Here is a 70085-nt window from a genome sequence, read left to right as displayed (position 1 = left end):
GGGTGCCAGTTTTTCCAGTGATTTTTTGGTGACACCCGGGTATATCCGCGGGTACCCGCCGTGCAACCCCCCGCCCCGGTGTATTACATATCCTCCAGCCAAGTCCAAGACCTGGATATCCAGATTCACCAAAATCCAACCCAGCTCTTGCCCTCGATGCGTTGCCGTCCGCTCAAGAAGGTCCGAACAGCCTCCCCTCTCCCCAGTTCTGCCCCTTCAGCCACTCAAGATGATCAACAACAAAATGAAGAAAGTGGAAGCCAGGTCACAAGGCTGACCGATCAGGAAGAACTAAGTAAGCCCTCCTCCCAATTTTTTAGCTGTCCTATTCCACCCTGCTGACATTCCAAACATCACAGTGCAAGCCCAAAGGATTGCCAAGACAGCTGTGAGTTCTAGTTACACATCTTACAACACACCTGAGCTATCACTACAGCTTGATAAGAATGGTTGCCAAATGATTGCATATCCGTGTAAGACGTGAGTTTTAGTTTATTATGACAGCTTCAATGTGCCTGAATCCTGATTAGCTAACATTTGTTTGGTTGGATATAACAGCTGTGGAACAAAAATCAATTGGCCAACAACCGACTCGTTGTGCAGCAACCTCCTCAAACATGCAGCCTCTTGCATCAAGCGCCAGAGCCAGGGTGATGGCAGTCACAGTCTTGCATCCCTTGACATCACAGGAACTGGCAAGATTTACTCGCGTGAGGTAAGATTTTATCCAATATGTTCCCCAACCACCAGAGATGATAACGTCCCACCCCTCAATAGGTCACACAAATGTGTGCGATTTGGTGTGCCGATTCAGCACATCCATTTTCTGTATTTGAAGATCCAAGCTTGAAGAGCCTCTTACACCCAACAGTCCTCAAGAACCTACCTAACCGGCAATTGGTATCCAAGTCAATAAATCAACTATACACCGCTGTGGTGCTCCATTCCAAACCATAAGTAGTATTTTATTGCTTTTCTTTACATACATTCATCATTACATTTCCCATTTCCCCCATAACCCTTCACAAATACTTCATTATTATTGCATATTCAGATTCTACGCCAAATTTCACCTATAGTCACTCATACATAGTACCCCCTTACCTTCAATGGTTCAGTAGTTATATAAGGATATAAGACTTACAGACAACCTACATTCTTCATTAGTTACAATACTCATTTCATTAGTAACCTACTTGAATCATTACAGTAAATTCCTTTTACATATTTATTCTCACATACTAAACCCTTTACATACATTTCTCATTATGTACTATGCCTATTGTACACATTACATCATTGGATCTGTGCTTACCTCTTTCAGTAGTGCTCATCATTACAAGTAGTTACTATGTTCTCATCACTCTTCCCCATTAGTACATTCTTTTATTCCCATAACCAGCATTCCCCTTTCAGCATTGCTCATCATTACATACTGTTACTATGTTCACATCACTCTTCCTCATTTGTACAACCTTCATTCTCATAGCCAGAACTCCTTATTGTCTGTGCTCATCCTTCCTTCATATAAGAACTGTCTTTCCCCCCTCACTTGTACCTTATGCAGAATTTATAGATAATTTTAGATACAGAAATTATAAGTGCCCATTCTCATCAACCCCTTGCCATTAAACCTTGCCATTGCATTCCCCACTCTCATCACTCCTCCAACTCTCTTACCCTCAGTAGTCAGTAGTTAAAGCTCATAGTACTAGCTCCTAAGATCAAGCAGAAATCAGCCACACCTTTTTCTTCTTTTTCTTAGTGTTACTCTCATCCCCTCAGCATTAGTCAGGAAGGCAGCCTCATCAGCACCCTTGCATAGCTTACATTAGTACTAGTGTTGCTATCCATTTCCCTTCCAAGCTCTATTCTCCCCCTTGAGTAGTTCCACACCGCCATTCAGGAAAGCTTGAGATCAGATCTGATGGTTAATCATCCCTGATCTCTCTTATTAATTCATTCTTTGTTGCTAAGCTTACTTTTAATTTTTGCGCTCTCTTTGTACTCTTCAGAGTCATACTGGAGCGCTTTATCTTGGTGTGGACACTTGGCAATCTCCAAACGGCTACGATATTCTAGGAGTAGTTGTATACCGACTTCGCATTGGGGGTGCTGGGGATCATAAGTTTGAAGCTCTGCCCCTTGACTTTGTCAATTTATCTCAGAGCCACACCAGGGAGTACTTGGCCGAAACACTCCAATTAATAGTTGAAAAGTTTGACATTCAAAACAAGGTATGTTATTTCCATTGGTGCTACTTTACATTGATCAAAACTGACAGATTTATGATCCAGATATATGGTATAGTTTCTGATAACGCTTCTAACAACATGGTAATGATCAAAGAATTAAAAAAACTCAAGTGGCCAAACTTCAAGGGGGAGGCCCATTGGATCCGCTGTTTTGCACACGTACTGAACCTAATAGTCAAAGCACTTCTACGACAATTTGGACCCAAGAAGCAGAGTAGCCATGGGAAAGGAGCGCTGGATGATTGATGCAAAGATGTGTCTGATATCTCCAACAATGACTTGGATGAAGCGGAAGAAGATGCTGACAAGCAGATTCAGCTGTAAGTGATTTTTCTCTCTTTCAATTTGCATCATTCGGCTAACGTTTTTGCTCTCTCCCTCAGTTACAGCAGAGGCCAAGAGCTATCTAACTCAGGAGGCAAAGAAGGAAGCTTAGAAGATGGTCATGGGTTTGTGGAAAAAGCTGCGGACAAGGATGATTTGGACTTTAATGACATTGATGATCTAAGTGAGGAGGACAAGGATGATCAATACACCTCAAAGATCTGTCAGCAAATGCTTTCAAAGGTCAGTTCTGTGTGATTGCGCTTCTTGTTGTGGACTGCTGTTTGACACTAATTTAAGTGTATATTTCAGTTCCGATTGATCGCACAAAAACTTAACCAATCCCCCAACTCAAAAGGACTATTTGTTGAATTATGTGAGAAGAATTTGTGCGGAAAACCTCACAATATCAAACGGGATGTCAGTACAAGATAGAATTCAACCCTATTGCAGCTCAATGGGATTGTTAGGTGTTACTCTGCAATGTATGGCAAGTAGTTTATATACATCAGCAAGTGCCTTTTCTGACCTATCTCTTCAGTTTGGAATGGCAGCAAGATAAAAAGTACGGTATTCCTAGAGTGTCCCAAATCAACAACACCAACATCAAGTTGGCTAAAGACCTGTCAGCTTTCCTACAGCTCTTTCTTAAGATAACACTTCAAGTATCAACCGGCGGTTTGGCTTGATTATAGCATGTGGTAGTGTTTATCAATCAGATTGCCAAGCATCTGTTGACCATCATATCTGAGAAGGTGTTCCCCCCCGCTTTGAGGAATGCTTTCCGTGCTGGTCTAAAGCTTACAAATAAGTACTACACCCTAACTGACTGCTCCCCTCTGTACCAAATAGCCATGAGTAAGTTACTTTGAAATCTTTGCATTCTATTCGGATTGATTCTCAAACTGATGCTATTTCCCTCAGTCCTACATCCCTTGTTTAAAGATCAGTATTTTAAAGTTGCAGGATGGAGCCAAGAATGGATCAACAAGGCAATCAGGCTTACTTGAGAGATGTGGGTTAGCAAGTATAAACCGGAAGAAGATACATCCTCAAGACCAGAGGTTTCTAAAGCTAAAGTAAGCCAATTTCTTTGCTTGTGGGCTAGATGGGGCTGACTCCCTTTTCAGCCTCAGATGGGTTTCATCTCTCAACTTGGTGCAGCATTGGCCGCGCGTGTGGTTAATTCACCATTGGACCCAATAGATGTTTGGCTCTCAGGGGACATCATCTTGGATGAAACCAATCCAGTCAACGCCGTGGAGTGGTGGCTAAAGCAGAAGGTGAGAGGAAACAAATATGGAGGACTTTTGAATATGGCTCTGGATATATTGAGCTGTCCAGGTTGGTCTTTTTTTTCTTTCTAAATTCCCTTTTTTTTTTTTTGCTCACTCACTCCAACCGTCTGTTTCATTTAGCTACATCAGTTGACTTTGAGCGAGCGTTTAGTTTTGGTCAAAGCTATGTCACGGTAAAGCAGCATTGGCTTAGTGGGGTATCGGTGAGCAGAGGAATGACAGTAGCGTTTTATTCTAAGAATGGTAAAATACCATTGGGTGTCCTGAATCGGTGGAATGAAGGGGTCAGGGATGCTAGAATGTTAAAGAAGAAGAGGAAGGTGAAGGAAGTAGTGGTAGTAGAAGAATAGCTTGAACATAGTGCACATGAAATGAACGGCCATTAGTCTATTAGTCTCCTTTTAATGGGAGGTACCCGCGGGTACCTCCCACAAGTACCTGGGTACCCGCTCCTGGCCGCCCAGGTGTGTCCAGGTCCAGGTCCGGGTGTCCGTTTTGGGGGGAAAAAACAGGCGGTACCTGGACATGCCGCGGGTACCCGGGTCTACTCGTTGCATCTCTAATTTACACCCAGATTTATGTCTAGTTATTGAGATGAATACAGTCAAAAAATGTCAAATGAGGCTCTTTACTATATCAGCCCATTGGTAAAAGTTCCTTTACTATAAACAGTAAATGAAAGCATGGCATCAAAACAACTTTACTTTACAGGAAGCGCCCAGTTATCATAAAGTAAAGTCAAGACCCCTTGTTGGCTCAGGCATCATGTTTGGCTAGGAATGTTGGCTCAGAGCCACAGTGGCTGTTTTTTTGGGCCAGAGGAACCATCAGAGCAACACCAAAATAGTGAGATTGTTGCTCTGAAAGCATAACAATGGCAACTTTGTCAGTTCATTTGTCTATTTTTGTTGTGGATTCACCAGCTTTTCACAAAAAAAGGCTAGTCTGGCCATTTTGTTGGTCCAGCGCCTCCATAGGATACCCCATTCAACCAAAAAATCACTGAAAAAGCTTTTTTTTTCAATTTTTATCATTCCTGTCACATGCCTGTAAGAGTTTCACTCAGGTTTCAAACTTACTCAAACTGAACTCATTAGACACATATGTACTTATGCTTATACATGATATTGTTGCCCGATATATCTTGTACTCCCGTTTGAAGGACTCCTCTCTCCTTTTTCCTCAAGCTGGTCTTCACCTAGGTTTCCCTTTCTTCTTCATTCCTTTGAAATCCACACTCTTTTCATAGAACTCCAGGCCTTTGGCCCTCCGCCCCACTGATCACTCAGTGAAGGACTTCCAGTCCTTACACTTTTTTTTTCTATGCTAAGAGCTTTTTTCACTTCATCAACTTGGCTCACTGGCTTCGGACTTGACTCTCATGCGCTGATACTCCCCGATTTGTCTCAACTTGGCCCCTGGTTCCTGTCTTGCTTGGCTCCCTCGGAACGCGGTCTTAAACTCCCTGGTCTTCTCTCGACTTCACTCTCTTAGACACCGTCAAGCGGACTACTCGATCTTGCCAGATTGGATATTCAGTCACCTCAATCCACCCAGTGGACGCTGCTGTACTCAACAGCGTAATCACCTCGCTCAAACTTGTTGTCGCGCAGCCTCAATTTTTCTCCAATCCACCTCGTCAACATCTCAATTTCTTCCCCGGCCGCTTGCTAGTTTTTGCTTGTCGCTGGCCCCTCCATTCCTGAGACTGTGCTCTGACCAACAACTTTCAGGCCCGACGATGCCATGGACCTCTCGGGCGACTTGCTAGCCCCAAAGACTTCCTACCCTCTAGTCGACGACCCTCTCGCCTCCTGTAAGAGGTGTGCACTCCTGGATGACTCTCACGACTCGCGACGATCTCCTTCCCTCCACCAAAAGGCCCTGACCTTCCCCACAACTTCAACGCCTCCCGGCGAATTTCCTGAAAAGCCTACGACTCCCCTAGCCTCACGGACGGCTCTCCAACCTGACTACTGTCCGACCGATCTCGAAGCACCTGACCTATTTAGCTCCCTGGCCCCCAGGCGGATGGCGACGACTCCTGACAACTTGCTAGCCTCCTGACGACCCCTCCGAGCTGCCAACAATGCCTGGCCCCTTCTGGTCAACTTGCTTTGTCAACCCAACTCCTACACCCATCCTTTGCCAAACTTCACTAAGACTGCCCTATAACCTCCCAGCCTAAGGCATACCCCAACCTGCCCTTGACGCCATCGCCTCCCTGACGGCACCAGTCCTTTGTTGACGACTTCCTTAGCCCTGGGACGACTTCCCTGACCCGCCAACGACTCCTCTCCTCTGGAAGACTCCCCAAGCTTCCCAATGATTACCTTGCCTTCCCGAGGACCTCCAGGCCTCTCCGGCGACCTTGGTGCCTCTCCGACGACTTCCTAGACACGCCAAAGACCTCCCGGGCGTCCCTGAAGACTCATCTGGCGTTCTCAAATACTGACTATCCTTGCCTCTCGACGAACTCCCTACGCTGCCGACGAGCTCTCTACTCAGCTGACAAGTTCCTTTCCCGCCGATGACTCTCCTTCCCCGCCGATGACTCTCCTTCCCCGCCGATGACTCTCCTTCCCCGCCGATGACTCTCCTTCCCCGCCGATGACTCTCCTTCCCCGCCGATGACTCTCCTTCCCCGCCGATGACTCTCCTTCCCCGCTGATGACTCTCCTGCCCGCCAACCTCTCTACTGCCCCTCCGACCTCTCTGCTGCTCCTCCGACCTCTCTACTGCCCCTCTGACCCCCGAAGACTTCCCCAGTCTCCTGAAGACTTCCCCAGTCTCCCGAAGACTTCCCCAGCCTCCCGAAGACTCCTCCAGTCTCCCGAAGACTCCCCCAGCCTCCCGACGATTTCCTACCCATTCTGACAATTCCCTAGACCCCCCAAAGACTCCCTCAACTCCCCGACGACTCCCTTGACTCCTCAATGACTCTCCCAACTCGCCAACAACTTCCCTGACTCCCTTCCTCCCCACACACCATCTTTCCTGCGCCAACCTCCATCAGCTTAACCGTACTCCCGCCTCAACTTAACTTGACTACTCTTGAACGTGGCGGATCGGCATGACTGACTGCCGGACTTGACTACATCCAAAGCGTGACGGACCGGCGTGACTGACCGCCGGAATTGACTAATCTGTCAATTCGACTGACTTAAGACTGGTTCATTACTCAACTAAGCAACTCATCTCAACTTTTCCTCTTGGATCTTCCGACTGACTTGGCCACCGTTGCCATTACAAACTGACTTTTCCGCTTGGACCCCTTCTGACTGACTTGGCCACCGTTGCCATTATGAACGCTTCCGCTTGGAATTTTCCGACTGACTTGGCCACCGTTGCCATTACAAACTAACTTTTCCACTTCAAACTTTTCAAACTGACTGCCTTATTGGCAATTATCCGAACTCATCTCCTAGTCCCAACCAACATCAACTTCCCAGATTCCAAACTCCCAATCAACACTGTCATCCTCAACTCTCACCCCCAGTCAAACTTCTTCCCATTCCTCCTCTCCATGTCTCAACAAAAATCTCAAACCTTCCCTCTTCCTCACTTGAATCTCACCCATATCAGCCTCAATCCTTCCTCCCCCTCCTTTCCTCCTCTCTTACCTCCTGAAATCTACTCAATTCTCTATCTCATTGAACTTGTTTTTTATTATTATTTCTTTTCCTTTTTTTATAGGAGGGGAGACTGTAAGAGTTTCACTCAGGTTTCACACTTACTCAAACTGAACTCATTAGACACATATGTACTTATGCTTATACATGATATTGTTGCCCGATATATCTTGTACTCCTGTTTGAAGGACTCCTCTCCTTTTTCCTCAAGCTGGTCTTCACCTAGGTTTCCCTTTCTTCTTCATTCCTTTGAAATCCACACTCTTTTCATAGAACTCCAGGCCTTTAGCCCTCTGCCCCACTGATCACTCAGTGAAGGACTTCCAGTCCTTACAATGCCATACGTCTGGAGGACTTCCCGTTGACTTGGAATAAATCTGGAATTCCAGATTTCGCAGGGGAATCTGGAATCTGGAACTCTGGATCCCTTTGGGGAGCTTCGGGGACCGAGATCTCCCTGCAAAATCTGAAATCTGTTGACTCAGATCTGGATTTCCAGATCAACGGGAAGTCCTCCACTTTTGAGCAGATCTGGAATTTCAGATTCTGCAGGGAAATCTGAAATCTGGAACTCTGGATCACTTCAGGGATCTTTGGAGACCTAGACTTCCCTGCAAAATCTGATATCTGGCGGCTCAGATCTGACTTTCCAGATTGATGGGAAGTCCTCCAGTGGAGGACTTCCCTTCGAGTCTGGGAGCCTCCCAGATCTCAATTTACACACCCAAATTCTTAATTTTTGACAAAAAGGGAAATGTTTTCCTGGCCCTACAGTTCATTACTCTCATGTGCACTGGTTGAGTTTTTGATAGGTGTCTTAATTTAAGATTTAGAGAGGCATCTAGAGCTCTCTAAATGATGACGGGAAGTCATCCAGTCCTCCACTTGTTTTCTCCAATTTTCTCTCTTTGGTTTGAACAATAATCAAGATTTTGAGCAATTTGCATTAACTTGAATAATTTTCACGCTTTTCTTTTTTTTTTTCTTATAAATTAGTGTGGTGACTTGCTGTTGTTGCTCACGGCCAGCACCTGTCCGGCAACTCATCAGGCCCGTCGAGAACGGCTTCTGCAGACTTCTAATCATGAGTGTGCGAGCGGTGGCCATGTTGTGCCGCGACGATGATTGGGCTCTCAGTCGGTCGTCCGATGGCGCCACGGATGCCTCGCGCGGCCCCGTGATGAGACGGTCTCCCGACACGGCTATCTGCATTTCACATTTCTGGGAGCGGCCTTCTTCAGCCTTGGAGAGCCGCCTGGCCTTGAATATTGCCCTCCGACGGTTGGACGCACATGCCCGCGCAGCCATCGGCTGATCGTTCTGCTCCCCAAGCTGGTGCTGCTCGGCGCGGTCGGGGCCGGGCACCCGGGCGGCTGCTGGTCGCCGAGCCTTCCGTGCCGCCCCCGGTCCGGCGACGCCAGCCTCGCCCGCACAGGATCCCTCGTTGTCAGAGCTGGGCTGTTCTGTACAGGATCTGCGGAGACTCGTCGGCGAGGACGGCGTGGCTCAGGAAGTACAGGCGATTGGACATGGGCTGGTCCAGGTTGCCTGGCTCCTCAGCCTGTTTCACTCCAGGGGCGGTTTCAGTCATCCCGTCGCCGTTTCATCCACGCCCTGCAAAACCATGGCTCTTGCAGGGCCCACTGCTGCTGCTCCAGCAACCTCACACTTTCCTCCCACTCCCTCTGCTCCATAATCAGCCAGGCCAGCCATCTCGCCCGTCAACTTGCACGGCACTTAATCCGGCCCCTCGACGCTCCCTTACCAACCCAGCCTTCTTCGCGGGGGACTTGCTCCGGCAGACAGGACCGCTGCGCCACTCCGAACCACAGAACAAACACCGTTCCGAAGCGAGCAGATTCGACTGCCGCACCCGCATCCCCGCAATGCATCGCGACCAGGGGAGAAATACCTATGTGTCGATCGAATCCCAGTCGGAAGACTACGAGCCTCGCCCGGCCGAGCTGGAGACTCAGACCCCGCAGACCTGCTCGAGCAGGATGACCCACTTCTTCCAAGCTGCCCTGTGGTGCTTGGCAGGAGGCACTCTGGTCGGCTTTGCGGTATCTGTCTTGTGGTGGGAGCCCGTCTGCCAGCCTCCGCCCGCAAAGAGCTCGACGGTCGCCCCTCCGCAACAACACTCCCTCCCTATGCACAACTACACCCGCTCGAGAGTCTACTCTTCCACACGACCCCTCCGCCAACCCCAGGAGGAATGCAACCCGTTCCTCGAGAAAGGCTTCCTCCACTACAACCCCGCCGACCCCGGCGATAACACCTGGAGACCTTACTCCCCCGATTGCAAGCCTTCCAACCTGTTCGAGAGGCTGAAACTCGACCTCCATTCCAAGCAGGAGAGTTTTGGCGAGAGTGCCCAAGACGAGTTCGCATGGCTGAGGAACAGGACGGTGGTCCTGATTGGCGACTCGATCGACAGGTAAGCTCCGATCCCATGCTGCGATTACCAGAGGATTCACAACGTCCTCTCGCTCCCTGCACCAGATGGCACAACGTCGATTTCTGCAACGTGTTATCATGGGAGCCGGGATCGACGGAGAAGGAGCCGCTGATCTCGGCCAACCGGCCAACACGGACCTACTACGTCGGGGCCGACTCGCCCCTGTCTCCCCCGCCTTGGCACTTCCATCCCGAGGACCCGCTCAAGCCTCCAGAGGACTGGCCCACCCACGAGCACGAGCTCTTCGCTTTCCAGACGCCTATCTGGGACGCCGGCAAAATTAACGCTAATACCACAAGACCCCGCGTCTGCGAAATCCCCAAGTACGGCTTCAAGCTCGTCAGTCTCTTCAACTGGGGCTTGGACCCCAAGGAGGGCGGACGACTATACGCTAACATCTCAGGCTGTAGGCTGGTTTCATCGCTTTGCCGTTCGACACCCAGTAAGAACTGACTGGTTTCACGGCGGGTTTTCCATAGACTTTCCGCCTGCCGAATATACCAGCCGAATCGAGCACATTTTGAAGCCGATCCTGGGGAGCCTAGCGGCCGAGTCGAACAACACGCTAGTCACGAAGCCGGACCTAATCGAGATGTCATCGGGCTTCTGGGACCTTCGCCAGTGGGCAGAGGAGGACCAGAAGATAGCGGAGGCGCGAGTGGGGAGGAAGATCGAGTATCCGAGCGAGTATGGGATCGGCTTCAGCGACCTGGACCAGGAGCGGCTGGCGTGGTGGACGGAGCGGCAGAAGAGGGCCATCCGCTTCGTCTCCGCCGCCTTTCCCCAGCCCCAGACGCCCATCCTCTGGCGCAGCTTGCACCACACCCAGCCCCATCATTGGGTCGGCTTCGATCGCGTCAACCAGATCGATCAGCTGGCCAGGTATAACATCGAGAGACTCAAGCGCGAAGACTCCTCCCTCGAGCCCCGGCTGCGCATCGACGAATGGGGTCAGTCTCTCTTCTTGAAAAATAGCATCCCAAGAAATACAAAAACCCCTGACTTCCTTGGTTCTGTATCAGGCGCCCTCATGCTTGGCCAAGAACACCATTTCCGCGATGTGATGCACGTGCGCGAGCTGCCGGGCGGAGTCTTATGGGGAGACGTGATGCTTTGGGAGTCAGTATCTGCTCGTGCTTCTCGCCGCGACTCGCTAGAATGCGCCCGTCTGACCTGCTCTCTCTTTTGTGTCGTTCATTAGACTGCGGAGGGCTGTCAAGAAGCGCGGGTTCACGTACTACGACTCCGCTTGACCTGCGCCATTGTCGCTCCCTCCACCTTGTGCCCTTCCATAACTGCATACCAAATAAAAAGCGCATAAACACACACACATGTGCATCTAGATAGAGTTTCTTTTCAGTTCAGGCGTGCGATCATAGTCAATATTCCCCTAAATCTGTGTTCTTCATCGTGTATCTCGCACTTCCGATGCCATTCTCTCCACCGCAACCACCGCGCTCCCGCTCGTCGCATCCCTCCGCGGCCGTTTTCCTTCCTTCGTTTCCGGGTTTTTCGAGGCTCTCTCTTTGTTTTCCGTGCATGTGCTGCTGTTTTCTCTGTTTCTAGTCCGGCAAGCTTCTCTGTCTGAAAAAGAAAAAAACCTGTGGTCCCGGGTCCCGGGGCCTACTCACAGTGAGGGATGAGAGAGGCAACGGGGTGGCTTGCTGATGTACCATGGGACATCTCTCTTTGTGTGGGGGGTGAAGCCGGGGACAGTGTGCAGAACAACAAATATGGTGGACATCGGCACCTGAACATCCGGAGATACCCGACCGGGTATCGAGGCGGGCATCCAATCGGGTAAATACGACATCGTCGGGGCTGTCAGCCGGCGTGCTTGCGAAGAGGACAGGCTGGACAAAAGGTAATTACTATTAAGGGTAGATAAAACGGTTATAGATAGAGAGAAAAGAAGAAAGAAATGGATAATAATTCTGTTCGTCGCTTACGCGGAGTATATATCTCTAGTCTCAAGAGACCGGTTGAGCCGCTGTAGCTAAGCCTCTCCAATAGAAAGGCCTATCAAAGGTAACACTCAAGATATGATTGATTGGTATGGCTTCTTTCTGGCTAAGAAGCACGGGCAGGTTATTACCAAAAAATCCAACAGATGATTGTTAGTTTAACTTGCTATTATCTTGACAGTTTCTTGGTGGTGAGGTAAGAAAAGGATGACATTGAGAAATCAGTTAGTCTTATGAAAATCTTATAGCTCTTTCCATAGGGTAAGGAAATATGTGGACTAAGAAAAATACTATGGCACTCAAGTAAAAGAGTATGTTAGCAATGGTGTTATGTTCAGATATTAAGTATACCTTGTGAACAAAGGAGGGATAGTGGATGTGATAAAAGTTAATTAAAGTCTGGGGGGAGAATTCATCTGTCTCTCTGACTCTGGCAGCTTTTGGGAAAGGAGGTGAAGGTTGATCCCCAAAATGGATGAGGTTCTCCTCATCTTAATCATCAACACAAGTACTGGTATAGTTGAAAAGTTATTGCAGAATTAAACTTTATTTTGACTGAAGTCTACCTTGACTGTCTTCTGAACTTGGAGAATGATGGCTTTGGGGTCAGATTTAGCCTTGGGCTAACTTGACTAAGCCCCTCTCTATGTGGAGGGGGGACACCGTCCTGCATGGACCCCCCAAATGAGGGACTTACACACTAAGTCAACCCCGTGGCCTGAGAAAATTGCAAAATGGCAATGTTCAACTTGTTGTAGCAGCACCATTTCTCATTGGGTGATTAAGTAATAGGAGGACAAATATTGATGCACAAGATCATGGAGAATCTTGCTAAATTTTTGTTTTTGGGGGAGGCCTTGAGGGGAACTGAACTTGCTATGTTATGACATTGTTGGGTGTGCTTCATTGTTCATTAGACATCTTGCACTGTACACAATCCAGATTCCAAACCAATGATATTACAAAGTATATTGCAGATCAAGAAGAAGGGTTGGGGGTAGATGAGGACAGCTTATCTGGTCCCAGAAAGAAAAACTAGAAGGAAAAGTTCCCAGAGATGAGTGTGTGAGGTTGATTATAAAAAACTGCCCACCAAAGGTTGAAATGCTCTCAAACTTAGGCCATGGAGTCAACATAGCACATAAGTCCTTCCTTTGGAGGTTGCTTCCCTCCCCTGAGGAGGGAATTAGCTAAGTTAGGGCTAGCCTCTAACTTAACAAAGTTCCTCTATTGAACGGGGGATGCTGTCAAGGAGGGACTCTGCTCAGTCAACCCCGCTGCCTGAGAGAATTAGTAAGATGTCATTTTTCAATCCTTTCTGGATGCGCCATTTCTCACTGGGAAAATGAACATTTTGGGGAACAAAAAATGCCCAAGAGAATGAAGAATATTTGTAAGTATTATGGCTATTTTAAGGGCCTTGGGTGGCAGTTGAGATCATCTTTTGTGACTGACATGTGCCTGCTTCATTGTGTATTACACATTTTGCACTGTGCAGAATTGGAAATTGATGATGTTACAACTCTGATTGTAGCTCAACTAGAAGAGTTGAGGATGAGAAAAAATAGCATAAATATGGATACAGCTTGGGCTATCCCAGAAATGAAAAACAGAGCAGAAAAGGTGCAGAAAATCATGCGGGAGATTGGTTTTGAAAAGCACCCACCACAAGTTACAACCCAGGGGGCCAGGATCACCAACCAGAGGCCTCTATACTCCCTGCACCCTTTCATCACAGGCACCAAGTAGAGATGGCAAACAGGCAACCACACGGTGGTACCCGGCACCCACCTTTGAGTGCCAAGTACATGAGGTACGGCCCCGGGTGCCTGTTTTTGTAAAATTTCCTGGTGGGCACCCAAGTACCGGGGTTTGATACCCACACATATGAGATATCCCTGGCTGCGGCTCCACCAGCTGGCCAAGAGGGATTCCTCTCAGGGAGCTGTTGTATTTATACCAGCCCACCAAGAGGGATCCCTCTCAGCAAGCTGGTACATGCAATATACCTGCTTGCCAAGATGGCTTATTTATACCAGCTTGCGGCTGCCAAGAGGAATCCCTCTGGTTGAGCTAGTGTGTGTACCAGCTCACCAAGAGGGATCCTTCTCAGAGAGCTGGTGTGTGTGCATATACCAGCTTGTCAATTTTGTGATGGAAGAACACAGGATGATTATCATTATGTGTGTAGAGACAGAAACTATATATAGTCAACTATGTGCAAGCATAAATGTGCCGTGGTTGATAGGACTATGGATATATGTATATCTATTTTCTAGACCGGTATTGGCCAATACTATGTATTGTATCTTTTTTTGATACTCCAGAATTCAATACCATGTATTGTATCGAAAAAAGATACAATACAGCAGTATCATATCTAAAAAAAACAAAACCTTTTCTGGGTGGTTGGCACTCAATCCAATTTCCCCTCCCAGCAATACACTTGTATAGTATTATATCAGACTGTATGTGCAATATGATACACATGTATAGGATTGGTTTGGTGACTCAATCCAATACCAATACAGTGTATTGGACTCAAAAATAATACCAATGTACCTTATTGTTTCACTGTTGCTAACAGCCAAGAGGGATCCCTCTTGGCCAGCAGGTACATACCTACAAAAAAAAACCAAAAGTACCACTGGTACCCGCAAAAAAGACCTGGGTGCCAAGAGAGAGCCTTACATGGACGCAGACCCGGTGAAAGTGGTGCAACGGACAACATGGCAGAACCACAATAACATCACCTTCAATGTAATCCTCTAAATCAAGCACAATGTGCACTGCGGGGAGCTATTGTTGGGATCATCTGTTACCAAAGCCGCCCAGCCTGTGTTGGGCAGGTTATTGAGGAGGGTATTGATTGTAATAGAAAGTGATTTGCATTGCTTGAAATATGACAACTCTGTTTATGAAGCTAAGGGTCAAAAACCGTAATTTTTATATGTAATTAGGGTTTTTAGGCCCTTGCAATATAACTGTGCTGAAATAAAACACTGGTAATATAATACCAAGCTTGTTACGTGGTAATTAGCCACTACAAGGGTTTTTCTCTCTTATGTAAGAGGTAGAGAACTTTATTATTAATAATATATAATTATTAATAACAGGGAGTTTGAGGCGTAAAAATAACTGGTAAGAGCTTAAGCTGATTGGCTGCTTGACAGAGGCTGTAGTCTTACTGCAATTATTTTTAAAGAATTTACGCTAAAAATTGCTCTATAAGGGAATTTGTTGAATTTTAAGGGTAGATTCTTGTATTTGTGACATGCTAGGTGGGGTTTTATAAGGGATACACTGCTCTGGAAGCAGGAGAAGAATATTCACAAATAACTTACAGGTTATGGTGGGTGAATAGTCTGGGGGATTAATTCCTGAGGCCCTAAGGGCTCCTTTGAATATTGGAGGGGACCCTGTGCACGCTACACAGTCCCTTTTTGGTTATGGGAATTGGCCACAGTTTTGGCGTGTTACCTCCTTGGCTGTGGGCAAATTATTTGTACTATGTTACTTAACTTCCCTTGCTTTGGCACGTGACATTTTATAACCAATTGTCATGTGTAAAAGCTATGTGTGAAAAGTAAAATAAATAATACAATGGATACTTCTCACCCGTGCTCTCTTTTCACGGTGTAAATGTAATATCTCTTCTAATATATTTTTATGTATTGTATATTTATGTATTAATTTTTTATGTAAGGGTTTTTATTTGCAGCGCTCTGTAGCGTGCTCTCTATGCTACTCCTTTTGTATTAATGTACCAGAAGGAGTAGGAATAAAGGGTTACTTCAAGTGGGAAACCCCCCCTAATTTATGATGAGGAAGCGGAATCTGTAATAATATTTTAGCATTTATTATTATTTTCTTAGTTATTGCAGTCTTTAGGATACTTATTGTATCTCTAAGGCTGACAAAATATATGATAAACATTATTGCTTTTAATCTTTTTCTTGTTCAGTCGAACTTGTGAGCCGCAGGTAGGGTGCGTATAGTTGCCACAACCACCTAGTGAATCCCGATGACCATTTATAAGCACTTTGTAAGACTAAACTGCTTGGTGGTAATCAATTATTTAAAGCCCTAATTGTAACATCGGGACTTTTGATTGCGGTTGAGAAAAACTGGAATTGAATGTAACTGTTTGGTTTTGACGCGTTTCAGCCTCCAGAAAGCTTCATTCACAAACACATTGCTCGACAAAACTGAGTGCTAGGTAAAAGCACAGTACAAGATCCACATGGTATAGTATAGTTGTTGACGTGAGGGGCTCGGAGACGTGAAACGAAAGTTATGGTTTTTGAGAGATAATTATGAACGGACCGGCCGACACGATTTCAAAGTTCCAGCTTCAAAGTGAAGGGCGCCTTCTTCAACGTTCCTTCGTTCCTTAAGACCAGCAGCATTCGAAGTTACTTTATTTTATTGACTCGGGTACTGCTCCCGAATAAACTAACAGCGACATACATAGATTGTAACCACATGCCTGCTGGTCCAGTTGGTTGAGGCAAAAGCAGCGTCAGATTTAGGGATCAGATAGGATCTGCGGCTGGTTTTTTCTGCCGGCATAGAAACAGAACATTTTCAAAGGATTTGTGGTGTTCAATATTGATTTTCAAACCACTTTTTACATAAAATCATAAGATCTACATGTCCAAACTTTTGATGGGGTGAAAGTTGAGGGTGCTCTTCATTTCAAGCACCTCTCAAAACTTTCATAAATCTTATGATTTTATGTAAAATGATATTCAAAAATCAATTTTGAATACCCTAATTGCGCAGTCGAAGCAGACATGTTATAACATGTGAACGCATGGATACGTTTGCAGGTTTGGCTTCAGGAGTCCACCCAGTGGGGTCGCCTATCCAACCTTGATGGATCGTTCACGGTGAACCCTCGCGAGTTGCGAGGCGGACATCCTCACGAGTGGCTAATGGCTTTGTTTATGTAAGCTAGCGCTCCTCTCAACACCGACCAAAGCCAAGATCATTCATTCTTGCAAGCATCTCCACTTCCATGGTCCAATTGTCTTCGGACAAGCTGCAAAAGCGGGATTCGGGGCATGACTTTGGGATCATGCCCTGGGGTCCGGTGTTCGGGATTACCTTGGGACCCCGAATCCCCGGGGCATATGATGGTTTTTTTGCGAAGGGAGGATTCCCTGGGGGATGATGTCTTTTTTTAGGTTTTTTTTGTTTTTTGTCATTCCAGTGGCCATCGAGTATGTAAGCCCGTCTTAGTTAGAGACTGACAGAAAAGGGCACAAGTTGAGACGCAAAAGCCAGAACCCCAAGGAAACGGGTGTTGACACAAAAGTAACAACAAAGGAAAGGGGATCAAAAGGGGCCATTGAAGACTTGGTACCATCCCTTGAGACATAAGAAATGCTCAATGCTTCTTGGTTTGAGTGCGGATTGTTGCCAGGAGACAATTATTTGGCCTTTGGAGAACACATGCTTGGAAGCAGCACTAGTTGCCAGGATCAAGGTGCCATTTGTGACAGGATGGGATAAGTCTTCTATTAACCGGCCCAATAAGCAAGGATCTTGCTGCCCTGCGGTTTGGAATCCTCCTTCAATTAGCGGGTAATCTTGGCTTCAATCCCCTCAATTGGTAGGGGTGGTTGATAAAAAGCAGCTGCAAAGAATTTGGAGGGACCTACTCCAGAGGCTTGGGCAATTGTGTTTGGGTTGCTAGCAGGCTCAGTAATCCCAAGCTGATCCTTGAATTTATGGGCAGCAGTGCGGAAGGTTGAAAGGATTTCATCAACCAGTAGAAAATAGTGATCACCTATGGAGTTTGCATGTGCCTTCCAGAATCTAACTTTGAGAGTGGGGTCAAGTACCATTGCAGATATGTATACTGGTTTAGTGAGTGCATCACAAAGGTAGCCATTGATTTTGGCTATTTTTTGGGCTACAGAGTTGATGAGTTTGGCTTGATCATAACGGCCTTGCCTGGCACAGTGGAGGTGTATCATCAGAGTGATGTAAACTGGAAGGGCCATGTTAAGGGTCAAATAAGTAGATCCACACAGCAGCTTGGTTGCTTTGCTGAGAGTTTCAAGGGGTTTCATCATGTACATTTTTTGCCTGATTCCATTCCTCCAAGGTCAACAGAAAGCAGAGAGTCTCTGGTTGGGACTGAGAATAATGAGTGCATGACTCCTTGAATTGAATGGCCCAGCGGAACATTGCAAAGGTTGAATTCCAACGGGCTGAGACATTGATTTCAAGACATGTGATCTTCTTGGCCGCAAGATCAGGTTGAGTAAAGCCAACAACATTTGCAAAATGTTTGTGGCATTGAGGCAAAACTTGTACATATGTACACAATCTGTGTGTGCTCTTGAGGATTGAGTCAGCCTCAAAGTTGGCCTCATGAGGCTTGGTTGTCATGAAGTTGATGCCCATTTGGTTTTGAGTGGCTGGGTGAGCAGGTGCATTGTTGGCATTTTCACCTCCCATCACATTGGCAGAAAGTTCTTCACCTTCTTGAGAGTTCCAAGGGCCGTCATTTTGGCTTTGGCAGCAAGGTTGATGACATGTGCAATGCAGCCAAGAAGGTGAGTAGCAGTGTTGAAGGAATCAATCTGAAGGGAGAGTTCCTGAGCCATTCAATTGTTGGTTGATTCATTGTCAGTGGTAATGGTTTGTATCTTGTTGAGACACCCATAATGTTCAAGTATTTCATAGAATTGTTTGGCAAACATTTTCCCAGTATGACTTCCTGGAGAGATGAGAGGTTTTTGGTTAATTATTGTTTCATTCAAATGAGAAATAAAAGCCAAATGAAAAGTTGCACCTTGGATATGAGGGACAGCCATGGTCATGTCTTTCATCTCAAAGTTGGAATCCAAGTAATGAGTTGTCACCACCATGAAAGCTGTGACATTAGGGCTGGTCCAAGTGCTGGTTGTGAACAAAAGATGATCTTGCTTTGCAAGTAACTGGAGCTTTGGTCTCTTGCAATTGGAGGAAGACTCTGTTGAGGTAAGTGGAAATACCATTGTGGGAGGTATTGGTAATTAGGGGTGAGGCCCCTTTGTTGAGTATGTGGGTGGGCCAATACACTAACATTATTTGTTAGTGTAGTGTAGTGTAGCCAAAAACCAGCTAACAATAACAATGTTTTCTGTTATCTCTTTTTTTTTGTTGCTAAAAATACAGGGAATTAACCAGGAAATAGTGATGGATAATAGCAATAAATGTTATTGTATCCTGTTGGATTTTCATCTCTTCCCTCTGCCTCCTTTTCCCCATTTCCTTATCCGGACCTCTCACAGAAGCTTGTCTCTCCCTGTTATCTTTTAGTTTAGGTTATGCCCTTATCTTTTTCTAAGCCCAGTGACCTTGATCCTTGTCTAGAACTGTCTGTGTGCTCTCCTGTCTACTGATGACCTCGTGTGCGCGTGCTCTGTGTGTGATATCTTGGATGTCACTTGTTCTCCTGTTTCTTCTTCCATCCGCTTCCACTCGCTTCCTTGCATATTCAATATGACACTTGACCACAACTTGATGCTTGTACTTAGTCTATATATACCTAGCCTTGTACAAGCAATCAAGACCTCATCGGTTCTTCTCTCTAAAAATCTGCTCCCTCCTTGAGCCACATCTGGTGAGCGTCCCCATCTCACTACCCTCCTCTCGAGCCTCTTGGCTCTTCTCATCATGTCCTCCTGAGCGTCCTTGTCCTGAGTCATTATTAAAACATATCCTGTTAGTAGCAATAAAAGGCCTGTTATTGTTGTTATTTCTGTTATTTCCTGTTATTGTTAGTATGGATACTTGTATCTGGGATAACAGATAACATGAATTTGGGAGTCAATAAAATGTCTACACTAACAGTTATTGTAGTGCAGTGGCTCATTGCTGGTAGGTGAACAAGTGCACAGAAAGATGCTTGCTCAAAAATTGTAAACAGTAGATCACACTTGGCAAGGAAATATATGAGTGCATTCTTCAATGACACATTATTAAGCTCCACCTACAAGATGACCCACATCATCTAGTAAGAACTAACCCTGACTTTAACTCAATGATAACTATAAGATAGAAGGCACTCACTTTTGGTATATGGGAGCCAGACTTTGACCACTTCTCCATATCAATATGCTTCAATCTCTGGGTCTTTTTCAAGAGCTTAGGATCCTTGAGGTGGTAAATTTGAAAGAGATGGCTGTGAAAGTTCTTGGTGCTTCCACTTTTATATCTTTTTTCAATTCAGTCCTGCATATATTCCCACCTTTCTGGGTAACTTGACAAATTGCCGCAGTGCTGTTACTTGTAATTTGAAAGTGATTCCCAACCCAACTATGTTGGCTTTATGGGCAGAGTTTTGATCTTTTTCACTACTTTTGAGCTCAATAATGGTACTGTTGGATGGTGGAGGAGTTAGATGAGGGGCTTTTTGCTCCATATCTGTATTAAGGTAAATGATTCTGCCCCAGAGGTATAATTGGTGTTCAAAGTTGGAATTTATGCATGCATAAATTCATAAAAATTTGTTGGCTGGTAAACCAAAGATTACATAAGCAGTCTCCAGCAAGCAAAGTTATATGAATTTATGATTCACACATTTATGCATGCATAAATTTCAACTTTGAACACCAATATTAGAAGTGGATTTTGCCGGATTTCAAGTTCAATATTCCAATACCCAGACCCTCAACCAACGGTGAAACAGATACTATACAATACAGTATCTTCAGATACTTGTGTATTGTATCTGTTGAAAAATACAAAATTGTAAATACAAATGTATTGTATCTGCCTGAAGATACAATACCATAGTATTGTATCAATAAATTATTAAAACTTGATTTTCTTGTTTTTGGCCACTGTGGACTGTATACAGAAAAACTATCAAAAATGATAAAAATACAGTATCTTCTATTGGGCTGTATTTGCAACAAGATACCAAAGTTTGAATACATTTGTATAGTATTGGTCTTTGAATACAATACAAATAAATAGTATTGGGTGCAAAACAGATACAAATACAGGCAGATACAGATACATGTATTGTATTTGTTTCACCGTTGCCTCAACAGCCCTCAACTCTGATATCATCACATCAACCCTGATATCATCACATTAACTCTGACTGAGTTTTACATGGTGTTTGAAATTGCGCAAAATTTCTTTATTTTGTTTTCCAAGAAGCTTGGGCCCTTTCAATTTTTTTGTTAGATTCCTGCAAATCCCATATGCTTCTTCAAGCTTGACGGAGAGAATTAGGCATTTTGGTGGGGACTTTTTCGAAACCAATCTCCTGCATGAGTTTCTGCACCTTTTTTGCTCTTTTTGCATCTCTGCGATGGCCCAAGCTGTCTCCATCTTTCTGCTATTTTCTCTCATCCTCAACTCTTCTAGTTGAGCTGCAATCAGAGTTGTAACATCATCAATTTCAGATTCTGTGCAGTGTGCATACTTGTGCCAGGAAAGCTACCAAAGATAAGGCTGTGCCCCGGGGCATGAGGGTCATCCCAAACCCCACACCCCAACTATGCCCCAGTTTACCCTGAAGCCCCGGGGCATGTCCTTTTTTTTCTAGCTGCTAAAATGATGTGGTTATCATCACATTTGGTTTACATTTACCGTAAATGTAAACCTAATGTGATGATATTGTCTCATACAAAACATTAGCTTTTGATCATATCAGTGCCCTCCCTTGGTTTCTGACATGGACACCCAACACATGATAAATTCAGAACCAAGACCCACCAGCTAACCAGAGGTGACAAACTTACTTCAATGGGGTTGCAATGTAGTCTGGAACTTGGCAAATTGAGAGTTGAATTTTATTTCATCAATCAACATGAACTCGAAAAAAAAACAAGACTCCCGGAAAAAAAAAGAACACGGCCAAACAAAGTAAAAAAAGGCACGATTCTGCGGTGGAAACAAGAACACAGAGAGAGGGGATTATATCTTCCACATCTGGTTGACAATATCATCCACGACGACGCACTTCGAAGAATCGTTCTTCTGATTAAGTGTTGAGGAAGTGGAGGGTTGTTGTTTGTAGGACGACGCGAAGAGACTGAGTGCTGGAGGTTTTTTAATCAGTCGTGTAAGTTCGGTTTCGATTAACTTGAAATACACAAGAAAGGGAATTTCGTCAACATTCAGGGTTTTGCTTTTCTCGACAGATCTCAATCTGAAAAAAGGGAAGGGTGATGGAAAGGACGTACGCTAGAATATGTGTGATCGAGGAAGTCTTCCAAGTCGTACTTAGGTTTATCGAACGACTCTTGAAAGACCTTGAAGAGGGTGGCGATACTGGCCAAGTAATGCGAGCGCAGACCGACAAACTCCCACGCTGAGCTGAATATCGCCTCGGTCTTGAGTGGATCGGGCTCATCGAATCTGAACGGATCTATTCATCCCGAAAGGCAAAAATGAGAACCATGATTAGAAAAATAAATAAATGAAACATGTGTCGAGGTTCAAACGTTGGCTGTATTAAAGAGATCGAAGAGCTTACCACTGATTTCGAGCGCTTTGAGTGTTTTGGATTGGCCGTCAGGGATTCGGTGAAGTAAGGCCATGACGGTAGGATGCATTTTGATCAGGTTATAGCAGAACGGGACGACGGCGATGATTGCGCCGGGGGTGGCGAAAAGACTGATGCGGGCGATCTTCTTAATAAAGGAGGCGACAATGTTGACGGGTAAATGACTATAACAAGCAAGAAAATATCAGCTTTGTTTATTAAGAGAATGAGAGAGACAGGGTGGGGGAGGACGGACGTGGAGGAGAGGAAGACTTCGAGCATCCGGAAGAAACGCGGCCGGTGGCGGGTATGCATGATCGATGAATCGATGAGCGCATACAGTTTTGTATAGAAGTCGGGATAGTCCCTGCGGGTTATCTCAAGAGTCAGTTGGGGGTAGGAAGCCGGAGTAGGGAAAAGGAGTGTTGGTCGTACAAGTTATGTTTGGACATGAGGGTGAACAAGGCGTTCAGGGATAACACGGAGATCGAGCCGCCATAGTCAAGACAGTCGACGAGGAAGTCCATGAGGATCTTGGGGTCAATCATGTGAGGGATAACTTGGTTGTGGAGGATTTTGAGGACGCGTTTGATGTCGGCCTCGGCGAGGCCCTGGAGGCTCAAGAAAGCGACCCAGCAGTCCGAGAAGGCTTTCTGATGGGCCCGGAGCACGAGTAAGGGGTGCTGGTCCTTGCTTCGCTGTTCCGAGTCTGGCTCCTCTTCCGAGTCTTCAGAATCGGTCGGGTCGTCAAAGATCCCCGTGCTTCCGTCGCTAGCCACCTTCGTCTTCTTCTTGCTCCTCCGTCCCTCACCCTCCGTCCCCATGCTCTTCCGCTTCGTCGGCCCACTCCCACTTCCTTCTTCTTGCGGCTTGCCCGTCCAGAACTGGTTCAGCTCGTCTACACTAGTTGGCATCGTCGTGAGAGATTCCAGGTACATGAGCAGGTTCCGTGTCAAGCCGTCTTTTGAAACGCCATCTCCAATATCCTTGGTTGCTGCTGCTTTAGCTTTCTTTTTCTTGCGGCCTTGTTGGGATGATTCGGGGTTGAACGATTGGCAGAGAAAACTGTTTCAGTTGAGGCGGAACTGTCAGTCAAATCTGTAATACTTCCGAATAGGACATACATAAATTAGAGATATGGATGTGTGACTGACGTAGCGTCCTTGAGGAATCGGAAGCGGATATCATCACAAAAGTTGAGGTAGCGGAGGATGAACTCAGCTCTGACGGAGGGAGGGACTTGATGGGGATCGTTCGGGATAAGGAGGGCCTTGACGAGCTTGAGGAAGGTAGAGCTTTCGAAGCCGGCGGGAGGGAATTTGAGGTCGACATCCGCGCCGGTCTGAGGATTGCGCGAGTATTTCAGGGAGCGGATGACGTCTGATTCGTAGCGGACGAGGTTCATCAGGATTGTCAGACAGTCAAGCTCGATCTGTGCGCCGCTTTCCTCGTGGGTGGGCGTACGGAGGAGAGCGAGGAGGCAGTCTATAAATTGGCTGTACTGCGTCTTGAGCCAGTCCTTGACCAGCTTGACGGCCTCTTCTTCCGCTTGGGTCTCAGATCTTTGTGATGGGCTGCCATGGATCCTTCCCTGGCGGATGAGCGATGAGAAGATCCGATGGAGTGAGTAGATCAGTGCATGGGTCACTTGGGCTGGCTGGCTGGCGGCTTTCTTCTGTTTCCGCTGTTCTTTGACTTCCTCCGAGAGCCGCTCTAGTAGGTCTGCAATCGGGTTGAGGTCTTGGTTTGGTGCGAGTTTGATCTGCTGTTCGAGTTCCTTGATCTGTTTGAGGGTCTGCTTCGTTATTTTGATGCTCTGTTGGGCCTTGTTGCTGCTGCTGCCGCTGCTTTTGGATGCCATCGTCGTTCGTTGGTAGGTCCTTCACTCTGAAACTCGATCGAACCTCAAATGTACAAAAATCGGGGGAAAGTTGGGTTAGGGTTACAGATTTAATTGCTATCCGCGGTGCTATCTGACATTTCCACCCGGGTCCCCATTCGGGGCGTGTTGAGCCTTGGGAGTCCAATTGGCAGCTCCAGTGACACCTCCATTTTTGTTGACATCTCACCACCCCAAACGCACCACACCCATCCACTACCTTGAGTAGGGGCTAGCCTAACTAAGCCTCTTGAACGGAGGCGGAGGGTCCCCCCTCCAAATAGAGAGGCTTGATTTGGTGCTATCAAAAGTATACCTTCATCACAATCATGTAATCAACATATCTACATAACAAATTTTATTGAATCAGAAAAAAATCATAGAGAGATGATATTCTTGTCTATCAAATTTGAGCTGATATTCTAGAATCCAAACTCCAACAATTTTGATAAAGGGAGATTGAAAGATCTCTTTTTTTCAAACAACCCATGTGTACTTTTGCATCCACTCAATTATTAAAACAGAGCAAAAATTAATTACTTATACATCCATGCCAAAAAATTCAATGGATTCTTCAGGATTGATGCTGAGATACATTTCCTTTCCTTTGGAGTTGGTAAAAGCATCAGACCAATTTCTCTCAATGAAAGCTTTCCAAGAGCCCCAACTGGTTACATTGACATAATTCTTGAGAGATTGATTGAATTCTATGTTGAACCAGTCAATGATTTCCATTTTCTGCTCCTTGGGTATCCCCTTTGACGCTTCCAAGATTGATACTTGCTCAACAGAGATTCCCTTCTGACCCTTTTCAATTTTCATTTTGATTCCAAGTTCTGCCATTGTAAAAAGATCAAGATGTTTTTCTTGCCAGATAAGAATGTGTCCCAAATGCCACCACGGATCTCCAGTAAGCTCCAGCTTTCTGTGAGGATCTACTAGATCAATCAGTTGTTCTCTTGGAGCTTGATATTCTGCTAAGTATGCTGTGAAGGTTGCTAATCTTTCTTTGTATAATGATGCCCTCTTGGGCTCCATCATTAGCCAGGCTCTTTCAGGTGTAGCCAACCAAGGTGTTTTAGAAGTTTTCATAAAATCCCAGGCTCTTGAAATTAACTCAAAAGCCTCTTCCAAGTGTATAGTACCTGCAATATGTGTCTCTGTGAAGCATATTCTCCCAAATTGAAGGCAATCTCCTACCAGAAAGATAAGTTTTAAATTTAAGGCTTGCTGATTGATAGCCACTATCTCATCTTTGGTGAGCCACATGTGAGGATTCCATCGTGTTGTCATTGTGTTGAGATTCCTGAGTCTTTTTTTCATTTCTGTTTTATCTGCCATGGCCAAAGCTTGTTCTAGTTTGGGATTCAACGTAAGGAGTGCATTCAACTGTGGAACATCTTGAGGTCTTGAATCCAAGTATGTTGGCCAAGGCCTGCTTAGTTGGAGGATTTTATCCACCTGAATCAGGTCAGCTTGAATTGGTCGGTTCAAAGGAGTCTCAATAACTTTCTTCCAAACATTCAAAATTTGCATTTGTCTTATCTGTCCTTGGATTGCCTCAAATCTCCTCCTTCCTTCTGGTAGTCCAATCTCCTCTATTATCCATGTGAGATGAGTTTTTAGCTCAGTACTTGGACATTGGAGCACATTCATCTGGTATCTTTGCTTTGTCTTGCTCAAACCTTCAAAGTCAACCCAAATTGTGAAATCCCAGTCTTTCTTGTCTGCTCGCAAGCTCTTACCCAGAAGTTGAAAATTGGAAAGAGATATTGGACTCAAATTTGGATGCAGAGTAACATACTTCTGTTCATAACCTGGAACTAAATGATTAGATTGAAAATTATTGCTTTTTAACAAATTCACTTTCTCCTTTTTCTCTTCTGGCGCTGGCACATCCTGAGGTCCTGGATATTGAGTTTTTTTAATATTGGATGAGAAAGCTTTTGAAACATCAGATAATCCTTCTGTTTGTTGATTTTTTTGTGCTTGAGTGTCACCTTTCCTGAGAAAGTTGGTTTTCTTTGATGAGTTCAGGTGGTTATCTTGAACAGGGTCAGATTTTGTGTTGAGAGATTTATTCAACATTTTATTCTTTTTGGGGCCCTTTTGTGAACTGAATGATCTAGAAGCCGCTATATCTTCCTTTTCCTTTTTGGAGCTTTCAAGGGCCAAGCTCTCAAGCTTCATCCCTTCACTATCCCCGCGCACATCTGGCTTCCTATTTAGAACCATCTGAGTTTTGGACAAGATGTAATGGCATTTTTTTCTTGCCTCAGAGACAAGAAATTTAGACCAGTCAAACGGAAATTTCAGAATTCCAAACTTATTGGTTTTGATCACATTCATCCAAGGGTATTTGTGATTTGCCAAGGCACGGAAAGAATTGCCAAAATTTCTAGTATCTTTTTCACTCGGAGATTCAGTGTTTGCTACCAATTCTGCATGGAATGATCCTTTTTTGGTGTTTGCAAGGCTAAGGGTTGATTGGAATCTTACTGATTTACTTTGAATTTGAGAGTCAACTTCCTGGATAATTTCTTTTGAAGATTTCCCCGCTGTAGAGCCTTCATCAGAATTGGTGTTAACCTCTTCAGTGTCAGTGCGCAAGTTTTGTGTAAGTCTGGGAGCAAAAAAATCAGGTTAAAATTTTGTCAGTCATAGTTCTAGAGATAATGATGCTTTGGGAGCTGCTCACGGCTCATATTTATTTCTTATATGTGAGGTTGAGAGTGACTTGTAATCCCTTACAGCCCGATCATCATTTTCATCACTTTCCAAATTGTGAATTAATGTGTCTTTTTGCTTCTTCCTTATAGCCTTGTGTTCCCAATCTAATTTTGTAGAATCCTGGTTGGAAGGGTTTAGATTAACTGGAGAGCTATCAGCTTGATAATTGTGATTGAACTTTTCCTCAAGCTTCTTGCTCATACCTTTTTGTTTCCAGTCTCCTTTTGTGAAATCATGTTTGGAAACGTTTGAAGTGAGCGCAGAATTCTCTTCCGGGCTGAAGTCCGTTTTCTGGCTATCCTGGGTATTTTGTTTTTGATTTGATTTGCTTTCTGCTCGCTTTGCTTCATTGTTACCCTCTGCATCCCCAACTCCGTATACTTCCAGCTTACTTTCAATATTTTTCTGCTTACCAAAAAAAATTGATTCATCAAATTTACTTGAAGATCCTTTCAAATACAATTGATCTACGGAAGGGAAATCTACCGTCTTGGATTTTCTATGGACTTGAATTTTCCTCAAGTTATTCAATAACTCATTTCTTCTCTTATTAGAACTTCCCAATTTACTCAAGTGGTCCATATCACCAGAAGATTCTGTCCCACTTGCACTATCTCTCTCACTTGAAACTTCAGTCCAGCTGATGCTTTTACCGCTCGAGGTTGGCGTTGGACCCCCCCTTTCTACCTCGCTTGAAACTTCAGGCTCAATCAAATGGTCCATTGAAGAGCTTGAACCCTCTCTTTCAGTCGGGGGGATTGCCAAGTGGCTTCGAGACATCATGGGTCCTTTCTCTTTCGATTCCGCCATGACCTTCACTTCTTTGTAATGAGAAGTAAGTATTTCCGCGTCAGAATCTTCTTCAATTTTCCCAACTTTCTTTTTCAGATTGACGTCTTCTATCTCAGACACTTCCATGTGGGTTGTGTCTTCTTTGGATTTTGTTTTGATAGGTCTTTTTCGAAGTTTGTCGTCCGAAAAGTCTTTGGAATTCCCAGGCTGCAAGAAACCAGACGAAGCGCACTCAGGATGGCCTTTTTCCATTGGACTTATACTTTGAAATGGAATCAAATGAAGCGATAAAATCAGTCAAAATTCTGGGATTGGAGGGAAAAAAAATCGATATTTACCTCGATGTTCGAGATAAAATCTTTTTAATCTTGCCAGCCGCATGGGCATGACCTGGAGCATTGGCTTGTCTGAACGACCCTTCCTTTCGAGCTAAATGAGACTCTCCTTTGTGTGCAAAAGTACGTATATTGCTAATCCTTCTATGCGGGTTCTCCGAGGGTAAGTCCGTTGCTGCTTGGTGCGGATGATTCGACGCGGCTAAATGATTTGAATCGATTGGGACAGGTACATAACCCCACTGAGTGACTGGCTGGTAGACCGTGGTGGGTTGGTAATAACTAAAAGCTGCTAATTCCCATTTAAATGGCTGCATGTTCACCTCTTCAGGTCCGCCGCGAGTTTGCGCATACCAGTCATAGCCGTAAGCGGGAGAGAAGCTTGATAGGCTCGCGGAGTCAGGTCCAGAATAGGGGATATTTAATTGTTCGTCTTGGGCATGCGGAACTTCAGGATGAGTATACGTCGCGGCCTGAGAAAATCTCGGAGCATGGGGTTGGTAATCAGCGGGACGTGGTTTGATTTTGACCGCACGATTTTTTGAGCGGCTACTCGTGGCCGTCTCGGACGGGGCGGATGCCCTACAAATTCAAGTGCATACCGTTAGATGATGAATTGGATGGGTTTTTGTCAAAGTAAAAAGCTGTTTTGGTGATGAGGCATACTTTAATTCCTTGGGAATCCCAGTGCGGCTCTTATCATCCTTAGGTTCCAGGACTTTATTGATCATGGGGCCTCTTCCTATGGCCGAACTGCCCCTGTCATCTGCGCCGCTCTTGAATGAGGTTCCCTCCGAAAGGTGATTCCTCTCTAAACACGCGCCTGAAGCAATTGTTTCGGGACGCTCCCCTTGAACAAGACTTTCCACTGATACCGGCGTTGCAGCGGCGCTTGCTCCATGCGGAAGTAGATTCACCAAAAGAACCGGTGTCAAATTCAACCACAAATTCAGAGCAAAAATGAAGACATGAATAGACGGCATGGTGCAGCAGATGCTATGTGGGTATAAGTAGTACGAAAGTGATCGCTGTTGAGGCGAGGGCAGAATGAGTCTGAGACTATAACTATCAAGGTCAAAGTCGACCTCTAAGATTTTTTTGACCCTCCGGTTGATTAAAATACTACTTGTGTACAATTAATATGACTGCCCGTGCCGTGACGATGTTTTTAGAAACATGTTCCACGATGGACATGGCCAGAGGTCATTCATCCAATTGGCATATTTGTGTATTATAGTAGCAGACAACTTGAACTTTATCCCTGGGTATCAAGACTCACAATTCAGATGTTTTTGCCTCAGAGTCAGGGGATACACATAACATCCACATGCTGGTCAGTTTTACCGGAAGAGTGAATTTTTGTGCTAGTGGCGGAGTTGCATAGCTGTCGGAGCCGCGGACACATCCAACCTGACCGCCAACCGGCGAACGAAATTCTACACAGTCCGCTATGTTCGAAACTTAAATCATCGTGCATTTAATTTTGTGCCGGAAACAGTCAACACACTTTGCGCATTTGTGCCGAAAATAGTTAAACACACTTTGCGCATTTTTGCCGGAAACAGTTATACACACTTGGTGACGCTTCGACCCCTGTTGGAGCATCTGAATCTACATATCTTGATTCCGGCGCTTCGGCGAAACAAATATTATGAGGATCATGCCCTTGATGGAATGATAATTCCTTGAAATATGGCGAAGGTCCAAGTTGTAATGTTGGTTGACCTAACTTGCCTCCCTTCCCGCATGGAGCCTAAATCACTTCTTACATTGCGCTGGCCAGAGGTAGGGGATCCCTGGACTTGTTGGGCTGGTAATTTCTCTGCCAATAGAAGGAAACACAACAGCTGTGTGAGACTTTGCGGACTGAGTAAGTGAGTAAATGATTTCATTGTGGCGCAGATTCTCAATATTCCCCAAAGTCTGGAAATAGTTTTCAATTGTTTCTTGCCACAGCAAATGTAGCGTACTGTGATGTGGGTGATCAGTGCCACACATCAAACGTGTTTTGTGTGTACACCAGCAGCATAATATTTTTCTGAGCATGTTTGGTCCAAACTTAACACAAGTAGACCCTCCTCGGGGGAGTGTAGCGACCTCCGAAGGAGGGACTTGCCTCTGAAGTGGCATGTACCCTACAGAATTGAGCCAAATGGCACGGAAGGTGTCACTTTCCCCTATTTCCCCCAATAACTCCCTGTAGACTTCTGATTCTTGCTGTGCCTTTTTCACCATTGAAATCAGAAGCTTCTTGGCCTTTTTCCCCCCACTTTGAACTCCTCTGTATCCATCCCCCCTGGCAAGGGAATTCCTGTAAGTGTTTTTCCAAAGTGGATTTCTGTAGCCAATTGGCCCCCTTCAAGGCCGTGCAAGCTCAGTAAATTTCAAATTAGTGAGGTAAAAAACATATTGAATGGAAACCAAGATATCAGGATACAATTCTTTAGATTTGGCTTTTTTTAAACCAAAAACTAGACTTTCAAAATCATTTTGAAAAAAAGTGGTTTTTTACAAGTGAAACTTGGGTCTGTAGTGCCAGTGGCATGACATTGGAGGTCAGCCTCTCCTTTGGACACTCTTGGCACCTTCTTGGAGAGACTTAGGGCCTGTACCATAGCAACAAATTCCAATTTTGGATTTCATTTTCATTTTCTTCAAAATATGAAATTCACAAGCACAGTATTGCTGAAATCAGTGGTGATCATGTTCATGATGAGCAACACTTGGTACATCATTTTTGGGAAATTGAAATTCCATGTTAATTTGCAAAAATTTGTGTCTATGGTACAGGCCCTTAGTTAAGCTCAGTTTGGTGCTCCTTCCAGCCTTTCTGTGTGAAGAATCTGCAATCCCTTCACTGAACATCATTATTTGGGTGTGAGGGGACAAGGCTGCCTAATCTAGTTCCAAAAACGTTCTTGGAGCTAGCCAGTAGAGATATGAAGAAAGGATGCCGGTGTAGTGGTGTAATCTGGCATGGGTGTCAACAACGGTGGGCCACTTAGCATTAGCATAGCAGTGCTAACAGCTCCCCCTTTTTTCTGTAGTGTTAGCGCGCTGCAGAGGCTGGTACGCTGCAGCGCTTTTAGCAGCAAAAAAGGCTGATAAGACTCTAAAAACGGCTGTAGCGCAGTGTAGCGGGCGCTTCTTTGAGCCCTGTGCATGTAGTGTTAGCGTAGATCCAGGGGAATTGCGCTAACGCTACACTAAAACCTAGCTGAGTTTAGCTACTTTATGCTACGGTTAGCGTAGCTGGCCCGCTATTGGTGTCAATGTGTCCAAAAAGCAATCAGGTGCGCATTACTAGGCATTACTACAGAGCGCAGAGCTGTTGTATGTAATCTGGAGGCACTGAAGCTGTCTGCCCTAGCTTGATTCAGTTTAGCTGACCTAACATCTGACTTTCTCAGTTATTTCTACATGCATTTTCTTGTAATGTTTTAAGAGCAAGATTTAAACTTGTTTTGACTTCAGATTCTGTTGCCCCATGCATTTTCTTCACTGACTACTTTTCAATAGCTCCACTCCTTCATGGTTTTCTGTTTTTCCCAGTGCAATGTGGAATTCCGCTGCACAGTGAAACCCAGCTCCCCAACCACATGCACATAGTTTATTATGTCAGCCAACCTTGAAAATTTTTGAATTCAGGATCCCCCAACCAGCTGGAGGATACACAGACTTCAGACAACCAGAATAACACCTCCAGATAAGCCAGGATCACCAGAACAAGGCCACTACACTCCCAGTATCACCACCAGGAATATTGACAGTTAGTATCATTTTCTTTGAACCTTTGGTATCTCATAGGAGTTCCTCTGTGTCTCTTTGACTGCTTTCTCTCATCTCTTGTTTCCTCTCTCTCTCCTCTTTGATCACAGTTTCATATATAGGGATGGCACTTTGTAACCGGGTAACCGCAGGTACTACCCTAAAATTTCACTTAAATTGGATACCCACACCCGCTAAAGCAGGTCAAAGCATGTAGTGGGTACCAACAGTGGGCTGCTATACTACATTTAGTCAGTAGTTCAGCACAGTGTAGCAGATCTAAACTAAAAATGATGTGGTTTTCTGTTAGCGGGCAGTGATTGCCCGCTACCGCTAACAGGCACCCCTTGAAACTACAGGGCCTCTATCGCCGCTATCAGTTCTAGCAGTGCTATTCAACCGCTAAAAAATCTGATAGCCCTGTTAGCACCCGTTAGTGTAGTGTACCGGCCCGTAGCAGGCGCTACAGCTAACAGCACTGTGTCAGGAACTACGCAACACTAACCTAGCGGATAGCGCCCGCTACGAATAGTTTAGTGTAGCGGCCCAATGTTGCGGGTACCCCTGGGTTTCCACACAAGCTTTGATCCCTGTAACTGGCTCTGCTAGATGCCCGGTCTGTGCCGGACATTGAGGGGAACACCACCTCCCCTTGATGGCTGGCACACACCGGTCATCAAGAGGGTCTCTTGATGACTGGCACACACCGGTCATCAAGAGGGTCTCTTGATGACTGGCACAACACTCCGGTCATCAAGAGAGTCTCTTGATGACTGGCACAACACGCCGGTCATCAAGAGGGTCTCTTGATGACTGGAACAACACGCCGGTCATCAAGAGGGTCTCTTGATGACTGGCAGAATACACCGGTCATTGCACCAGGGGAGAATTTGAAGTACTCTCCAGAGAGTACCTGACTTTAATTTTATGTTGTTCTGGGTCTGATTTCAGTCAGATTTGTATTAGGAAATTATTGATAAATTATTCAGAAGTCAATTGGAAGTGTGTCATAATTTATGAGGAAGTATCACAGGACCTCATGCAACAGCAATGTGGTATAGAACTGTTTCATTCTTCAAGGATAGCTCAATTACAACCTACAATGAAATTATAGTTACTCAATGCCCAATTATTAATCATTTATGTTGAATTTATGTTGATCAATTTCTCTATGTGCAGGGGGTTTCACACAAAATAAATGTGACTAGCTGGTGCTTTAATGGCTTTCTGACCATAGAGCTGTGAAAGGCCCCTCCGGTGATGTGTCACCCCAATGCACGCGCATACACAAAGGTGAAATTTTCAAAATGGAAAACAGCTCAAATACATGTGCATGGAAACATTCAAAACCAAAAAACCATAAAAACAACTCACAAGCTTATATGTGTTCAAAAGCCAGGCTGTCTAGCTGAAATCTGGTACCAAGAACCTCCAAGCTTGACTTGAAACATACTTTCACCTTATTTTCATCCTTTTTTGACTCAATTATAGACAATACCTGCCTTTTTTTAGGGAAATATGCCAATTCAGGTGGGCCTTTCACATCATTCTAACCAGTGTGTGCATGTTGTTAATCTGAAAGAGGCCCAGCCTGCAATTTGTAACAACCTTTTACGCGCGCACATGACAGAAAATCAGCAAAGTGAAAACAATCACCTTCATGAGCATGTGAATAATGAACCCCAAGAAATCATCCCAAAAACTGTTCAAATTGAGTTATGATTTGATTGTGGCCATTGTGTCTTAGTGGTTTCAAATTTGTTCTGATTGAGTTCCAGTTGACTTCTGCATGACTTATTGATGATTTATGGATGAATCCACAATCAGTTTCAGAACAGTTGTTCAAGCATTGTTCATTATTTTTTACACTACTTTTGCCAAAAGCATCCAACACAGTTCTGGAAAAAGGGTACAGTATGGCACTCTCCGGAGAGTGTGTCAAAATCACTCCTGGTTTCAAGAGGAAATCTCCTCAAGAAAGGCACAAAAGACTGGTCATTGAGATGACATCTCCTCCTGATGGCCGGCACAACAAACCAGTGATTGAGAGGAAATCTTACCTCAATGACCAACACAACCAACTTGTCATTGAGATCAAGAGGACATCTCCACTTGAAGACTTGCACATACCAAAAATTGAGGGGAATACCACCTCCCCTCAATGACTGGAGTTGAAGGGAGTGGCTTGAAGCTCCCCTCAATGAATGGCAGATTGTTTTTTGAGGGGAGTTGGAAGGCACGGAGCGCAGAGTGTGTGATGAGCACGACTGAAGTGGCAAAGTTTTGACGCATGAATTTCAATTTGGGGCTAGACTCAATACAAAAAGGCCAGAGAAGACTGCCTCACCAGGGGAGATATGTTCCCACTCCCCAGGGAGTGCCAGAGCTGAATTTGATGTGAGTTTTGGTCGGATGTGAGCCTGATGTGCATCAGTAACTCATCCCTAAGCGAATTGAAGTGGATGCAGAAGTGAGTCAAAAGTCAGTCAGAATTGATTTGGGAGTCAACACAATGTTGTGTAGAATTCTTTTGTTTTCTAGGTACAACTAGAGGAAAAAATATGATGAAATGATATTTCACCCAAGTCCAACTCATCAATTGCTCCTGTTTGATGACGTCAAAGGATAGGAAAGCAAAATTGCCATTCTTGAATGTAATTCCTGTAAAAAAAATGAGTTTCTTGTAATTCACATTATATGCCCTCATGTACAAAATTAAATTAAAAGTCAACTTGGTATTATTGGGTTTAGAATTTTGGAATGTGGTAATGTTGCAGTAAAATTAGTGAAACCCATTTTCTTGGAAATGCTGTAATTAATTTGAATTTGGCTAAAAAAAATGGTGATAAACTATTGTATTGGGGTGAAAGTCTGAGGTAAGTCAAGGTTGGATTGCAGTGCCACCCAAAGTCTGTCCCCTGGCACGGTACAGAGGCTTAGACACTATCTTGCAGCAGCCAAAAATCCAGTTTGGTCACATATCCTGGCCTCTTCACAAAAATAATTGTGTGGTTTTTTGTTTTTTTTGCTTTTCAAAATCCACATGTGCACATGCAAGTGAACTTTTTTGCACTTTGCTAATAATCACCCTAATGTAGGCGCGTACATTGAGGTGGAAATATCACAGGATGGGCCTTTCACAGCCACATGAAAAGTAAAAACTTTGTGTTGAGCCACCAATTGTCCCCCTGATGTACGCGAGTACATGAGGGGGACAATATGACATGCTGCGCCTTTCACATCCCCATGAAAAGGACACACTGGTCATGGAGCCAGGAAAGGCCTATATTTTGGATGAGTTCTGGATGAACTCCAGATGAGTTCTGGATGAATTCCAGATGAGTTCTGGATGAATTCCAGATGAGTCCTGGATTATTCCTTGGCAAGTTATGGTTTATTTCAGGATGATTTCCAACTGATTTGAAGCTGACTTCCAGTCTTGTTCATACCTATTCAATATTCCTTTACCAAAGGCCTCCAGCACAGTTATGGAAAAAAGTTACGGTAAGGCACTCCCTGGGGAGTGGGAACATATCTCCCCTGGTGCCTAGAGGCAGGGCCAAGAGAAGTTGGGCAATAGTCAACCACAGATGTTTGGTGTGAGAGCGGAGTTCAACAGATGGTTTGCATGCGTGTGGGATCAGGATTCAAAAGCTGGTTTTCATTTGAGGTTCCCATGTTTATTTCATACTACTTTACTTTTGTGATGCTCTTTTAAGTACTGAGGGAAATTGGGGGCACTTGCTGCCATTCATCCTGCTGTGGTGTTCTGTGCCTGTGTCAATGCCAAAAAGTATACAACAGAGGGTGGAGACAGTACAGTCATCATACAAGAGGAGGAGATAGTATCACATCAACAGTTAGGCACATACAAACCAGGAAGGATTTGTAGTAAGGAATAATCTCGACCAGAAATGGAAGGAAGGAGTGCAAAGGAAGGAGGAAGGGAGGAAGGAACAGGAGGAAGAGGAGGAGAGGCCCAGACCCCCAGAATCCAGAATGGACAAGGATAGTTGCATTCTATGCACCTGCTTGTTCAACAAAGATTCTATCAGGAGGCTGTGTTATTTGGAGGTGGAGTTAGAAGGTATCTAGCAAAGCCTGCAAAGCATCTTTGGCTGGAGGCTGTGTATTTGTTTGTTCAAGGAAGCTGTGTTATTTGGAGGTATGTTTGTTCAAGGAAGCTTCTATCAGGAGGCTGTGTTATTTGGAGGTGGAGTTAGAAGGTATCTATCTGAAGGCTGTGTATTTGTTTGTTAGTTTGTATTTCATAGATGTTTGGCTGTGGATTTAAAGTGTATCTAGCACAGCAAAGCTGTGTTGTTTGTATTTGTGGCTGTTTAGAAAGGCTGCGTAGGTGAGAACCTCTGCAGCAGAAATCCCTCACCAGGAGCTTCCTGCAGCAGAAATCCCTCATCCTCCAACATAAAAGGAGGGCCTCTCCCCACTATAATTTTCCTTTTTCCCCATCAGCCTATAGAGGTTTGGTCACTGTGGTTAGTTTAGTTTGTAGCAGCCTAGGAAGGTCTGTTTATTGTGGTTATTAGTAGTGGAGTAGTGTAGAGAACTTTAGTGTGTGTTAAAAAACAGTAGTAGAACCAACAACCAACCAACCAACCAACATCCAACATCCAACCCATATATATATATATTTACTTTGTTACAGATTATTATAACAACATAGTGTCAGCAATTTAACATCACCAATTTTACAACATATATCAAACTTTATCACAACCACCACGTTAAACCAAGTTACAAAATATTCACCACAACTATTGATGCAAGTGATCTAGGTCAGATAGAGATTACTAAACAAAAGTAAGAGCTATCTTTGGAATCAGCCACACCATTTAAATATTGATTACAAGACTCTTGGTTATTTGCATAGTACCATCAGAGGGGCAGGTCTTTCAAACCACCCGTAAATTGTAATAGGCTTTCAACTTATTCACAACTTATCTCACCCTCAACGGAACTTCAATTACCACTCATCCATCCCTTTGGAGTCCCTACACCGCTCACTGGCTTTTACTTTTGCAGAAGTGGGTTCTTCTTTTTACTTTACTTATGTGGTGGTGTAAGACTCAAAATTGATTGTGAAACCATTTTGCTGAATGGTGAAGGGGATGATGGAGGTGCAAGAATCTTGCCTTCTGGCTATCAGCTAACAAGACACACCAAGCTAAGCTTGGCAAGTTTCAATCCAGTGATAGGATTGGTCTGTTCCAGATGAAGTTGTTTGAAAATAGGTATGTGAGAGTTTAGAGTGAGTTCAGTGTTTATTTGCAACTATAAGGTTTGTTATGATATTTGGTGGTGATGGTAAGTGTGAGGGGTATGTAAATAACTGGTGAGTACACCACAGGACAAATCTGATATCCATTGGATGTCCCGTTGGACATATATTTTGCCGTCCAGCGCTTGTGGGGAAGGAACTGTCCAGCAGAGTAGTGTCTGCTGGATGGTTCCAAGATACAACAGAAGGTAACATCCAATGGATGGTTCCAAAATTTCCAGCAGATGTTTCAGAACCATCCAGTCCAAACTTTCCAGCAGATGGTTTGGAACCATCCAGTCTGAACTGTCCAGCAGATGGTTTGGAACCATCCAGAAGATGCCTTGGAATTGTCCAGCAGATGTATGCAGGATGTCTCTAGGCTTCAGCCTGGATGAAAAAAAATTTTATCACCTGGCTGGTCCAAGGAAAATCCGCCGGACACCTGCTGCTGTGGAATTCCAACCAGTGCTGGGTCATCATCAGTTACTGAAAGGGAGAGTGCGCTGTAGTGCTGCCTTGGCAGTGGTCCGGAAAGACAAGATGAGGAGTCAAGTTAGCAGAAGTTGGAGGGGGGGGGGGTTTGTTGAGAGACAACAAGATGTAGATTCTTGTTGGTGGTACTTGTTTTTGAGCATCTGAGCAGGAAGAAGACCGGAAAAAGGGGCCGGAGGGTGTGATCTATAGAGGATTTGGGGAATTTGGACTCAAGGTGCTGAGAGTTTGAACTCAGAGAGAAATCAATAGCCTTTAGGAGTTGGGATTCTGATATTGATGGATGATCTGAAGAAAGTCCATGTTGTCCCATCATCTACGTTTGAGCTGAACTCGGATGATGGGGACTGTGACATGTATGGACAGGTCATCATACACCCGTGTGCCTCTGTGCGGGCAACAAAAACAAGAAGAGGAAAAGAACAAAACAAAACAAAACAAAACAAAACAAAACAAAACAAAACAAAACAAAACAAAACAAAACAAAACAAAACAAAACAAAACAAAACAAAACAAAACAAAACAAAACAAAACAAAACAAAACAAAACAAAACAAAACAAAACAAAACAAAACAAAACAAAACAAAACAAAACAAAACAAAACAAAACAAAACAAAACAAAACAAAACAAAACAAAACAAAACAAAACAAAACAAAACAAAACAAAACAAAACAAAACAAAACAAAACAAAACAAAACAAAACAAAACAAAACAAAACAAAACAAAACAAAACAAAACAAAACAAAACAAAACAAAACAAAACAAAACAAAACAAAACAAAACAAAACAAAACAAAACAAAACAAAACAACAAAACAGGAAAAGAACCAGAATAAACGAACCCTCCTCATGCAAACCCATCCAACACACACATGGAAAAAAAACAGAATATAAAAAAAGCAGAGAAGGGAAAAAACTCTTGATCCTAACAGCGTGCTGCTGCGCGCAGCAGAGGAGATCCTGAAATGTCTGGAAGCGTGATGAGATTTGACTGCATGCCGTGCTGCAGATTTGATCTTGAGATTGCACCTAGAACTGAGAACACAAAGCCACTAAATTTTGAATGAGAGCTGGCCACCACAAGTTTGGTCACCACATTGCCATATTGCATTCACAAAGCCCTCCAGCAGGAGTCAAACACTCACCCTGCAGGCCTGCCTACAGACATACTTAAGGTCTTCTCAACCCCAAATCTCCCAACTGCTTCAAGCACATCATGCCTGCATGTATGAGCCTTGAGGTACCTCATCAGTTAATTACTGCAGCTGACAACACCCCTCCAGCCTGAGTGTCTGATAGTGTGTACTTCAGAAAATCTCCATCAATTGCACAGTCTTGATTGAGGTTGTCCAAGGGGGTTATGTTTGGTTTCCATTGGACACCCTCATGAATCAAGAGTTTCTGATGGAGAGTGCTTCTTGTGTCCATTGGACACTCTCAAACAAGACTGTCCAATGGACAGTGTTTCTTCTGTCCATTGGAAACTCTCAAACAAGAGTTTTCAATGGACATTGTTTCTTTGGTGTCCATCAGACACTCTCAATCAAGAGTCTCCAATGGATAGTGTTGCTTTGGTGTCCAGCAGACACTCCAGCTAGAGTGTCCAATGGATGTTTCATTGTTCAAACACCCAAAATGTCACCTGAGGATTTTGAGAGCTGAGCATCACATGGATGCTTTTTGGCTCACCTGCCATCTGCAGGATGCTCACCCAGCATCCGGTGGACACTTTTCCCTCAAAAGCGTCTGCCAGACATGGACCAATTCCAGGAACGCAATCTGTTGTGTACTGAGATGGAGAAAAGACACCTGGAGGGAGGAGAGAGCTCCTTTTATAGACAGATTTGAGAGATTTTTGCCCCCAGGGAGGGGCTCCTGGGTTAGGGTTTCAACTAGTCTACTGTCCAGGGTATTGGACCAAAGTTTTGTGGAAATGAGTCAGGTTTGAGGGATAAAATTCAATGGTAAAAACCATTCCAGGTTGAGGCCAAGAATTTTGTTAAGGCATAGGTCTCTCTGGCAAGCCATTGGGTCCAATAGCTGTCAGGCACTTTGCTATGTTAGATGCAAGCAATGGGAATTGATTGAGATTGAGTCCTCACCTAACAAAACAAACCAAATCACATTGGGGAAATCTAGTTCAAAGATCCTGAAAGGAAGTCGACTCATTTGCACTTATCATTTTGATTTTGAACATCACAAATACAAATACTCTTTTTTTTTCTGCTCACAAAACACTCACATCTAAACAAATATTTGAAAAGAAGAAAAAAACAATATGAACTGATCAATAAACAGCCAAAAATGAATAATCTTTTGCATATATCACAGGATCTACGATGCTGGAAAGAATGGTTCTTGTCTTTGAAAGTCAATGTATAAATAAGAAAGAAGTAGAAAAGCACAGAAAGAGAGAGCATGAGAGTATTGGGATGGACTCAGATGGGCGCTGTGAGGGTGGAGATGATTGATGGGAAACTTTGTTTTGCTGAATTTAAAGTTACTCTCTGCTGTCAACGCCATATTTCATGATTCAGTATGATCAGTGGATGCACAAAAAAACCAAACCAGGATTTAATGAGTAGGCACTAGAAAAAAACGCCGCATGGTAGTCAATCAGTTTACCGAGACCGACGGGGATGAGGAGGGCGCAAATGAAGAAAGAGGGGAGAGAATAGATTCAAGATAGGACTGACGAGTGTGACCATGAGAATTAACTTTAGAGGGAGTGAGGAGGTTAAGGATCCAAAAGAAGGCCAACCAGACGATAGCCCGGCAGGGCAGCTGGGATTGATAGAGCCTGCCGAATGATGCAAGAACTTCGATGATGCGGGAAGGCTGATGTGGTCTGTCTGATTCGGGGGGATGGTCATCCTTATCGAGGTCGGCGGTCGAGAGGGGCAAGTAGCTGGAGTGCTGATTGACCGACGAGGACCCGGGACCAGCCTGGTGGTCGTTGGTGTCCGACTTGGGCCCGGCTTCCAGAGAGCCCCCGCTGACCGGATTAGTGTTGTTTGCGCTCGATGTCGGCTTAGGCTTATAGCATAGCCAGCTCGTTATCCCGCCCGATGACTGGGCCACTTGATGGCTGATGAAAATAAACACGGTCGTCGAGACGATCAAGTTGAGCAGTCGGTGGCCTTGGAACGGCAGGACCTTGAGGATCCCTTTCGTATCTGCTGCTAACCAAAAATGGAACTGTACAAAAAGACGGCACTCATCAACCACCATGTTCTTCGTTTGTAAACAAGAGCCGACTGACCTGAATGATGAACGTTTCCAAGGAGCACTGGCCGATGAAAACGAAAAATTTAGAGTTGGTGGCCCTCAGGAACTCGGTAGAGTTCCTGAGGGTGATGAAGGCAGAGATTGGGATGATCGAGATATAAGGGTGGTAGCGGTTGTAGACGATTTTATTCGGTCTTGAGATTTCGAACCAAAAAAACCAAACCAGCGCAACCAAACTGATCCAAAGAGCAATTTTTCGGATTTGCTCAAATTGATTGGAGTGGTCCCTCTCGATCAGTTTGTTTTCTTTAACCTTCAGATAAATTAGGGAAGTGACCATCCCCAAATAGACGATGTACATATCCAGAGTGACTCTGAACTTCCACTCGGTGGCTATCCATTCGGTGCCAAACACCTGATTAATAAATCCAAACACGAATCGAAGCGGTTTATCGGCGGTGAAAAAGGAGACGACCAGGACGACGGAGCAAGCCAGCTTGGGCAGTAGAAATATCATTCTATCGTTCCACTGATGACCGATGAACATTGTTGCCCAAATGATCAAGAACCACATGCTAACTAACGGCGAGAAATAGTAGGACAGATAGTCGGTATCCATGACGTAAGCCAACACCAAAGTCAATAGATTTAATCGAACGAGCACCGAAAGGATCCGAGGAAAACCGAAGTCTTTCTTGAGATAGTAATATGTGAAGTGACCATAGCCGGTCATGAAGAGATAGCTAGCCACGCAGATCCGGATCGGGTTGTAGATTCCTGAGATCTGAGAGGCGGCGAGGTAATGGTAAATGAGGATCGCGATCTGCATCCAGCCTTTCCATTCGTCGGTCTGTTCACGGTTCAAGAGTCCTAGGTCCCCCTTCTCAGATGTCACTGCGCTCCATATTCCGGCAATCAAGGCCAACAGATTCAACGTGGCAAATTGAAGCTTGTCGAATTGTTTCTGCTCTTTGTTGAACATTGAGGTCCGATCGCTGAGATAGATTAGGATGATTGAGCCTCCAAAGATTGCCAGCGAGTTCAATCGATCGTTTGAGGGGAATAAATAAGCGTGAACGGCTAGTGATGAATTCGGGTACTGATGAATGTAAAGTCCAAGCGGAGCCCAAACCAATAAGAAGAGTAAGAATATTATTTGAATCCAATTCGGCGGCGGATACTGAAAACAGCAGGTTTTGTCGAGGGGAAATTTTTTCAAGAGTTGATCATTGCAGTGTAAATTAAACAATATCCTTGCTTGAATATCTGTCAGCTTATTGGAGTAATGCAATCCGTCTTCAGTTTCTGAGGGAGCTTCTTGAGAGATCAGGTTCATAACCGTTGGGATTGCGATGGGTGAGCTCGGACTTGAATTGAGTTTTTGGAGAGAGTATGCGTTCATTTGTTGGACATCGTTGGGGTGCATCTTGTGTTTGCGGGCTTGGTTGAGTTTCTCGAAGGCGGGATATTCGACCGGCAAGAGGACGATCTCGTCGGCGATGCGAGCCTGTTTGTGGGCCATCCTGGGCGAGCTGATTTGGAAGAGGTGATCGATCTTCATTTTCCAAGTGTCGATGCCGGTCGGCAGTCCCAGATACCAAAGCCCAGAGCCTACGACGAGAAGTGCCGGGCGGTTTTTGATGCTGAGGTCTTCTTTCGAGGTGCCCGTTGGAGGCGGTAGGGACGACATGTAGTTGCCCGATAGGATTTCTGACCACGTGGTCGAGTTCAGAAATGGGTCCCAGACGTACCGCCATTCGATACCGCCGATGTTCAGGGTCCGGTCTGAATGCTTGGCCTGGCCATCGGGAGTGACCGAAGGGTCCATCGTCCGTAGCGCTCCATAGAACAGCACCCGAGTGATGGAGTCGCCGATGAAGACCACCGATCGACCGGCCAGACATTGGCCGACGGATTTCGGCTTATAAGTGTGGAGCATGCAGCCGGTTGGCTGCCAATTTGTATGTCGGGATCCATCGAGCCAATCTCCCGTATGTAGAAGTGCTTGACAGTGGTACGGGTCCGACCAATCTAGAATCCAGAGCCAAATGGGATGAGTCAGTAGTTGAAGAGCTAGATGATGAATATGGACCCACTTACCTTTGATGAATAGTCGATAGGTGGCCAATCCAAGAAGAGCCGCGATTAGGGAGCAGTGGAGATGGAACAGGGTCAGGTTGGTGGATTGGGTTAACGATCGAAGTGTCGAAAGCATATCGAACTACATGAATGAACAAAACCGAAAGCAACTGAAGTCGACCGATGAAATCACACTAGACTTGACATTAAAAAACAGATCACACTCCGATAATTTGGGTTTGTCGTGGGTTTCATCAACCAACTGCGGACACCAGCCATGAATAGCACCATCAGCTCCAACTTCACCAAAACCGGACAGACTCCTCATCAAAACGTACTCACTCGGGCTTTGTAACACCACACAACTTGGCCTTGTGGGTTGGTCAAGTCAGCTCAAATTCAATGCTTCCTGTCCTACGTACAAGCCGTGTTTGGGGTGCGCTATAACTTATCACAAGTCCCTCTTCGGAGGGGCTGGTAGAGCCTGGCTGGCGCGGAGCGCCCCTCGCGCGCGAGGTCTCGTGTCTCTGCGGGACGGCGACACACATGTTTACTTTGGGTTTATTGGCCGCACCGCTTTTGTTCCTGCGATCTCAACTTCCAAGATGACAACTGATGGGCCAATCTACCACTTCGCATTTTACTGTTCCGGGCACGGTGAGTGATTTGAGATCTGCCCAGCAAGATATCCAGTTTACTGATGGGATACCCCCACAGGATTTGGACACGCCACACGGGTCACCGCGATCACCGCCGGGCTACTATCACGGAGGCACCGAGTGTCGATCGTTTCAAGTGCCCCGGAATCTGTCTTCGAGGCCGTCTTGAACGAACCTTCCGTGCAAGCCAGTTATCGATTCGCCATCTTCGAACCCAGCGTCATCCAGCCCAAAGCTTACGATGTCGACCGCCTCGCAACCTTTAACAACTTGCACTCCTTCTTGACTCATAAGAGACGATCGGTCCTCGAACAAGAACGCAAATGGATCCTCGACCAACGGGTCGATTGCGTGCTTATCGATGCCCCTTTTCTGCCTTGGTGCGCCAAGCCTCTTACTCAGGTTTTCTATTCTCTCTTTGTGAAACAGCACTAAATGACTGGTCGGGGTTCCTTTGGACCGAATAGTGCTGCAGCAAGTAAAGCGAACATACCGTCGGTGATCATCAGCAACTTCACCTTCGATTCGTGTTATTCCTATCTCTCGGCGTTCAACAAGGACGAAGGCGGAGAGCAGGGGGTTGAAACTGAGCAATTGAACGAGCTCGTGGCCATCACGGTCAACGACTATGCCCAAGCCGATCTGCTTCTGCGCCTACCTGGGGCAATCCCGATCCCCGGGTTCGATGAGGACATCGAGCTACCCGCGACCAATTGGGTTGACGGCCGAGCGGGCTCCTTCACGGCTGAGATTGATTGCAAACTGGCGCGCGCAGAAGAGTCGATGCCGAGGAAGAAGCGGGTGATCGACATGCCGCTGATCGTCCGACAACTGACCAAATCGGCCCATGACCCGCAGACCAAGCTGGCCCTGCTGGCTGGTCTGGGCGTGCCCGCCGACCTTCTCAAGGCAGACATCAAGATCTTGCTCGTCTCCTTCGGCGGCCAGGTCATCCCCTCTCCGCGCCCCCCGACTTCCACCGACCCTGGCAGCGATGACCATCCAGAACCCACTTCACAGAACCAGCCTCGCAACGCGCTCCTCCCGCCCGGCTGGATAGCTATCGTCTGTGGCTTGCCTTCCAAGTCTCGTCCGAATGACATGCCCGATCGCTTCTTCTCAATCACCGACTCGAAATTTAACTATGTCCCCGATCTCACCGCGATTGCTGATGTTGTTTTAGGGAAACTGGGATACGGGACTTGCAGTGAAGTCATCGCCACCAGGACGCCGTTTATCAGTGGTAAGACCATCTCTTTCTCTCTTTTATACTGAGTACGCTCCTGACAGCTATTTTATCATGTCCTCTAAAAAACAATTTCTGCAACAATAATCACGCTGGATAGTCCCGAGGAAAATGTTTGTAGAAGAGTACGGATTGAAGCGTTTGATGAAAGAGACATCAACGATCAACGTAGAGATGAGTATCAAAGAGTTCGAAGACGGACGATGGGCTTCGTATATTGATCTAGCCGACCGACTGAGACAACAACAAAATCAGATCGGTTTGTCCTCCTCAAGCCATCATCAACCGCATTCTAGTAACAAGAATCAGAACGTCCATGCTGTGGATATTGTCGTCGACCATCTCGAAGTCTTCATGTTCGAGAAAAAGACCATCAAACCATCTTCATAAATCCTCACTTTCAAGGTTTTACGCTTGCTTGATTTGTATGGCTTTTGCACCGAGTCCCTCCATCCCTCCATCCCTCCATCCCTCCAGTCATCGTTTCTACTCTTTCTGGGAGTAATTGTATTATTCCTCTTTAGAATTCAAGCAATAACATGTGTACATGGAAACCATTAGTTGTATTTGTATAGAAGATTGTAGATTAGGATGTATCACTAGAGTGTTTTCTTTTCCTCTTCGTTGTGCCTCTTTGTATAGTTTGGATTTGTATTTTTGAATATTGTTACGATTGGACATGTTTTTGTATAATGCTGGAGATTTCGAAGAGCGTCCGAGATTACCATCTTGTATAAAACAGCCAGCAGGAGATTGACCGATCGCAACTCATCTTTCTCCTTGAGCCGTTCCGTTCATGAATCCAACCAGCTCGCCAATAATGTATGCCCGGGGGCAAAGGGTGTAACCTTATAGACGAGCCACAAACATCTGGTAGGGCACTGCACATACAATTCCGTGGAAGTCAGCTTTTCTTTCGACAGAAGACCGCATGTCTGTGCATCCAGTGATAATCCGCGGTTTGTTCTCACTTCAATGGGCTCTGAAAGAAAAATAAAACTCAGAGGAAGGACTCTTGCTACATCAAAAAATCAACAAAAAGCGCTCATGTAAAAGTACTCAAGATGACTGGTCTGACTGTGACGCGTTGCTTCTTGCCTGATGCGCGGCGAAGCTTTGGGCAAAGATGCGATCTGTTGCGTCCGGTATTGTGGGAGCTTTGAAACGTATTGTATGATGAAGGGCTCTGTATCATATTCCGTGACGTGGTAAAAACGCTCCTGTGTCAAAAGGTACATTGGACCACATATCTGGATAACAAGCTACAAACTTTTAAGCTTTCAGCTCAATGGCGATCTCCCTTTCTTCCAACGCTACACCCTTGCTTAGACATTTGTCAACTTGGGAGACGTATTTCACAATAGCTAAAAAGTGACAAAGATGCAAAGCATGACAAAAGTTCACTGCTCTCAAGTGAGAACTGGCAACGATTCCTCATTGTTCTTCTTGCGAGGCTCGCAACTCGCTGAAAATAACGAGAAAGTTGAAGTTGGCGCAAAAATCATCACTTTAATTGCATGAGCTAGCAAAACATGCACTGGGTAGTAAAGGGTCGTAGATCAGAGTGGGCTTCACTAAGGAATTGGGGGCTAATGCTTCAAGGCACCAGGCCAAGAATTCTGGTTCTTTACCAACGGTAAGCTGTGGTCACAAAGGGGCCCAATCAGTGACTTGCAATTATCATTGTCAGAAAGTAGCCAAACTTGCCGTAAGGATAGCCACCGTAGTAGGCACCGTAGGGATAGTATCCGTAGTAGGGGTATCCGCCGTAGTAGGGGCCGCCGAAGCCAGCTCCAACACCAACGCTCGCACCGATGGAAAGGTCCTTGGCGGCGCTACAATTTGTCAAAAACAGCTGCTCAGTACAAGTACAATATGGTACAAGTACAATACGGCACGATGAACAGCTACTAGAAGGAAAAAACCTACGCGGCGTTGACGTTGGCTTGAGCAGGGGCCGCGAAGGCACCTAAGCCACGAGTGAAAAGTCATATACAAATCGCTTGTCAGCACTCATGCCACCATCGCACAATGGTATGATGCAATATCTTCAGGTAAAACGTACCGCTGGCAATGGCGAGGGCGGAGAAAAGCATGGTGATTTTCATCTTGGAAATTAGGTGTGAAATTTGATTAATTGAAGGCTGGATAAGTTACTGATTTAAAGACGGGACTCGGTTTGGTGAAGAGTGATGATTTGAAAATTGGTGGGTTGAAAGTATTAATTGAGGTTGTGGGATGAGGATTGGAAGGGAGACTACCTGGGGCAGTTATATAGACCATCTTCTTGGCCATGTTGCAAAGACCGAAACTTTCCAGGTTATTTTCGCTTGTAATGGAGTTTGTGCCCAGGGACCAGAGCTTCAAGCTCTCTTGCCGAGGTATTAAGCCGGTCACTGAACTTATACGAAGAGCACACCAAGCACTCGCACATACGAAAGCGAGCTGGAAACATCCAGGATGAAAGATGGGGTTAGCCGATCAAGGCGCCCTTCGGGCTGGCTGAATGAGCTTTTCCGAAAAGAAAACACAACTGAAGACGCGCACCAAGCCACTGAGAAACGATTAGACCATCCATTCTTGGCGAGGCCAAACCTCGCTCACCCGCGTTTCCTCAATCCGGTCAGTGCCAGGCTTCAAAGCGAGCCGAGCCTATGTATTTGAATGAAGAAAAACTGGTCAGCCAACTAATTGACCAGGTTGGATACTCTACTCTATCCTGAAGAACAGATTGAACACTTATGCTGCGTGAAGATACAATTGTACCCTAATGAACAAGCCCAATAAATAGATTGGCTATCCATTGTAAATCAAGCGATGTTTTTCATGAAATATTGCGAGGTTTCTAGCTGTGAAGCGCTTTCATTTGACTCCCAGATTGCGTTTGGGATCTCGACTTCCCGTCGCAATCTGGGAGCAATCTGAGAGCCTCCCAGAGTCTCAAAGCCTAAATTTCCCTGCGAAATTTGGCTCAGATCTGGGTCTGGAAGGGGTTCCCAGATTGACGGGAAGTCCTCCAGTTGCGATGAAATTTAGGAGCGCAATAGACGAAATTGAGTATTGGGTCTCATGTGTGCGACGTTGTCTCACCCAGAGCCAGAAAAAAAAAACGTCAACACGTCCACAATTCTAAACTGACCGATGAGAAGAGAATGTGAAGATTGTTTTCAGATACATGGGAATTGATATGGAGGATAATGATTCAGATACTTTCAAATCCATGTGGCCATGCGATTTACGTATCATGTGAGATGCTCAAACAAATTGCGCAGGTGAACAAGTCTTGTTGTATCTTTACAAACCACAAGCTTGTGTGATTCAGTTTCTCGGCGACTGCAAGTGGAAAAGACTTGAGGCCTAACGCTCCATTTACTAGTATATGAAGAGCAATGAATAATGCCAATGAGGAACCAGTTGCGTTTAATGATCATCAGGCCGACACGCCCAAACACAACGCCACTTTCTGCATATACAAAATCAAGCAACAAGATGAAGGGCGTTACAATAATAGGCAAGTCGAGAGAGTAAGGAGACGAGTGTATACGGCAATGAGGATCCGATCGTTTGAGGTATGTCGAGCAGAACACTTGAAGCAGAAAGGGGATAAAAATCAGAAGAAGGTAAGATCCCAAGCACGAAAAAAACAAGACCTGAGTGGCGGGGGAAACAACGATAGAGTCAGGAAGAGTTGTAATACCACTGTGGGTAAATGACTAGCACTGGATGAATAGTGCCAACACCCAGGCGGGGGAAAAGAGAGCAGGGGGGCTGCATGGAGCAGAAGCAGCGCAAAGAAAAAAAATCCAGCGAAGAAATGTCCTGATCAGTCGCTCAGTTCAGATAGACTTGAGCTTTCATCCTCGTCTTCATCGGCGAGACTCTCGTCCTCATCTTCTTCATCTTCCTCATCTTCACGAAAGAAATCGTCTTCATCTACCTCCCGCTCTTCTTCATCATCGCCTGCGGGTTCACTCTCGACATCAGACCCTTTGTCTTCTCCAGGCCCGTCGCCGGCCTTTCTGTTCGTTGTTGAAGCCTCGGCCGGTCCACGAGAGGGACCCGGATCAGGCTGGAGAAAGTGCAAAGGAATTATCAATAAGATGAGGACGAAGAGTTGAGCTGGCAATCACACATACCTCCCGGACGTTCTGGCCGCTAGGTTCAGTGAATGCAGCGCGTTTTCCGACCGCTTTGGCCTTTACTCTTTGTCTTTCTCGCCGGAGCTTGAGTAGTGGGTTTGGATGACTTGGCTTCGCGCTGGCCGGTTTCCGGCGCCGGGAAGAGGATGCCTGATTCTCGCTTGCATCCACATCACCATCAACGGGCTCTTGATCCGGCTGGGAGTCCATGTTTTGACGTGAGCCTTTAGATTTTCGAAGGGCAGGGTCAGGCTTCTTCAATAAGTCTACCGCATCTTGACTGATATCAATATCCAACAGATCGACACATTCAACGTCTTTTACTACTCGTTGTTCGTCAAGTAAGGCGTGGAACTTTCGGCGAAGGATTGACCGGATCTGTTCGATCGCATTAGACGTATACCATCCTGTTCGGACATGGCATTTCGGTAAGACTCCCTTGGTCGAGTTGATCAATGAGACCAATAACGGGTCGGTTATATCACATAGCTGGTAGGTTCCTACGGTTTGGTGCAATTCTAATCCGTCAAAAATGTGGTCTCGTCTTATGAAATTCCAAGCATATTGTGGCGACGACCGGTTAAAGTGAGCGAGCGATCAGTCAGTGGATCCATTAGCAAGAGTACAGAGAAATAACAGCCACACGAACAGATTATCTGAAGTTGCCACGTCTGCAGCATCGGCTCTATTATGCGGTTTCTTCAACAACTTCAGAGTAAACTTATCCTTAACTTCTTTGCGATCGACATTTCTCAAAGACATTCTCTGAAAACTGATAAGGATTTTTGTAAGATAAAGTTTGATTGCTCTCAGCAGCTTGCGATTATTGTAGCTAGCCGGAAAACAAGTGAACCAAGTACTCAACAATCTAGACTCCGGATTAAGCCTAGGATCATAGCCAAACTTGATCAAGAGTTCTCGAAAAGGTCCGTCGGAAAACAAATAGCAATAGAGAGAGAGGACGACCTTGTGCCTGCAAAAGACCAGGACGTCAGAAAACGAAAAAAAAAAAAACTAACACAGTAACTAACAATGAGACTGGGTGACTCACTGACGAATGTAGCGCAAATCAGCGGGAGTAAGATGATGCTGAAAAGCCATCCGGGACCAAACCGGTCTTTGTTCAAACAGCTGTTGAATCAGGCGGTGTTCAAAGCATGTGTCAGATTGAGTTGATACTACAAAATTCTCAGAAGCAAGGACATATTTTACCGACAAAAGTTTTTGGAACAGTGCTTCATTTTCTGGCTTCTGTTGTTCCGAGTCTCTTGTTAATGGACCCTGCGGGACCTAGAACGATTCTAAAGGGTCAGATTGGTTGAATATTAAGCGAGAAAGACGAGGATCTGGACGGACATCAGGTTGCTCAAAGGTGATGGTTTGTGGGCCCATAGGCACGTATCTCGTCCGATTGATTAGCCGCTGCGAACCATCAGGATTCTGCATGACGACCGTAGGTGCATTTTGTCGATAGCTAAAAAAGTACATGTACTCGGATCAGTTCCAGTCTTTTGGATTTTCTGCATGTTGAACAAATTTTGAAGGCTCTGTTTTTCGTATTTCTGTGGATGTGTCAAGCGAAGAAAGAAAACTCAACTGGTATTGCTGAGGAACGAGGTAACGACTGAACAACGGAGGCGGGAACAAACCGATCTTGGAGCTCGAATAATCCTCGGTTTCGGCCTCGAATCGGAATTTTAAAACCCCCTCGACTGTACATTCAACGCAAAAAAATCAGTTAGAATGAATTATGAGTTTGACCGTATGGGACTGACAATTCAAAGACCTCATATCCCGAGCCAAGGTGTTGATCGGATGTTTGAGGTCAGGTGTGTACTGATAATCTGCCAAAGCTGGGTGAATGCGTAGGTTCAACATCAGCCTCCTCATTCGTGAAGATAAGAAAAGGATTGGGAAACGAGAGATCAACATACCTCGGAATCTTACTGTCAGAGGGATCACCCCCACTGGTTCGATCTTGAAGAGGCGGGTAGGTTGGGCGGCATGGTCGTTAGGAGTAGGACTGGTGACGGTGCTTCCAGTTGGGCGGTTCTTGGGTCTTCGGGTGCGTTTAATGAGCTTGACGAGGATGTTGTTGGTCTGGACCCATTCGCCGGGGACGGGTCTGATGAAGTCATTAGTGGAGGACTTGACGAGCGTGATTTCGACGGGCCGATTGGGATCCCTCTCGCCGAGCTGACTGGACAGCAGACTTAGCCCACCCAGCCGGTCAATCAATCCATCGTAGGCCGATCCGGATCGTCCCCGTTGACCTGCGGTGTCTTCTGTCTGCGGCTTCAACTGGAGCGGACACTCGATCGCCACCAGCTCCGGGCCAGCCAGCTCGTGCGTCGTCCGTTCTGCTGCCATCGGACGTGATCTTCTGTTCGGCTGAGCCGAGCAACAGAGTATGTTGAAGGAAATGATTCGGAGTTGGAACGCTGTCTCTCGAAACGAAGTCCGAACGCGAGTCCTCTGGTCTGAAGTGCGAGTCGCGACGTCGTGAATTGCGCAATGGCTGTGCCAGAACACCCCTTCTGTCCCGAGCTTAACTAAGCCTCTCCAAGGAGGCGCGAAGCGTCTCCGACTCGGAGGGGACTTGTGTTAAGCTAGCGTCTGTCCTGCCAATCCAAGATGGCTTCCCTCGACCAAAGACTCCTCGCCTTACGGGTCGACAGGCCATTCATTGAAGGTGGGCTAGACTGTTAAATCTCATCTAGTATACTTGATGACATTGGCTAGATAAGGGTTTTCTCGCAGCAGTCCAAGAGTCATGGCTACCAGGATAGAAGAAGACTGCAGTATGAGCAAAAAATCCAAGGTTTTTTTGGCTTGTTTGATGAACACTTATAACATTTTTCATAAAATCTGAATAAGTCCGACTCAATATGAAGAGCTTCATAGCTGGCCAAGTTTCTTGTGAATCTTGGACTTGATGCCTCTCGATGGTCAATTTGCTAGTGAATCTTTGACTGGCCAGTTGGGTTGGTGGAGTGGGGCCCCTCTTGAATCCCACCAGCTTATCATTGGTCAACCCAATGCATTCAAGGAACTTCTTTGGTTTTTTTGTAGAATTATTTGAAACAGCAATTAGGATGATTGGTTGATTACCGCAGGAAGTTGTAATTCCCGTTAAGGTCCAAAAGGGGAACACCCGAATTTTTGGCGGCAGAATTGAGCTCTTTGATGTTTGGAATTGTTTCAGATCAGAAGCAAGCGATAGTGGCAGTGATCAAGAGAAGATGGCATAGCAAAGAGACGAGATTCATAGGAGACCAAAGGTGAGAAGCAGATTATCAAAGAGCTAGAAATGGACCGAAGTGTGTAACAAGCAGAGGTGAGTAGGATGGAAGAACAATGAGATACTGTTGGTTGGAGAACTTTTACTAGTGGGACATGTAACTAATTCAAGTAACTACTGGGTTAAGCAACTGTGCCCTACTGCGTGCATGGTGTGCATGTCTAACTACATCATGATAGAGAGAGAACAACTATTAGATAATAATGAGAAAAATGGTAAGATTTAGAGGGCATATGCAGCTTTATTGAGTTATGATCCTTCGGGGAGCGAGGTCGGTGTGCGACAAAGCGGGCAGCTGCAAGCGATTCCGGCATGCGTTTGTTCTATCATCCAGGCGTAAATACAATTGCGGTGATAGTAATGTGTGCACTGCTTCATTTTTGCAACTTCAAGTTGTGCAGACTGGCCGAATTCTCCAAGACAGATTGGACATGGTTCCGCGGCCGAATCCCCTATTACGGAAAGGGATTGTCGTTGCCTAGTTCTTGCACCAGATTGGCCAAAAGGCACATATGGCAAAGTGAGCGTATCTGTATTCAAATGACGTCTGGCCGTCTTCAGCACTCGGAACTGGTTCTGATCTGAGTCTGCGGCCGAGCGGTGTCGATGGAGGTACTCGAACTCCCGCTCGAGATTCCTGGTGCGGGCGCTGTTCCTCGCCTGTTCAATCATGAGGTCGTGCTGGGATTGCATTGTCTGTCCAGAAGATTGTCTGCCGAACAATGGACGGTTGACTCTACTACTTTGCTGGGCCTGACGTCGGGAGGCGTGCAATTGCGCATCCATAGCAGGTGCTGCTTCTTGCTGCCACTCGTATTCCTCTTGCTCAGACCGAGAAGGCCTTGCCGGCGGGCTCTCGTATGAAGATGGGCTGTACTGTCGCGTCTCATTTGGTATATCGTCGATTCCTGACGGCATTCGACGATTCATGGCTACCACTACCAGGACAAATGAAGACTGCATGAGCAAAAAGTTCAAGTGAAAGGTTTTATGCATAGTCAGTTTGTTGATTTATTCGGTGCCCATTAGTATCATTATGTTTGCGAAAATCTGCGTCAACTCAACTAGACTAATGAAGAGCTTCATAGCTGGCCACATCGCTCGTTAATACTGGACTTGATGACTGTGTCGATGACCGACTTGCTCGTGAGTCTTGACTGGTCAGGTTGGTCGTTGCGAGTTGAGCCGCCAGGTGGGCGAAGTGCTGCCTTTTATGCCCTCCTGGATCCCAGCAGCTTGTGATTGCATGGGTCGACCCATTGCACTCAGAAACTTACACACATATCACCAGGTTTGAAACACCAGTTTCCACACATATTTAAAATACTTTTAGATAAGAAGGAATTGTTGATTAGAGCGCAGCGGGAAGCTGTTTTATAACCTCCGAAAGGGGAACACCCCAAGTGTTGGCGGCACAACCTGCCAGGCTTCGATGCCCTGTTCCGAACGGGATTAGTCAGGACTAGTCCCGTTTGGGTCTCCGCTGGTCTCCGGCTGAAACCAGGGGAAGCCTGCATGCTAGCCACAAACTCGCAGCCGTCCGGTCACTAGCTTGAAACTCGGGAAAGCACTTCCTCCCGGAGCGGGAAAGACCCAAGGCTACCCAAGGTTACTCCTCATCTGCGGCCGCATCGCAGGCCCGCCGTTTCCTACCGACGCCAGCGCCCAGCTCTCTTCTCTGCCCCCCATCGCTCAAGAGCCTCCACCTCTCAGGCTGAAGTGAACTTCTCCCGTGGTTAGTTATCTCTCGATAATCTGTAGGAAACAGATGCCCCGCTTCACAAAGTCTCTTCAATTTTTTCGCCATTCCATATACATATTTATTTAGCTGAAGTTGAGCGTGAACGAGTTTCAAAGACTCAACGGATTCCTCCCGATTGTCTCGAGCATGCAGCTACATACTGTCTTGGTGCAGAATACGAAACCGTGGAATGTTTGACTAGCTGGAGGGCCTACTACAGAACAAGAGGGAACGAATCCAGCCAAACCAAGTGGGCCAGGAAGAAACAAACAAGAGCGGATCAGGCTCTGTAGAGCCCCTGAAACAAATCTTGACGCATGATTTCCAAAGGGTCTTTGAGGCCACACGTGGCAACACTGGGGAAGGAAGAGAGCCTGATGCCTACAGGCCTGTTTGGTAAACACGAGCTGAAAACCATCGCATTGTTTTGGCCAGATTGAATCGGAAAGCGATCCTGGACGAATCTCCCAAGGCGAGGCGCTTAGCAGCAGCTGGGAATATCGATCGGGAGGTTTCGATCAGGCGCGAGGACGCAGGTTGAAATTATTCAGGAGACCGACGGTAGGGATGGACCGGTGATTGATCGAGCAGGTCAGGTGGAAGATGGAGACAGACAATGTCGAGTTGAAGATCGTCGACCTCATCGCCTTCGGTGGTGCTGTTTTGGGTAGATTGCTGTAGGAAAAGCATACGTACTACTACTTGCCACAACCCGATCATTATTGTGTTTCTTTGCAAAAAACTCTGCCGAGATCTTTGTGCTCCCATGAAGCTTCCTAGCGGATCAAGGCCACACGATAGGGACTGGGCCGCAACGATCTGGATAGCCTGAAAGCAAGAGTGGATGCTAGTACAATCAGCTAGCTGGCAAGGCAAGGAAGGATTGAGACACAGATATGAATCAGCTTACTTCCCGCAAAAAATGAAGTACATGCTTCCTTCCCAACTGGCTTCTTCTTGAGGTTCAGTAACAATTGTCTCTTCATGAGTAGCTCCATAGTTGTATCAAATCCAGAGGGACATAGGCTTGGTCGATTGCCAACATCTGCATGGTGGTTGGGCAAACTGATAGGTGGAGCCTGAGGTCTGATGGGTTTTGATGGTGATGGATGGAGAGACTCCGGTGGTGATTTTGTGGTGGCAGTCTCCTGATATGTACCAGGTGCCAGGTGGTATAACTTAAGGGTTCGCAAGGTTCAAGTCTTGTGGATTCATGCACCCAGAACTTCGTGAAGTTATTCAGCCGGAAGCCCTGTCAATTCAACACTTGGATCTTTTGCATTTTTCAAAAATATTATTATAAAATGTCCACAAATGGTGGTTCTGAGGAGGTCAAGTCATATGGAAGATAAGTATCTGGCACACTTGAGGCCAACCTGTGAAGAGGCTGGGGGCTGAGCTATAAAAACCTCCCAGATAAAGCGACTTTCTGCCCCCCCCTTAAGATTTGCGATAATATTGTGTATACCCTAGTCCCTCCGTGCTGGAAGGGCAGCTCCAGTCTTACGCAGCCAACCTCCAACCAATGGGGGGGGCTTTTGTTAACTTAGGAGCTCTACCATAAGAGCACACTTACATCAGCATTTTGTCGGAGATTTTTTTCTTTTTCTTTTCTTTTTTTGTTGATCTACTATAATTGATACCCCTATTCCTCCTACTCCGCCCCTCTGGCCCAATTTACCCGAGGAAATATCTGGGTGTTCAGAACTAGCAATTCAACTCGTTTTGCCCCTTGATTTCGAACTTCACCATGTCTTCTCCAAGCTCTCAAGATTGCGAATCAGACTTACTTATCTTCAATACGAATGAGGTCAAGTTTCTATCCCATCCTTTATCAGACGCAGCCCTTGACCACAACGGAATGTCGTTCATCGAGGACTGTGGCGATTTGAGTCCTGAACGAGAATTGTTTCACTCTGAAAGACCAGAAGATGACTTCTGCGGAGTGCTAAAAACGACCAAGCGAAAGGACGGCCCGGAAATGATGAATGGACATCAGCCTGATCACTTGAGACCAAGTTGTTCGACTCAGCCGGAAGATGATGATGCCGTAGACGGCCTGCTTGCGGATCTTCAGCGTTCACACACTCCTACCCGAGACGTACCTTCTTCACAAGCATCAAGCGACGAAAGCTCACTTGAACCTCTGTCGGAAGCCTTTGAGGTCCCTATGCCCGTGTCCCCTCCTTTAGCTGCTAGGGAACTTCCAAGCCAGCGAGACTCAAGAAGGCACAGTCAGACGTTTTCCAAGCCTATATTGGAGAGTGAAGTTTTCCAACGTTTGAGGCCAAATTCTACGATGGCTACACCACCTCATCCGACGCGGTCACATAAACGGGCAAAGTCTGAGACACCTTCAACCCTCAACAGTCCTACTGAAGAGCGCAAGCATTGGACGACATACGACGATGGTTTTCCCGGACACTTCTCTCACTTCCATCTCGAGGGTGCCTGTCGACCCCACTTACCAGTCTCAGTGCCCCCATCTCCAATGCGCGCACCGATAAACCTTAGTTCTCCTCTGATTGCCGATGTCAATGTGGCCAAAAGCAGGTCAGTGTTTATACCATGTCATCGTCTCGGGTTTTTTTTTATCTCTCATTTATTGTGTGCAGGTTCCAAGAAAAACACACCTTAATATCGCTAACAAACCCTGTTCATCTTTTCTATGTAAACTTTCGATCCAAAACCTTAAATTTTTCAACCCAGGGTACTGGTAACAAAGACTCATTGTTTTTACCCGGAGAAATCGACTTTGATACCATTTTCAAGCTGTTTATTAGGTGCAGTACAATTTTTCCTCGTAACTCGACAACACCAGGATTACCTTTCTGAAATCCACAGTGCAGCAAAAAGAACTGGGCATTGAAATAATGTTAAATCTTTTTTAATTTTTTGGACGATATAGGGTTCCAACTTGTCTTCCATTCGTCAGACCCGAAGGCAAGAATCAAGCATTCTCAAATAAAGTTAACCATACTTTCCTCTGAAGGCATCTCCTCAGGTGACACTCCCGTCATTAAAGTTGAGTGGTTTCCCTTTCCATCTTCAACTTTTTTTTTTACGTTGAATAAGTTTGGTTGTCTTCGAAAAAAGGCAATCTATCCTTCTCAAGGTACGATTCACAAAACTGGAGACCAAACCTTGGTCCGTCGAACGGATGAAAATTCCATAGGAGTGAAATTAGGCGTAGACCCGGCAAGTCTCTCCTTTCCTCTCCTGCTTCTTAAGTTTGTTGCAGTCTGTGAGCACGAAGTAACTATCTAATTACCAAGGGAGCGTCTTTAATGTGGGATTAATAAATTATTTGATCGATTATGATACATTAGTATGGGGCTATGATACTCAGCCATACCCAATCCCGCACACAAGAAAGATATACGGCGCCGTATCTCTTGGGTTCCGGTATTGAAACCAACAAGCTGTTGATCACAATGAACGAAGATAGTTCTCTACATGCGGGGGTACCGTGAGCACCATTTTTGACTTCCACCCAGATGATCTAAGACGTCTGGTCACGCCTTAAAGAAGCTGATTTCGACAATTTTCTTCAATTTGATGTACTGGATGAAAGGCCCTCGCTGGCGTTCGCTATCTTACTTTACCTCCCAAGCGAATCTACAAAAGCATTCCAAGCTGATTTAACCATCGAGACTAGCGTCAGGAATGAGATAGGAGCGTCGATTCGGAAGATGTGGGCCAGCCCAAAGTGAGCAAGCGTTACACCTGTCACTTCTTCCCTCTCTCCCTGATTACATATCTATTCCACTGTTACCTCAACCAGTAAAGATTTTTTTTTCAAAATTAACTCGTCTGTCCTGTCTCTATCATCCGTTGTTCATTGAATGCTTTTTCTTATTTTTATTTTTTTTAAAAAACAGGGTTTGGAGGTTGAATTACGACGGAAAAACCGAGCTGGGCTGTTTGAAGATGCACTTATAAGATTTTCAAAGGCGACTCATAACAGTATTAAACACCGTGCAGGACCTATTCTACTAGCACTCCTCTCCAAAAAAAGAAGAAATCAATCTTTCAATCTCACTTCGGAAAAAAATCCCTTTCCCATACAACAATCATAAGAAAACATCAATATTGACCTACAAGTTACAACAACATGCTCAAAAGAAAAATGCATGTTTTACATAGGACTATTCTTCCACTTTATATTTTCCTTCACTTGCCATCTTTCCTTACATTTTTGACATTTTCTCTCATCAAACAAGTCATAACAATCCAATGGAGTTGAGAATATAGATAGCAGAAACAAAGATTAACAAACAATGCAAAAAAGACAATAGTTGTGACAGTTTTATTCATGCTCAACACACCACATTCTAATCATCCTGCAGAATCATTTAAATTTTCAATTTTATGTGTACATACATACATTTTTGCTTCTTCCCCCAAGAAACTGACCTCCCAATAAAAAAATGCTACCAAAACTAAAGGACAATTGTAACCATAACTTTCATATTGTACATATTGACAAGACATTTTATTTTTAATTGATTTGATTCAAGTTTATTGCACAATCTCAAAACAAGGGATCAGCTTGACTGAATGCAAATAACTATAACCAAGCAAAGCTCTTTTGCTAGTATTCAAATTGGTGTGACCCACCAATCTTAATAAACTCTGCCAAGCTGTTTCTGTATTTTATTCTTGACAGGTCAGCCTAGTTCCATTTGGAGCTTGATGTAGCTACAGATTCAAGCAGCATGTACAATCTTACATCAGGAAAATATTATTGGCCTCAGGGTACAGGTGTCATCAACCAAAGTATATCTTATATGTAACCAGCTATTAGAGCCATCTACCCAGTTCAACCAGGCTAACTGAGCCTTTCAAAAGGTTCCAAAGGGGCTCTCTGAGGGAAACTACAATTATCTGCAATCTTGCCTTAAGAAAAATCTACCATTTGGGTTGGGGAGAATGATTTTTGTTTTTTAACAAAATGGCCCAGTTACTAAAATTGGGCTCAAATTGAGCTAACCTGAGCATGCTCAGCACCAAACTTAACTAAGTCCCTCCTGAGGGAGGCCGAAGGCCTCCCTCTGGGAGGGACTTATGCCTTATCGGTGAAATTTGCCTGAGAGAAATGACAATAACCTTACCTTTTCATGCTAAGGCCCCTGCACAGTGCTGCCTTGGTGTAATCACCCTCTACATTTACACTTAGACCCTTGAGATGCCTGGCTATCTCCTGCCACCTTTGTGCACATTTTTCTTCTTCCCAAACCCAAGATATGAGGCGTGTAGTGAAAAAAACTTCATGCTGGCAAAAACAGTCAAGGTATAACTGTTTTTCAAATGAGCTCCCTCGGGTGAACAGGCCCAAATGCATTTTCTCACGCAGTTGGTTGGCAAGGCTGGACATCAGTCCTGGATACCTGTCATTTATTTCTCTCAAGGAAAGCATATGGATTTACACTAAAATGATGTTTTACAGACCTCAGGCTTGGCTTTTGCAACCCACCAACTTCAATGTGTTATTATGAGCAAGGAATGATGAAATTTGATGATCTTAGAGCATCAAAAATTAGCCAAGATGCAGGGCTTTCTTAATATCCAAAAATATTGGTGAAATCTTTGGTGGTAAGGGAGCTAATGCAACATTTGTTGAAAATGGTGTTTTTGGCCATTCCTCTCAGGCCTAAATCACCAATACCGCATAAGTCCCTCCAGTGGAGGCGCTTCGCGCCTCCACCCTCAGATTTAGCAAAGTTTGGCTCAGCACCACCCCAAAGCCTGTCAGACTGAATAAAAATACTGTTTCTCAATATTTTGCTGAGCATGCTCAGTGCAGCCAAATTTTCACTTCTGGCAAATTCTTGCAACATTGGTTAGATATTTTCCTTGCCCAACGGTCCCTTTTTCTGTGAATAGTCAAACAAAAGTGTATTTCAAATTCTACCAAGTGACACAATACAATGAAATACATGTGAGGAGAAAAAGAAAAAGACCTAAAGGCAGAGACAACAAGATGGAAGGGATACAATGATACATGAGAGGAAAATGATAAAAAAAGAAGAAGAACTAAAAGAACAGTTTCAGTTGAGTTTATTGGAACAAAGGCAATGAGACTTGTTGATCATGAACCTGCTGGAATGAGATGTCAAATGGATTGAAGCACAGGAATTGGCAAGATGTTGGCCAGAATGGATAAGCAACAGCGCTAGAGACAAGTATTGGTGGAGTGTCAAAAGGAAGGGAATAGCAAGCAAGCGCAATAGAACCAAGAATGAAATCTTGAGTTTGGAAGAGATGGAGACACACAAGGATGATCTCAAAGAGATTTCAACAAAGGATGATGTTTAACATGGAGGAACAGCAGTGCAGAATCATGATATGGATGATAGTGCTGAATATAGACAATGGATAGAGTTGTTGGTTTCCCAAGGGAAAATCAGAAGGATGTTGGCTTATATATCTGTGAGGAGAGAATCAAGCAGATAATTGGCGGTGGAAACCTTGAGGGCCAAGCACAAGCAATGACAACATCAAGATCAATCCAGTCAATGAGGTCATTGGAAAACAAACTGGGACATGCGGTACATGGTCCTCTACAGGGATGTCACTCAGATATCAGCATTTTGCTTTGGGGTAAAATTTTGAGTGATTGAAGTTGGACAGGCTTGTGACTTATATATTCATACGTCTGAGAATTCTGGGCTTTTGTGGTTTTTCACTATGAAAAAAAAAAAAACTCAAGAAAGTGCTGTAAGTTGACATGCAATATTACAAAGGCGCCTTTGTAATATTGCATGTCAACTGGCATCACTTTCTTGAGTGTTTTTCACAGTGTTTTATTATCATTTTCATTTCACCCCTCACAGAACAAAAACTAGCCCACCTCTGCTGAAGCCCTGAAGGGCCAGGATATCCATACATCTATATGCCATTTCCATGTCCTCATAATGAGCATCAGATGTACAAGCTGGATTGGCCAAGGCATATTGACTGGGGCTTGGAGAGCTCTGTTCCTGCAGAATTGAAATATTGAATGGCATACTGTTTTCCGCAGGCAGTTCAATGCATGCAGGTCATACAGCCCAGAATACCCAAAAAAACCACAGATTTCCAAGGGGCATAGAAAGAGAATGGTTGGACCTCCAGTGATGTGTGTAGCAGCAGAAGATGGGGAAGAATGAGAAGTGTCATGGTCCAAAGGACATGGGCAGGGCCTTTTGGGGACAGGTTCAAAAAGGGCAAGGCACTGAAAGGCACAAAATCACCAGCAAAAGCTCATTGCAATTTGGAAGATCTGAATCTCTCAGTTCAGTTTGGGTAGCTTAGTCCAAGTGCCTCCTTTGAAAGTTGCACTCGCGCGCCGCAAGGGTGGTTTGTGCCAGCCCAGGCCCTCCTTTGAAAGTTGCACTCGCGCGCCGCAAGGGTGGTTTGTGCCAGCCCAGGCTGTACCAGGCAGTTCACCGCTGTGGCATTCCACTGGAAGGAACAAGGGCACATTTATGGCACAAAAGGAATCTTGCCAACGCAGTGTAAGTACCACAAGTTATTTAACATCACCCGGCTTCTGGTTTCAGTTAAATATATACTCCGGCTGATGCTAACATTTTGAGTTCCAAACTAATGTAGATCGCCTAATTCTGTGGGTGTTGTAAAGATTTATTTTACTCCAAAGGCAAGGTTATAAGCAGGAGAAAACAAGGAAACAAAAGTTTATATGTAACCATCCAGCTTGAGTTTGTTCTTCCAAATCAAAGCAAACAAGGATAACTTATAGAGATGTACGTAGGCTCTCCCTATTTCGCTGCTATAGGATGATATAGCTCAACAATACATGATTAGATGAATTTTCGCAGATTTCGGTAGCAGTTAAGAAAAAGAGAGTAGTTCAGAAAGTGGTTGTTTGTGTTATTGGAGCTGTACCGGGGATCGAATCGAGAGGTCACTAAGACACTGGGATTGAGCAATCTTTGCTGATGTGACCCGGTTGACCGCACTGCATGACGGGGGCGAAGTGATTGGTGATTTTTTGAATATAAAAACCAGAGGTTAGAAAAATTAGAAACGGTGAAAGAAGAAGAATTGGACTGACGGAGTAGCAATCCTTGGCTTGAGGACGCGAGCAATCTTTGCTCACGTGTCCCACCTCACCGCAATTGAAGCACTTTTGGTCTCCGACGCAGTCTCTAGATAAATGTCCGACACCACCACAGGTCTAAAAAAATGTTCGAAAACAAAAAGACGACGAAGAGTTTAGGTTTTCGTCTTAAGATTGTGAAGAGTTTTAAGAGAGAAAGTGATCATACGTAGCAGTTCCTCGATCTGCCCCCGCCACCTCCACGGCCTCCAGAGTATGATTGATACCCTTGGTCGCCTCCTGCTTGGGGACAATCACGAGAGAAATGGCCTTCTTCACCACTAGAACAAATGTGTAGAGATGAGTTCGATCAAGTCAGATTATTTTGTCCTTAGAAAACGCATCGCTCCCGGAGAGAAGAAAAATGATTGAGTCTGGAGATAGCTTCGGTACAATATAGGATATACACAATTGTTAGATATATTTTACCATTTGAAGCAGTTGTTCTTTTGTTGAGGACAGTCTCGATTCTGCAAGTGGATTGAATGTCCAATTCGAATAATAAAGCAAATCAGTCGATGGAGAGGGATCACCTTTTCGGCTTCAGGCCGGATCAAAACAAGCGAAAAAGAACACTCAACCAAGTGACCTGAATCGCCGCAGGTGTGGCAGCTTTTAGGAGCGGTGGGATTCGAACAGTCTTTGGAAATGTGACCTTCGCCTCCACACTAATTAATCCAATAGAAAGAATCACAGTGATTATGTGCGAGAAGTCAGGAAATGATCTTGCAGGAGCCAGGTGGGTATGGGAAAAAATACTGACATTGTAGCAACTCGGGGTTCCTGATTTGGGGCAAGCAGCGGCGAAATGACCGCCTGATCGAGACGGATCCCATTCAACAAAAACGCAACAAAGGCGATGGGTAAGCATGGGCAAGCCGATATTTGAAAGAAAAATTATGCCGTGATTCAGGCCTGATCAGTACTGCACTTACCTCCACCGCAGTTGTAACAGCCTCGGTTGTTTGATCTATGATTCATCTGATGAACATTAAGTTTTTCAAGAAGGAAAAAGTGGCAGTGAGATGGCGTGTTGTGTGGAAGAACAGCTTCGGGGATTGATCAAGAAACGGAAACAAGACCAGGAAACAGACTTACTCTGGTAGGGTGAAATATGTTGCGGGATATCTCCGAAGTGTTGTTTCGTGGTTGATATTTCCTCCCGAGAATGAATTTCGCCGCCCTACAGCTCACGGGCCGCAGATGGCTGTGCAGCGCAGCCCGGGCCCGGAGCCTCCCATCTTCCTGGCCCAGAGTCCAGATCCACAGTTTGTTTGTTGAGAACTAAGTACAAACAAATTGGTATTCAGACAAGGGGGGTACTGCTTTCTTTAACAAAATCATTAGCATTTGTAAGACTGTTTTTAGATTCAGAACCAAGAAAGCCAATGCTGATCAGTACATAGGCTTGGAGATTTCCAAAAGAAAGTCAATGTGCGAGCACTCCGGCCCTTTCAAAAGTTTTGCACAAAATGTTCTGTTACCGGCTTGGAGCCACTTTATTCATTTGACCCGTTCAGAAGTGCCACATTTTGGAGTCTATGTACACACACTCTCATGAAATAAAAAGATATGTGCGTGTAAAGTGAGTTATGGACGAGGAAAGAATGATTTCGGGGGTCGAGATCTCTGGGCCAACAATGGGACAGACCGACATAGACACTTCTTTACTTGTATGTAGATAGAAGAAACAACAAGGCAGAGGAGAGGACGATGAAGGGATTAAGCAAACAAGAAACGAAAATGGTACCGGTCCCGCAGATGAGGTTGTGTCTCTCACAAGGTCTTTGGTCTTGGATTGGAACCGAACCGAAAGAGCAGCGATCTTGGCGGGCAGTAAAAACTCGGTGACCCTTGTTCACGTGGTTGGTTAGATTAGGTCTGTGGAAGCAGATTCAATCAGCATCTTTCTACGTATCATTGTCGACAGGCATATGCGTACCTTTGCACTCTTCCGGTTTGTAGCGATGGACCTCTTCTTTTTCACGACCACGCATCCACTTGGGCGCGGTACCTTTGTAGTAGATATCGGTCCACATATCCTAAAGAAGATGAAGAGGCTCGCTCAGGATATGGGCGGGAAGTGGTAATGAGAGATAGTGGTCTTACAGTAGCTGGGTCGGGCTCGGGGCTCTTCTTAGCTTCCTCGACGGCAACATCGACTTCGGCCTTGGCCTGCTTGTCGATAGCCTTCAAGTCGGCTTCCTTGATGACGTTCCATTCGAGCAATCGGTTACGGAGACCAGTGATGGGGTCGTTGGTGCTACGCATGTGCTGGATTTCCTCTCGGCTTCGGTAGGTCGTCCCAGGGTCAGACATCGAATGTCCACCGTATCGGTAGGTGATGAACTCAAGCAACAGTGGCCCTTTGCCTGACGTTGTCCATTCCTTGGCATACTTGCACGCATTGTGAACCGATAGTACATCCATCCCGTTGGCCTATTTCACCCATGGAAAAGTCAGCTCTTTCCTTGCTGAGAAAGCCGAGTAGCATAGTTGATTGAAGACACAAACCTGAAGACCGGGGATTTGGTCGCCTCTGGTGAAGTACTTGGTGTTGGAACTCGAACGCTCTGCGCTCGTGCCCATTCCGTAAAGGTTGTTTTCGCACACGAAAACAGCAGGAAGGTTCCACAGTTTGGCCATGTTGAATGCTTCAAAGACTTGCCCTTGATTAGACGCTCCATCACCATACATGATGAAGGTGGCATGCTTGTCGTCTTGGTTCAGGTATTTCTGAGCAAGCGCGATGCCTGCTCCGACGGGTACTTGGGCACCAACGATACCATTTCCCTAAAAAAAAAACAGAAAGTGTGACAAAGAGTTAGAGAGCTCAGACTGAGTTCACCTCAAGCAGTCACTTACCCCAAAGAAGGTTGGAGTGAAGATGTGCATCGATCCTCCCTTACCGCTCGACATCCCGTCCTTGCGGCCTGAAGGTCATTGAGCAAGTCATCAGAACGATGGTCCAACCATACTCAGATAGCAGACTTACCCAATAACTCGGCGATCACTCCTTTGATCGTTCCTCCCCTCAAGACTGCAAACGGATGACATCGGTAAGCCGTGATAACCTTGTCATCGGGTTGAACTGAGCGAGATCATCAAATGCATTAGTATCACCGAAACCTCTGGGCGATCGATGATGTCATATTGTAGAGATCGGTACTTCTGACGATCGACTCAACTGGCTGACTCCATCCCAACACTGACGGCCTCCTGACCGATCGCCAGATGACAGAATCCTCGGATCATCTTCTGCTTGTAGAGCGCATCTGCAGCCATCTCCATCCGTCGCATGGTGACCATCCATCGGTACATCTGCACTAGTTCTGCCTTGGTCATTTCTAGCTCCAACGACGGGGCATCACACTTGTAGGTTTGATAATAATCTGGAAACCCCAAATCATGGTTAGCACAGAACGCCCCTGATTTTTGCCTCTTTTCTTTGCAAAGCAGGAGGGCCCAATCAATCAGTGGGGACCACACAGGAGCTCACCAGCGTCTAAAGTGATGTTGAACTTGTCGCCATCATTCGAGGGTATTTTGTCTGGGTTGACGGCCGAGGAGTCCGCAGCTGTTTGAATTAGACGAGAGTTAAAGGTACTCAAAGGTGATCCAGAGGAATGAGCCTTTAGTGATCGGGGTTGAGGGTGTTGAGCAGCCAGGGAGGAAAGTGCCCGGGTCGACGAGGTATTGAGTTTGTTAACTGTCGGACGAGTGGTGGCTGTGAGGAACCGGCGGGTGAAGGCGTTGGTGGTGAGATGGGCCATCTTTTGGTTGGGTATCCGGATGACAGCTGGAGGAGTATTTTGGTGGAGATGGGTGAGCCGGCGACACTTTCGATGGGGCACACTGCCGGTGGTCAGCTATCAACCTCGATTACATAAGCAGCCCCCGCCCAACCCTGCTCGACCCGGCGACCAAACTCAGACGCAGGGACTGACCTCTCTTCTCGGCCGGCGCTGCGGCTGCGGACGAGGCCAGCGCCCGGATCCCGTGGGGTCCGTGCCCAGCCGATCAACAACCGGATCACCCACGCACACACATCCAGGCGAGGCCAACTTCCACACAAACCCACCCGAGTAAAAACCATCGCATTATCCACCGAAAGGCATCCTCCTCAAACGCAAGTCCAACCTAAGATCCTGTTGTCGTCCCTGCTTGCTTGCTAATCCTGGTCGACTGGATCTTGCTTCAACAGTACTAATCTCGAATCCCGATATCCATCATGTCGTTCCGAGCTGCCATGTAAGTCTTGACCGGTCTCCGATTGCTCTCGAAACACAGAAGGATAAGCTCTGAGATCTTTGATTCTGATTTATTTGGATCTCTTCAGGAAGCACTGGTATGACCCGGCTGTAAGACTCCATATTCCGTTCCACTCTGGTAGTCCGGAATTGATGTTTCCTTATGTCTCCATCTTGTCCACCACCCACCTATTCAGGCGATCCCAATTTGTGGGTTATCTCGTTTACTCAAAGACGACAGTTCTCTGGATCTGTTGAAGCAGGAGAGATAGCGCCAAACATACTAATCTTGATTATATCACCCTCACTGATTGTGTAGATGTCGTCATTGGTACCGCCATGGGTGGAGCCACTTGGTACCTCTCCCGCTTGGCACGGGGCCCAGACATCGTCTGGAATCGTCACGGAAACCCCCGTGAGTGTGGCTTGCTCGGCGCTCAACTTGACTAGATTTGTTTGATGATTTCTTGACTAACTGGCTTATTATTCTCATTTGTAGAACCTTGGAATGACGTCAAGCCTGGGTAAACCCTTTTGGAAACCATCTATTATTTTCCAAATGCTGACTTTTCTCCGTTCTCTTTGTGATCCCAACCTCGTCGTAGCCAAAACACCAAGCTAATGTCAGCTGTCTCCCATCGCTCAATTTCTTGGTCACTTGATTGACACGACTTGCTTTTTCTGGTTGGATACAGGGCGGTGAACCAGGAATTCCCTAACGGTACCTACAAACGAGACAGGCTTTAAGCTTACCTTTGAAAACACTGGTGCAGGATCCTGTAGTACATCTTTTATCAGTCGAGCTGTGCTTAGGAAGCGCCCCCCCCCCCCCCCCCCCCCCCTGCGCCCTCAACCTTAGTTCAATTCCTTTCTCGCTCGACGGATCTATTTTTTTTTTTTGCTTATTTTCATCATCATTTTACTAATTAGAAAGCCCTCAAGTCGGTGCTGCTTTGTATGTACCGTTGACCTCAGGCTAGCTTGTAGTAGAACTTGCATCCAACCGGCTCTTTTTTCTTTCTACACACGTCATTGTTGATTTGGAAGATTCCTACGAGCATTCGAGAAACATGTATTCTTCTCAAGTGCACTCACAGTGCTTCCTGCTCCATCAACCAATTGCTCCTTAAATCAGAGTAAAAGTACTACGCTTCCCGGCTGATTGACTCTTGTGCCGCCGCGCGTACATCCTGTACGATTGCATGACACATATTCCCCCCCCCCCCCCCCATATCCAACAATTTCTAATGCTTTCACCACCCATCACTCGTATCTAGGATCACAAATACAAACAACCCCTTAACTGGACTTATTTACAAGGGAGTGCTGCAGACTACAACACCAGGCTTGTTCAACTCGTCAATTTTAAGATGATCGAACAGTTTGACAGATGAAATATAGTTGTGCTGAAGCCTGAGGAAAGGAGAAGGAATGGGTATTGTGATGGATAAGAAGCAGATCAATGTTCAACACCTGTAAAAATCTTTCAGTAGGTCCTCCACTGCTGTCATCAACGACAGGGTATTCATACACAGGGGCTTATGTGAGTTTGGTTGCTGTGAGTGTTTGAATATTGCGTTGACGCGTGGGCGGAATGGGCTGGATTGGTTGAAAAAAGATGATACATCCAAGTTTGGCAATGCATGGAAATTAACCAAAGGAAAGACAGTCACAAACTTGAAATAGAGTGTTAGAAGGGAAGGAGACTAAAGGGGTTTCAAACATGGTGCAGGTCCTGTTTCAGGAACCCCAAATTCAGGAAATTGGTGCAACTGCAACACACCTTGCATACCTGGACCCAATTTTAACCAAAAAACATGCAGAAATAATTTAAAAATCATTTGTGCAGGAACTTTGTTTTCCTGAATGGGACCTGCACCATGTTTGAAACCCCCTCTTGATGACTACTTGTGTGATATGCACATATAATGAAGCCACCAAACTGGTCATTCATTAAATCTCTTGTTACTCGTCTTCATCATCCTCAGCCTAAGCCTTGTCAAGCCATTTCAGAAAGGGTTCACAAGCCCACCTGACTCACTCACTGATGTCCTTGTCCACATACTGATAACGCAATTCACATTAAAAGAGCAATAAGCTTGTGAGGGAATTCACCAGGAGCGGAAAGAAAAGTGTGACTAAATTTCTTAGAAACATGAGTGCCCCACTGTTTGATCACATCTTCCTCCAGGATGTTGGCTTGGTAGAACTCCATGATGATCTTGGGCACACTCAAGGGAACCAAGCTTGGATAAGCTTCCCTGCATAGCTGCTCAATGCCTCCAAGCAGTGTTGACCAACTACATGCACAGCACAATTAGAGACCCTCCAAATGGAGACAATAGCAGGGAGATTACCTTGGCAAAGAGAGCATGGTGTTTTGAAACCTCTTTTACTGTGTTCTCAGTAAAAAAGTTAAGGGCAAGGGTCTGGACAGTCTTATTTTTCTTCTTGATACCAAGTTCTTTTGCTTTGACAAGGATCTTGGGGTCCAAGACTGATTCACGGTTAGTGAGGATCCACTTGCTGAAGACGGTGTATGTTTTGCCAGGGCTATCATCATTGTCCTCATCAACCAGACTACGTCCGTTCTGAATCCCCGCCTCAACGGACTTCATACGTGCCTTGACAGCCATGGTGTAAGACTCAAAAGTGGCTGTGAAACCCTGTTGCTGAATGGAGAAGGGGATGATGGAGGTTCAAGCTCTTCCCTTCTATATTACCAGCTACAGGACCCACCAAGCTCAGCTTGGCAAGCTTTAATAAGGTGATAGGAGTGGTATGCTCAAGACAAGTTTGTTTGAGACAGCGTATAAAGAGTTGTTATTGATATGTAAAGTTTTTCATGAGTATAGTTGTAAGTTGTACAAGGTGGTGAGTGAATCACTGGTGAGTAATAAACTGAGGAACTAAAAATGGGGGGGAGAGAGCTCCTTATATAGAAAAATGTGAGGGATTTTAGCTCCAGGGCAGCCCAAGTGAGGGATTTTGGCTGGCCTGGGCTGTGTAAAATTTATGCAAGGAGTGAATGCATGATGTGGGGAAAACTGGCATGTGATGCAAGAAAACTAAAAAAAAGTGGAGGTAGAAAGTTCTAGAATGCGGGGAACAATGAAACAGACTGCATGGATAATGCTGAATGATGTCATGGAGATAGCAAACAATAAAAAACCAATATATTCAGTGGAGATATAATGGATTAGGATAAAGTCTTTGTATATTGGGGAAAGGTGACTTGAGACATGACATGTCTTCACATGTGATGGGGGTTTGACTGGGTGCTCCAGGTTGTCCGGAGGGTCTACTTCCAGTGCAGTGCGGCTCCAGTTACGCTTCCAGTGGTGAATAGAGGTTAATTTGGCCGTAGAATCTGATTATGGTGTCTGTTTGGTTGTATCTTGAGGCCTTCTATGGGTGAAATATACTTTTGAAAGAAAACATTTGATTTTTCCCATTTCATATACCACACCAGCTGAGGTATTGGTGCCTTGAGGGTTGATGTTGCCTCTGCCGTCAAAGTCTCCTTGAGATCAATCTTCAAAAGGAATTTTCAACCATGAAATTTTTTCAGAAGATGAGAAATAACAGGTAAAGGATATGAATTGCGGACAGTCAGGCTATTAAGGATC

General features: G+C 45.4%; 11 protein-coding genes across 11 annotated transcripts; 4 read left to right on the top strand and 7 right to left on the bottom strand.

Annotated features, from left to right (window-relative positions):
• Positions 1 to 9395: 9395 nt before the first annotated feature.
• On the top strand, positions 9396 to 11220 carry PtA15_16A389 (uncharacterized protein; the record flags this gene model as incomplete). The annotated part of the gene is made up of 5 exons (XM_053164073.1): positions 9396 to 9946; positions 10012 to 10373; positions 10447 to 10917; positions 10990 to 11086; positions 11169 to 11220. 5 exons carry the CDS (start codon positions 9396 to 9398, stop codon positions 11218 to 11220), a joined length of 1533 nt encoding a protein of 510 aa, XP_053028036.1.
• A 10641-nt stretch (positions 11221 to 21861) lies between these two features.
• PtA15_16A388 (uncharacterized protein) lies at positions 21862 to 24293 on the bottom strand (the record flags this gene model as incomplete). Its single annotated transcript, XM_053164072.1, has 6 exons — positions 21862 to 22029; positions 22131 to 22315; positions 22424 to 22617; positions 22689 to 22799; positions 22868 to 23497; positions 23587 to 24293. 6 exons carry the CDS (start codon positions 24291 to 24293, stop codon positions 21862 to 21864), a joined length of 1995 nt encoding a protein of 664 aa, XP_053028035.1.
• A 2617-nt stretch (positions 24294 to 26910) lies between these two features.
• Positions 26911 to 28899, bottom strand: PtA15_16A387 (uncharacterized protein; the record flags this gene model as incomplete). Its single annotated transcript, XM_053164071.1, has 5 exons — positions 26911 to 26934; positions 27063 to 27446; positions 27528 to 28095; positions 28172 to 28750; positions 28835 to 28899. The coding sequence occupies 5 exons, from the start codon at positions 28897 to 28899 to the stop codon at positions 26911 to 26913; spliced, it is 1620 nt and encodes a 539-aa protein (XP_053028034.1).
• Positions 28900 to 40283: 11384 nt separating this feature from the next.
• PtA15_16A386 (uncharacterized protein) lies at positions 40284 to 43152 on the bottom strand (the record flags this gene model as incomplete). The annotated part of the gene is made up of 4 exons (XM_053164070.1): positions 40284 to 40297; positions 40406 to 40907; positions 40972 to 42968; positions 43038 to 43152. 4 exons carry the CDS (start codon positions 43150 to 43152, stop codon positions 40284 to 40286), a joined length of 2628 nt encoding a protein of 875 aa, XP_053028033.1.
• A 469-nt stretch (positions 43153 to 43621) lies between these two features.
• On the top strand, positions 43622 to 45311 carry PtA15_16A385 (uncharacterized protein; the record flags this gene model as incomplete). Its single annotated transcript, XM_053164069.1, has 4 exons — positions 43622 to 43673; positions 43734 to 44055; positions 44143 to 44918; positions 45022 to 45311. 4 exons carry the CDS (start codon positions 43622 to 43624, stop codon positions 45309 to 45311), a joined length of 1440 nt encoding a protein of 479 aa, XP_053028032.1.
• Positions 45312 to 46510: 1199 nt separating this feature from the next.
• Positions 46511 to 47017, bottom strand: PtA15_16A384 (uncharacterized protein; the record flags this gene model as incomplete). Its single annotated transcript, XM_053164068.1, has 4 exons — positions 46511 to 46562; positions 46625 to 46756; positions 46851 to 46890; positions 46987 to 47017. The coding sequence occupies 4 exons, from the start codon at positions 47015 to 47017 to the stop codon at positions 46511 to 46513; spliced, it is 255 nt and encodes an 84-aa protein (XP_053028031.1).
• A 1727-nt stretch (positions 47018 to 48744) lies between these two features.
• On the bottom strand, positions 48745 to 51430 carry PtA15_16A383 (uncharacterized protein; the record flags this gene model as incomplete). Its single annotated transcript, XM_053164067.1, has 10 exons — positions 48745 to 48990; positions 49058 to 49604; positions 49710 to 49832; positions 49926 to 50033; positions 50112 to 50191; positions 50273 to 50350; positions 50417 to 50534; positions 50658 to 50772; positions 50836 to 50913; positions 50995 to 51430. 10 exons carry the CDS (start codon positions 51428 to 51430, stop codon positions 48745 to 48747), a joined length of 1929 nt encoding a protein of 642 aa, XP_053028030.1.
• Positions 51431 to 52839: 1409 nt separating this feature from the next.
• On the bottom strand, positions 52840 to 53291 carry PtA15_16A382 (uncharacterized protein; the record flags this gene model as incomplete). Its single annotated transcript, XM_053164066.1, has 2 exons — positions 52840 to 52845; positions 52926 to 53291. The coding sequence occupies 2 exons, from the start codon at positions 53289 to 53291 to the stop codon at positions 52840 to 52842; spliced, it is 372 nt and encodes a 123-aa protein (XP_053028029.1).
• A 2561-nt stretch (positions 53292 to 55852) lies between these two features.
• PtA15_16A381 (uncharacterized protein) lies at positions 55853 to 58044 on the top strand (the record flags this gene model as incomplete). The annotated part of the gene is made up of 7 exons (XM_053164065.1): positions 55853 to 56655; positions 56812 to 56885; positions 57011 to 57126; positions 57199 to 57300; positions 57432 to 57571; positions 57677 to 57811; positions 57984 to 58044. The coding sequence occupies 7 exons, from the start codon at positions 55853 to 55855 to the stop codon at positions 58042 to 58044; spliced, it is 1431 nt and encodes a 476-aa protein (XP_053028028.1).
• Positions 58045 to 64076: 6032 nt separating this feature from the next.
• Positions 64077 to 65979, bottom strand: PtA15_16A380 (uncharacterized protein; the record flags this gene model as incomplete). Its single annotated transcript, XM_053164064.1, has 8 exons — positions 64077 to 64087; positions 64149 to 64248; positions 64316 to 64645; positions 64721 to 64999; positions 65072 to 65139; positions 65202 to 65297; positions 65395 to 65598; positions 65706 to 65979. The coding sequence occupies 8 exons, from the start codon at positions 65977 to 65979 to the stop codon at positions 64077 to 64079; spliced, it is 1362 nt and encodes a 453-aa protein (XP_053028027.1).
• A 458-nt stretch (positions 65980 to 66437) lies between these two features.
• On the top strand, positions 66438 to 67203 carry PtA15_16A379 (uncharacterized protein; the record flags this gene model as incomplete). Its single annotated transcript, XM_053164062.1, has 6 exons — positions 66438 to 66457; positions 66546 to 66670; positions 66776 to 66871; positions 66956 to 66980; positions 67062 to 67079; positions 67152 to 67203. The coding sequence occupies 6 exons, from the start codon at positions 66438 to 66440 to the stop codon at positions 67201 to 67203; spliced, it is 336 nt and encodes a 111-aa protein (XP_053028026.1).
• Between the last annotated feature and the right edge of the window lie 2882 nt (positions 67204 to 70085).

The sequence above is a fragment of the Puccinia triticina genome, chromosome 16A (genome assembly GCF_026914185.1).
Source record: "Puccinia triticina chromosome 16A, complete sequence".
NCBI lineage: Eukaryota > Fungi > Basidiomycota > Pucciniomycetes > Pucciniales > Pucciniaceae > Puccinia > Puccinia triticina.
This window is presented reverse-complemented; position numbering and strand designations above follow the sequence as displayed.